Source organism: Elaeis guineensis, chromosome 2 (assembly GCF_000442705.2).
Source record: "Elaeis guineensis isolate ETL-2024a chromosome 2, EG11, whole genome shotgun sequence".
Taxonomy (NCBI): domain Eukaryota; kingdom Viridiplantae; phylum Streptophyta; class Magnoliopsida; order Arecales; family Arecaceae; genus Elaeis; species Elaeis guineensis.
Genome location: NC_025994.2, coordinates 3,301,486 through 3,373,574, shown reverse-complemented (window position 1 = coordinate 3,373,574; position 72,089 = coordinate 3,301,486). Strand labels below are relative to the sequence as shown.

Sequence of the window (72,089 nt, the reverse complement as noted above, 5' to 3'; positions counted from 1 at the left end):
GGTGAAGGAAAAATCAGCTTTTTCCATTTAGGATCTTCCAGATCTAATGAGATCTGGGATGGAATATTTCAAAAAAAAATTATCCTATGATATTTTAGATCTAAGATCTATTAGATCTAATTTCTATTATCTGATATTAAATCTAAAATTAAATCTAAAAATATAAGGAATAGAGAAATACCTCTAGGGTAACTAGATTACCCTGTAGATGATTGCAGCAATGCCCGAGGTTCTAAAATAGCCACGCAGTCGCATGGCCTCTATCGGTATCCACTCGAGCAAGATCTAGATCATCTTCTCCTCACAAATTTTTGCTATAAAAATCAAATCTGGATCTGATCTGGAAGATCTTCAAAAGATCTTCTGAAGCTGGAGCAGCAGCTTCTCGACAAATCTCTGCAGCCTTCTAATCAAAGAGCCACCATGACTTGGACAAGCACCAGATGGATGCCCAACCTCTTGGATGTGAAGAGGGGAGGAGAGGAGCAGAGGGGTCATGGAGAAGTGGAGGGGTTTCAGGCTTTTGCTGGTGTTGGGTATAAAGTACCCCCGATCGAAGTTTATAAAAGATCGATTCCTCCAGGGCTCTTCTGGCTCCCGACCTTATGTGTGGCATCTCTCCGAACACCCTCGACTGTCCGGACTTCTCCGACAATGAGTTCTTCCATTCGTCTATCGGGCCATCCCAAAAGCTCTCTGGGCCCCATTGTTAGCCGACCTTCTACAGCAACCAACTATCCTCTGAACTCCTTCCGGACTTCATCAATATCCGAGCTTCTACTACGAGCAATCTACTCCGAGCTTCTACTACGAGCAATCTACTCCGAGCTTCTACTATGAGCAGTTCTAGCCGAGCTCCTACGAGAGCCGAGCTTCTACTACGAGCGGTCTTCTCCGAACTCCTGCTACGAGCGGTCTACTCCGAACCCCTACAGCGGGTGATCTACTCTGGATCTCTACTGTAAGCAAATTCCATTCGGGCCTCTACTGTAAACAGATTTCTTTCGAACTTCCGTTACAGATAGACTTCAGCCGAGTTTCTTCAAAGCCGGATCCCGGACGAGCTTCTACCAGGGGGCAGGATCCACCAGCCAGGTCGTTACTCCGATCGAGCTCCAACAATAAGCAGCCTCCTTTCGACCTCCCACGAGAATCGGACTCCATCCGAGCTTCCACAGTGGATGGATTTCAGATGAGCTTTCGCAATAGACGGGCTCCAGCAGCTGGATTTCTACAACTGCCGATCACCCCCGGATCCCCATACTCCTCCAGCAGGCGAGCCTCCCAACGCCATCCGAAGTCCACCATCGGCCGACCTTCTGCCAAGTTCCTCATGAAACTGGATTTCTCCAGTGGATAATATTCGGACGAGCTTCACGCCAGGCAGATCCTAGACAGACTTCCCTAGCAATTGGGCTCCTATCAGACTTCGCCAACTGAAAGTCTTCATCCGAGTCTCTACAGTAGATGGTTCTCACCTGTAACCTCAGCGCCAAGGCCTCCGACCACAGTAGGCTCGTCAGCGACCTCGAAAATGTCCGAGCTTCTCCTGGATCGATGAGACAGAGAGTCATTCCACTCCCTCAGACATCCCAGTCGAGCTTCAGCTGACAAATCCGAACTCCCTGGCAAGCCACGATAAGGGTCGCTACCCTGCTCCACTCTCTGCAACGGATTTCATGTGGCTCCACCACTCTCTGGCAAGCCACGATGAGGGCCGCTCCCTGCTCCACTCTCTGCAACGGATTCTACGCGGCTCCACTACTCTCTGGCAAGTCACGACAATGGCCCCACTCCACTCTCTGTAACCAACTCCACATGGCCCTGAATGACCCCTGACACCACTACTCCCGTAACAAACTCCAGGCAGCTCTGAACAGCCCACTATCAGGCAGTTACAGATGTTGCTGTCAATCGGTTACACTCTCCATCTATAAATAAGGACCCAGATATGTTCTTCTCTAAGCTGGTAACTCTATCTCGAAACTCTACCAAAATTTTCCCTCGAGCACTCCATTTCTGTTGAAGCAGAGTACTGACTTGAGCGTCGGAGGATCTTGCCGGAGCACCCCCACCTCCGGTTTAGACTTTCTTTGCAGGTCTTGATGGTGGCCGCGGTCATCCCAGCTCTAGCTTCTCCAACTTCGACAGAATTCTGCACCAATAGAATTGGCACTAGAGGAAGGGGCCTGTGTCTTTGCAGTACCCTTGTTCTTAAAGGAGTGCTCAACGAGACTGATTCCGGTCATCTTTTCTGACATCCTCTTCTCCTTCTTCTACTAGATCTTCACCCGATGCCTCCCCACAAAGCATCCACCAAGCGATCCACGGCCTCTGCGATCAGATCTCAGGCTCCGGCCTCACCTCCAGTTTTCTAGGCTGCTCCTCCTCCTCCGACAATGGCAGTTGGCGTGGAGCAATTCGACCTGCTGGTTCAGCAGGTCAGAGGCCTCACTAAAGCGGTGCAGGCCATGCAACAGCAACAACAGCCGCAGGCGTCGGTGCGGTTGGAGAGAATATCATCGGAATTCCAAAATTCGGTGGTAGGGCGGGCCACTTGGGCCAGTCACCCCATCTTTCCCGAAAAGACAAATTCGAGGGTGGAGAGCCCTCAGTCCGATCATGATTCTACTCCTGGAGGATCTCTACCTCCATTCTGCCGAAGACCCTCGAGACCCACGGTCGAGAGGACATCCTGGATCGAAAGCTCCAAGAGATGAACCGACGGATCGAAGAACTCCGCCACGCTCCCCCTGCTTATGGTGAGGACATCTATACTGACCCTCCCTTCTCTCAAATGATCATGCAGGAATCGATCCCGCCAAACTTCAAGCTCCCCCAATTCGAAAGCTATGACGGGACCTCAGACCCGATCGACCACCTAGAGGCCTTCTGGACAACGATGCTGCTTCATGGCACGCCAGACGCCATTCTGTGCCGAGCTTTTCCATCCACCCTGAAGGGAGCAGCAAGGAACTGGTACTCGATGTTAAAGCTGGGTACCATCTTTTCCTTTGATCAGATGAGCCACCAGTTCGTGACTCATTTTGTTAAAAGCCGGCATCTCCGGAGAGGTTCGGAGTCCCTCATCAACATCAAGCAAAGGGAGGGGAAATCCATCCGGACTTACGTCAATCGTTTCAACGTCGCTGCGTTGGAGGTCCAAAACTTGGACCAATCGATCGCGATGGCTGCTCTGAAAGGCAGCCTTCAAAAGAACAACCTTTTATTCTCTTTGAAAAAGAAGTACCCCAGAGATTTTGCCAATTTGCTAGCTCGGGCCGAAGGATATGCCAGAGCAGAAGAAGCCTTCAAGATGAAGGATGAGGAGACCGCGAGAGAGCGGCAGGCGAGAGACTCGAGCAAGCCACAGTTGAAAAAGGGCCGAGTGAAGCTCGACCATGCTCTCGAACTCCTCCTGGGCACAGGCACGCCTGGACTCCTCCCTGAGCTCCTAAATAGAGAAGCCCAGACCGTCGAGTTCGGCGAGGCTCTCTGATGTATTGCATTTTTATAGTAATTATTATTATTTAGTTTTAATGATTTTGATGAAATTGATATAATAATTAATTAAATAAATGTAAGAACCTGATATGTTTTATGTCAATTGCAGGTAATTGAGCCAGGTCACACATAATTGGGCTTAACCATATTTTAAAGGTCAAATTAAGTGAAATTGGTGAGTCCGATTCAGCAGGGTTTGTCATCCAGAGTTATCAGGTCTTGCATCAAAATCAGAGTCCACCTCAAAGCAGAATAATCAAATCAAGATATCAATGGACCCCACACCTTATCCTTTTTGGCATCATCAGCCAGAAAAGAAATTAGAGATGCAGAAAATAAATCAAGCAGTTAATCTCTCCCATCTAGTCAACCAATCTAAATTCTAGATATTTTGGTGTGAGGACCCCTAAAAGGTAAGCTACAGGACTCCAAATTGAGCAAGATTAGATCCTACAGAATTTTGAGAGAAGCAAGAAAGGAACATAATTTACAGAATTGAATTTGGATTCCAAATAAAGTGGCTACAATAGGTTGAAGTTGGTAATAATGTTGGACACAACAAGAAATACCCGATACATCCAGATTCTTCTTAGTGTTTCTTGGCACAAAGATCTGATATCGCAACTAATTTTGGGTGGCAAAGAGCTATCTTGGAAAGAATTAAATGGAAGAAAATTAGAGTCCAAACTAATTCTGCATGAGGAGCAAACTGAGAAAGAATTGGAACCAATTCTTGAAAAACTTGATTTGGGCAGCCAAAACCTTACTTTATTTTGCAGATTTTGTGGACCCAGAAAGGAAGAAATTTTTTTCCTCTAATTAACCATGCCTCCTTTCCTTCTTTTACTATGGAAATCATAATAAAATTAGAAAATTTGGGCAGCATAAGGAGTAGATGGCTGGTGGTTGCTTAAAGCCTATCCAACGGAGGAGAGATTCTATACTAAATAAAAGAATGATATATAGAATAAAATCATGAGAAAAATATCACCTTAACCCTAGCCCTAGCCCTATTTAAGGATCCTAAAACACCAGCAGGAAGGTGAGGAGAATCATCTTTGAAAGCTAGAAATCAAGCAAGGAGAGTTTGGAGTATCTGGAAGATTTGAAGAGAAGATTCATTCGGCTCTGCAATTCCTTCAGAGTTTTTTCTTTCTCTTGTTTACTTTGAATTTATTTTCTAGAACTCATTGTTAGGATGATTTTGGAGTTTTATTCAAGTAAACTTGAGTTTGATTTTGTTATGATGAAAAGCTAAATTTCTAGCTAGGGTACCTGATGTAGCTTGAATTAAATTTCAATTCTAGAATCTTGTATTAATTTTCTTTGTTAATGCAATTGTTTGTTATTTGCGCTTAATGCTTTTAAGTATTATTATCTTTGGTACTTGATTGATTTCGATTTATAATTGGTACTGGGAAGGAAGATTATAAATTGGAGTTAATAACAAACATCATAGGAATAATAATTGGAGCGGGAGCAGAAGATTTGACCTGTGGGATCTTGAAAATAATCACTGTGCTTGTTGAACTAATTGAAATCTATTTTACTATTGGAAGATAGATTATAGGTTTTAATTAGTATATTTAATAAGACTCGAGAGAGATTATTAAATAATTTAGGATTATTTATCCTTGCATTAATAATTAAATTTAGATTATTAATCAGAATAGCTGAATTGATAATTGGTCCAAGTGAAATCAGATATACCCTAGTGCTTTATCAATCGAATTTTGATTCAGCTTTCATTGAGTTCTTTAGAGTTAATTTTATTTTTCATTATCATTCAGTTTCGATCGTTTAGATATTAGTAAAATCAGCGTTCATTTTTGGTAATTAAACTCAGTCCTCGTGGGAACGATCTCTTATTTATCATTATATTACTTGAGCGATTTCGTACACTTGCGAAATAGGCTATCAAGTTTTTGGCGCCGTTGCCGGGGACTGGTGCTTTAATATCAAGAATAGTTGATTTTACTAGTAATCTAGATATTTTATTTCTTAGATATTTAAAAAAAAAATTACTGACATTTCATAACGCTTACTAATATAGTATAACCAAAAATATTAAAAAAAAAAAATCAAACTTGATTGGACATCTTGTTTCTTTGCATTGCATCTCCATAATTAACTTTAAGGGCACTTAACCCATTAATCAGATAAGGTGGGGATTTGATCACCCTTCCTTAGCCCAAAAACCACATCCTTCATTCTGCATAACCTAGACCTTAATCTAAAATCAATTAAACGTTGGCCCTAGGATATTCGAGCTCAATAGGACAAGAAAGCCCTAAAGTTAGACCGGGTTCGAATTGATTAATTGCTCGGTGTCTAAGGCAAGTGGTTTAAGAAGGTGGTTTTCAATTGGTTCCGTTGTCTGACCTGGCCAACTCAGTTGGTGTCTAAGGAAAGCAACAAGCAGGGGACCTCCCACATCTTACACTTACCTGGCCGAGACAGTTAGTCAGTTTTGGGCTTGGAGTGCTTGAAGGCGATCTTGGAACAGTTAGGAGCTGTCTAGATCTAGGTTAACCTTAGGATAGAAAGTTCATTTTGTGCTAACTTGTTTGCCATTAAATTTAAACCTAATTAAAACACTCTTCTCTTTCATCTCTAGATTAGGACTCCTTAGGACTCATTTCTAGCACTCTTTTCTCTCTCTTTCCTCTTCTCTCTTCTTAAAAAAAAAAAAAAAAAAGATAATAATCTTTCAAAATTACAACTTGGAAAAGAGAATTGGGTCGACTGGTGAGAATTGAATCAAATCCCATTTCAAGTCAAGAAATTGAACGCACTTGTAAACAAAATATTAAAGCAGTCAGAGAAGGGAAGAAATCTGAGGCAAAAGTAGATCCAAAAATGGCTGAAGATCCAAGGAGAGAAGTAATCCTAGTAGGGAATAATGAGGTTGCTAGAGAGGCAAACCCCAGGGCACTGCGGGATTATGCCATGCCTACCGTGAATGGAGCTTCATCTAGCATCACAAGACCACCTGTGCAAGCAAACAACTTTGAGATCAAGCCTGCTTTGATCCAAATGATCCAGACAGCAGTTCAGTTTGGAGGATTGCCCAATGATGACCCTAATGCGCACATTGCAAACTTTTTGGAGATATGTGATACCCTTAAGCATAATGGAGTGTCAGATGATGCAATTCGGTTAAGATTGTTCCCGTTTTCACTTAGAGACAAAGCTAAAACATGGTTACAGTCTCTTCCTGCTGGCTCGATCACCACTTGGAATGACTTAGCACAAAAATTTTTGGCAAAATTCTTTCCACCTGCTAAGACTGCCAAGTTGAGGACTGATATCCAAACCTTCGTGCAATTTGACATGGAGACCTTATATGAAGCCTGGGAAAGGTTCAAGGATCTGCTTAGGAGGTGTCCACACCACGGGCTGCCTAAATGGTTGGTTGTGCAAACCTTCTAACAATGGGCTGAACAACCATACCAGAATTAATATTGATGCTGCTGCTGGAGGTTCATTGATGGGGAAGTCGCTTGATGAAGCCTATGAACTTTTGGAGGAAATGGCCAACAACAATTACCAATGGCCCAATAAGAGAAACATGGCGAGGAGACCTGCTGGGGTTCATGAGATAGACGCTATTACTGCACTCAATGCAAAAGTAGACACTCTTTTCAAAAAATTAGATCATTTGTCTATTAATGCTGTCAATACTTGTGTGCAGACCTGTGAGATGTGTACTGGGCAACATGCTACTCGAGATTGCCCGATTGACAGCTCATTCATGCCTCCAGTACAAGAACAAGTGCAATATGTGGCAAACCAAGGAAGGCAACAGAACAATCCATACTCAAACACCTACACGCCTGCCTGGAAGAACCATCCAAATTTTTCCTGGGGAAATCAACAGCAACAACAAAATTATCAGAATAGAGGACCACCTGGTTTTCCACAGCAAGAAAAGAAGTCTAATTTGGAAGAATTGGTTGCAACACTCACTAAGGCCACTACTGATTTCATGGGTGAGACTAAGGCAAACTTTCAAAACCAGCAAGCTGCCATTAAAAACTTGAAAATACAAATGGGACAGTTGGCCAATATGGTAGCTAACAGAACTCAAGGGTCATTGCCTAGCAATACTGAAACGAACCCGAAGGAGCATGTGAAGACAATTACCTTGAGGAGTGGAAAACAACTAGGGGAACAACAAGGGAAAGAGCCTGTTAAAGAACAAGTAAAGGAACAAACTCAAGAAGAGACTATGGTCAAAGAGAAGCTAAAAGAGAAAAAGGAAGAGCCAGTAAAGCCCTACAATCCACCAGTTCCTTTTCCTCAAAGGCTCAAGCAAAGTAAGGATGACAAGAACTTTCTGAAGTTTTTGGAGGTCTTCAAGAAACTACACATAAATATTCCATTTGCAGAGGCATTAGCTCAGATGCCTAGCTATGCCAAATTCTTGAAGGACATCCTTTCCAAAAAGAGAAGGCTAGAGGACCATGAGACAGTCATGCTCACCGAAGAGTGCAGTGCAATCATTCAGAACAAGTTGCCATCAAAATTAAAGGATCCAGGGAGTTTTACAATTCCATGCAATATTGGCAATATCGAATTTACTAAAGCATTGTGCGATTTAGGTGCTAGCATTAACTTAATGCCTTTATCTGTTTTCAGGAAGCTTGGACTAGGGGATGTGAAACCGACCAGTGTCTCATTACAACTAGCTGATCGATCGGTGACATATCCTAAAGGCATAGTGGAGGATGTATTAGTCAAGGTGGACAAATTTATCTTCCCAGTGGATTTCATTGTCTTGGATATGGAGGAAGATAGAGAGGTTCCTTTGATATTGGGACGTCCATTCCTTGCAACTGGCAAGGCACTTATAGATGTCCATGAAGGTAAGCTTACTTTAAGAGTGGGACAAGAAGAGGTAATTTTTAACGTGCTTAATTCATCTAAATATCCTCTTGAGAATGATGAATGTTTTAGATTAGATGTGATTAATAAATTTGTTAGTGAAATAAGTGACAATTCTGAATATGACTTGATTGATGGTGTTAAAAATAAACAGCATGTTGATGTATTAAATGATATTGAGAAAATACAGGATTCAGTAGAGGCTAAGCCAAACCCCAAGCTTGAGCTTAAGCAGCTCCCTTCTCACTTAAGATATGCATTCTTGGGAGACTCATCTATTTTTCCTGTCATTATATCTGCTCATTTGTCTACTGAACAAGAGAAAAAATTGCTGCATGTGTTGAAAAAGCATAAGAGAGCATTAGGCTGGTCTATTGATGATATTAAGGGAATTAGTCCCAGTATATGCATGCATAAAATTTTAATGGAAGAAAACTACAAACCTTCAATTGAGCATCAACGTAGGTTAAATCCTAATATGAAGGAAGTAGTTAGAGCTGAAGTAATGAAGTTACTTGATGCAGGAATTATCTACCCTATTTCTGATAGTAGTTGGGTGAGTCCTGTTCAAGTAGTTCCTAAGAAAGGGGGGATGACTGTTATTACAAATAATAAAAATGAGCTGATACCCACTAGAACAGTCACTGGTTGGCATGTGTGTATTGATTATAGGAAGTTAAACAAAGCCACACGAAAGGACCATTTTCCTTTGCCTTTTATTGATTAAATGCTTGAGAGATTGTCCGGATATCCCTTCTACTGTTTTTTAGATGGTTATTCAGGATATTTTCAAATTTCTATTGTACCTGAGGATCAAGAAAAAACTACATTTACTTGTCCATATAGAACATTTGCATATAGGAGAATGCCATTTGGGTTATGTAATGCACCTGCAACTTTTCAAAGATGTATGATGTCTATATTCTCTGATATGGTTGAAAAATTCATTGAAATCTTTATGGATGATTTTTCAGTTTTTGGTCCTTCTTTTGATATGTGTTTGACTAACCTCTCCCAAGTTCTACAGCGTTGTGAAGAAACTAATCTTGTGTTGAATTGGGAGAAATGTCATTTTATGGTGCAGGAAGGAGTAGTTTTAGGCCATAAGATTTCATCTAGAGGGATAGAAGTAGACAAAGCAAAGGTGGAGGTCATTGAAAAATTACCACCACCAACATCTGTTAAAGGAGTGAGGAGTTTCTTAGGGCATGCTGGCTTCTATAGAAGATTTATAAAAGACTTCTCTAAAATTACCAAACCTCTTTGTAATTTATTGATCAAGGATGCGCCTTTTAAAATTACTGATGAGTGTTTGGTTGCTTTTAACAGATTAAAGAGAGAATTAATCTCAGCTCCTATCATCACTGCATCTGACTGGAATCTACCATTTGAACTCATGTGTGATGCAAGCGACTATGCTATAGGAGCAGTCTTGGGACAAAGAAAGGAGAATAGACTTCATGTGGTGTACTATGCGAGTCGAACACTGAATAATGCACAGTTGAACTATGCCACCACAGAAAAAGAGTTGCTCGCCATTATTTTTGCTTTTGATAAATTTAGGCCATATCTTATAGGAGCAAAAACAATAGTTTATACTGATCACTCAGCAATTAAATATTTACTTGAAAAGAAGGATGCGAAACCGAGACTAATTCGTTGGGTGCTCTTATTGCAGGAATTTGACTTGGAGATTAGGGATAAGAAAGGAGCAGAAAATCTTGTAGCAGATCACTTGTCTCGGTTAGAGTTAAGTAAAGAAATTGAGAACACTGAGGTACCCATTAATGAGTCATTCCCTGATGAACAATTATTTGCATTACTCACATCTAGTACACCCTGGTATGCTGATATTGTTAATTTTAAGGCATGTGATATTATTCCTTCGAAATTTAATTACCAGCAAAAAAAGAAATTTTTACATGATGCAAAATATTATTTTTGGGAGGATCCATATTTATATAAGTATTGTCCAGATCAGCTTATTAGGAAATGTGTGCCTGATGATGAAATTAAAAATATTTTAAAACACTGCCATTCATTAGAGTGTGGAGGCCATTTTGGATCCAACAAAACAGCTGCTAAAGTATTACAGTGTGGTTTTTATTGGCCTAACCTGTTTAAAGATGCTATTGCTTTTGTTTCTTCTTGTGACCGATGTCAAAGAACTGGAAATATTTCTTTTAGACAGGAAATGCCACTAACCAATATCCTTGAAGTAGAACTGTTCGATGTGTGGGGATTAGATTTTATGGAGCCTTTTCCACCTTCTCATTCAAATCAATACATCCTGGTGGCGGTGGATTATGTATCCAAATGGATTGAGGCAGTAGCACTTCCCTCTAATGATGCCAAGAGTGTGCTCAAGTTCTTAAAGAAATACATATTCACACACTTTGGTATTCCAAGAGCTATCATCACGGATGGAGGTAAGCATTTTTGTAATCGTTATTTGGATTCTCTATTGATAAAATATGGTGTTACTCATCGTGTAGGAACACCATATCATCCTCAAACCAGTGGACAAGTAGAGATCTCCAACCGTGAAATTAAAAGAATATTGGAGACTACTGTCAACTCATCAAAAAAGGACTGGTCCCTAAAATTAGATGATGCGTTATGGGCATATAGAACAGCATTCAAAACGCCAATTGGGATGTCCCCGTATCGTCTAGTTTATGGAAAAGCATGCCATTTACCTGTGGAGCTAGAGCATCGAGCTTACTGGGCAACTAGGTTGCTAAATTTCAATATGGAAGCTGCTGGGGAGAAAAGGTTATTGCAGCTTAATGAACTTGATGAGTTTCGCCTCCATGCATATGAAAATGCAAGAATTTATAAGGAGAGAACGAAAAGATGGCATGACAAACATATTGTGAGGCGTGAATTCCAACCAGGACAAAAGGTGTTGCTGTATAACTCTCGCCTAAAGCTATTTCCAGGCAAGCTCCGGTCTAGGTGGTCAGGTTCATTTGAGATTATACAAGTTTTTCCACATGGAGCTGTTGAGCTGAAGAGTGGTGATAGGACCTTCAAAGTCAATGGGCAAAGGTTGAAGGAATACATAGATGGAGGATTTGAGCAACCAAAAACCTCCATAGCACTGATATAATGCATTGGGATAGTCAAGCTAACGACTATAAACTAGCGCTTCTTGGGAGGCAACCTAAGCAAAATTTTTTTTTTTATTTTTGAGTCAATTTTAATCCTCACTATATTTTCAAGGTTTGAATAGACGTTGTTCACTTTTTGTAGGCACATTGAAGAAGACAAGAGATATGAAATGACTGAGGACGAGTTGCAAACTCACACAAGCGCATAGGCACGCTACAAAGGGGAGTACCCCTAACCTTTAAGAATGCCTTGCTATAATATGTATTGTGATGATGATCTTGTCATTGAGCACAATGTCAAATTCAGATTTGGGGGTGCATTTGCATGAGCATTTCGTGTTAATAATATAGGATTGCCATTATGTTTGCATCTTTATCTTTATTTTTTTTATAAAATTTAAAAAAAAAAAAATTTGGAATGTTGATTCATTGATCACTTGTAAGGATATAGAGGGGGACAATTTTACTTTTGTGTTAGTGTTTGGCTATCTTAGCTTTAAATTTGGAAGTCAAATTCAGGGATTGACTGTTTTATACTTGTAAATACTTAAATAAAATCTCGTATAGGAGATAGTTACTTTGTTTCGCCAATCCTATTTGTGAGCTTTGTTGCAATAAAATGTAGACAATTTACTTGGGAGAAATGATATAGGCATTCCTTTGGCATATCCTTTTTGACCCCTTGTATTTTCTTTTCATCCTATCTCATATCTACTGTTCATATTTTTTGAGAATAAATTGATTATAATGGTTAGAGCATACTGAATTTTTAGTTTTCCTTCCCTTCAAAAAAAAAAAAAAAAAAAAAAAAAAAAAAAGCACAATCTACTCCGCTGTTTCAAGTTGCCTAGTAACTAGGAGCATTCATGAGCCCCATGTTTGCTTTTACGTCAAACAGTGACTTGAATTATGAGTATGCAAAGCACTTTGAGTATATGACTTGCTGAGTAACCGGGTGCCTTCATCACCAATATCGGTATTCGCGTAAAAAGGCAAATGATGACTTAAGGAAGAGTGCCAAAGTGTATAGGCTGTTCTAAAAGTATAAAATAAAACAAATAAAGGAAGAGATGTAAAGCATAAGTAATTGAGTATGCTCTGATTTATTGTGGTTAATTTATTTTCACTTATGTGACCATAACCATCATTCTTGTTGCTTGCTTTCTATTTTTTTTACCCGAAAAAGTCCTATTGATCTCTTGAGTACGTTGTTTGCACTAGTGGAGATGGGCTGATAGGATTTTGCATTCAGGATTGGATGTTTGAACCGAATTATTTTATTAAAACCTAAAGGAAGCAGGGTAGCTATTGATTGTGCATAATTTTGTTTGAGTATGAATGAGTTTGGAATAGTTAGCTTGTGGGTTTGCTTTTCGATTTTGAGTTGGGGTGGTTAAGCCATGGCATTTGGGTATTACTCCTTTGTGTCTAGATGGATTTTGAGTATATTAATGTTAAATAAAATTTTTAGCATTAATTTTTTTGAGATTCTCCATTTTTGATTTGGACTTTTCTTTTGCTTGGGGACAACCAAAAACTTAGGTTTGGGGGTATTTGATGTATTGCATTTTTATAGTAATTATTATTATTAGTTTTAATGATTTTGATGAAATTGATATAATAATTAATTAAATAAATGTAAGAACCTGATATGTTTTATGTCAATTGCAGGTAATTGAGCCAGGTCACACATAATTGGGCTTAACCATATTTTAAAGGTCAAATTAAGTGAAATTGGTTGAGTCCGATTCAGCAGGGTTTGTCATCCAGAGTTATCAGGTCTTGCATCAAAATCAGAGTCCACCTCAAAGCAGAATAATCAAATCAAGATATCAATGGACCCCACACCTTATCCTTTTTGGCATCATCAGCCAGAAAAGAAATTAGAGATGCAGAAAATAAATCAAGCAGTTAATCTCTCCCATCTAGTCAACCAATCTAAATTCTAGATATTTTGGTGTGAGGACCCCTAAAAGGTAAGCTACAGGACTCCAAATTGAGCAAGATTAGATCCTACAGAATTTTGAGAGAAGCAAGAAAGGAACATAATTTACAGAATTGAATTTGGATTCCAAATGAAGTGGCTACAATAGGTTGAAGTTGGTAACAATGTTGGACACAACAAGAAATACCCGATACACCCAGATTCTTCTTAGTGTTTCTTGGCACAAAGATCTGATATGGCAACTAATTTTGGGTGGCAAAGAGCTATCTTGGAAAGAATTAAATGGAAGAAAATCAGAGTCCAAACTAATTCTGCATGAGGAGCAAACTGAGAAAGAATTGGAACCAATTCTTGAAAAACTTGATTTGGGCAGCCAAAACCTTACTTTATTTTGCAGATTTTGTGGACCCAGAAAGGAAGAAATTTTTCTCCTCTAATTAACCATGCCTCCTTTCCTTCTTTTACTATGGAAATCATAATAAAATCAGAAAATTTGGGCAGCATAAGGAGTAGATGGCTGGTGGTTGCTTAAAGCCTATCCAACGGAGGAGAGATTCTATACTAAATAAAAAGAATGATATATAGAATAAAATCATGAGAAAAATACCACCTTAACCCTAGCCCTAGCCCTATTTAAGGATCCTAAAACACCAGCAGGAAGGTGAGGAGAATCATCTTTGAAAGCTAGAAATCAAGCAAGGAGAGTTTGGAGTATCTGGAAGATTTGAAGAGAAGATTCATTCGGCTCTGCAATTCCTTCAGAGTTTTTTCTTTCTCTTGTTTACTTTGAATTTATTTTCTAGAACTCATTGTTAGGATGATTTTGGAGTTTTATTCAAGTAAACTTGAGTTTGATTTTGTTATGATGAAAAGCTAAATTTCTAGCTAGGGTACCTGATGTAGCTTGAATTAAATTTCAATTCCAGAATCTTGTATTAATTTTCTTTGTTAATGCAATTGTTTGTTATTTGCGCTTAATGCTTTTAAGTATTATTATCTTTGGTACTTGATTGATTTCGATTTATAATTGGTACTGGGAAGGAAGATTATAAATTGGAGTTAATAACAAACATCATAGGAATAATAATTGGAGCGGGAGCAGAAGATTTGACCTGTGGGATCTTGAAAATAATCACTGTGCTTGTTGAACTAATTGAAATCTATTTTACTATTGGAAGATAGATTATAGGTTTTAATTAGTATATTTAATAAGACTCGGGAGAGATTATTAAATAATTTAGGATTATTTATCCTTGCATTAATAATTAAATTTAGATTATTAATCAGAATAGCTGGAATTGATAATTGGTCCAAGTGAAATCAGATATATCCTAGTGCTTTATCAATCGAATTTTGATTCAGCTTTCATTGAGTTCTTTAGAGTTAATTTTATTTTTCATTATCATTCAGTTTCGATCGTTTAGATATTAGTAAAATCAGCGTTCATTTTTGGTAATTAAACTCAGTCCTCGTGGGAACGATCTCTTATTTATCATTATATTACTTGAGCGATTTCGTACACTTGCGAAATAGGCTATCACCCCTGTCATATGACTGGATGCTCTTGAGTCTATTATCCAGGAGTTGGATGTTCCATTTACATAAGTAAATACATGTGATAAACTATATGGAGTACCTGAGTGGACAAAAAGAAAGAAATTAAGATATCCGTCCTGGTGGCTAGGCTGTCCTAGAGTAGAGGGTGTGATGCTAGAAGATGACTACTACTTTTTCATCATTCGTCGGAGGGTCTGATATTCTTCTGCAGATAAGCTGTATGCGGCACCCTCAGTCTCTTCAGAGAGATTGGCTTGAGCAGGTCCACGATCATGACTTTGACTTTCAATTCTTCCACCACTACGACGACCACTACGGCCCCGACTATCATGCCCAGGCTGATTTGGGCGACCATGGAGATCCCAGCAAAATGCCTTGATGTGCCTATGCTTGTTGCAATGAAAACATACATTCTCACCTATCTGCTGTAGCTGCATAGTAAGAGCAAATCTTATAAGACTACTGGATTCGGAGGTCACTCGTCGTCGTGTCTCCTCACTCAAAATAGTAGAGAAGACTTGACCTAAACTAGACAACATATCTCTGGTGAGAAGCTGAACTCTGACAACTCAAATTTCAATTTCAGACTATATAGAAAGTCCTGAATCCGTTCTTCTTCTAAATACTTCTGGAATCCATCAACATCAATAGGGCATTATAGAACAAAAGTTCTATAATGATCAGTCTTAGACCAGAGACGCTTCAACTCGATGGCATATTCAGTGACAGATAAATCTCCCTAACGAAGCTGACGCAATTGAGAACGAATCTTAAATACTCGAGCGAAATTCTTCTTCTATGAGAATATTTGGGTCATCGTCTCCTAGACCTCCTGTGCAGTCTCCAGCAGCTGCACACTTCTGGCCACACTTTGTGTCATAGTATTGAGAAGAAATGTCAGAACAACAGAGTTCTCCATTCTCTATTGAGTCATATCCTGCTCACCATTAGCAGGTTTCCTCTTTGTGCCGATGAGATATCTTTCCAAACTTCGTCCTTGAACAAGTAGATGAATGCTCCTCTTCCATTGCAGATATGTCACTGGGCCATCAAGTTCTATAGCCACTTGAAGAAAATTCAGCGATCTACTATCTCTTGACGAACCACCAGATTGAGTGGCAACTATAATAAGTCGATCCAGTAGACTTTCAAGATCTTACATAGTAATTGGATTGGCCATCTCAAAGTACGATAATCTCACTGACACATTATCAATCAATCATCGGATACTCCTTAACTACAGACTTCCAAGCATCCAGTCATAAAATCTCTCCATCTTTTTTTTTCTTTTTTTTTTTTGAAAAAAAAGAAGAAAAAATAAATCAAAGGAAGGGGCTAACCCGTCCCTTCCATGATGCCATGGCTGTTAGAGGGTATGATGGAGGGTGCAGAGGGGCGGTCGTGCGGCGTGCAAGATGTGTGGCATGCAAGTTGCCGGAGAGATGCAGAGAGGCAATTGACGGGGACAGAGGTGGGAAGACAGGCGGAGATCGGACGACGGGTGCAAATGTGTGAGTTGCCGGAGAAGGGGCGCGCGGGATGCCAGAGGGGCATGCGGGAAGGTGGGAGATGCGGGAGGCTATGTGCGAGGCACTCGGTGGGGCAGCAGGTCAGGAGATTGGGAAGAGAGAGATAAGAGAGAAAGGAAAAGGAGAAGGGAAAGAAAAGAAAATTACGATCGGGAGGAACAGGAGAATAGATCAGAACCTGAGAGCTCTGATATCATGATGAATATGAGGAGGAAAAGATTTTTTTTTATTTTTTTTTCATATACAAGAGGGTATACAAGAGGCCTATAAATATAGGTATGTAGACCTAAATATAGACAGAAAATAACAAGAATATATCAAGGAATAATATCCAAGGATCCTTAATTAGACATCTTTCTAATTAGATTCAGTCCTTCCAACATTACCGTTACTTCTGAATCTGCCTTTAGCACTCATAGTAGATTGCTTAGTTCTCATCATAGTAGACTTGCTTCAAGTACATTGGAGGCAATGATGTGTGTCTAAAGTTAGATTCGACAAGAAATACTATATTTGATGGAAGATAATGTTGAACTTTATCATTTTTAATTAATAATTTAACATGATTATTATTATTCTAACAATTTTTTTTATGTTTAGGTTCTTCTCCATTTAAATCTGAATTTAATGGTCTTATGGATGACTCCGATAGTGAAGAGGAGGTACAATATTTATAAAATATAGTTCATTCATTAGAAAATAATTTTGTTTATAAATCTATCCAAACTCGTAGAAATTGATTTGCTTCCAGAGAGAGCAAATATGAAGAACTATGATAGATATTAAAATGGATGCATGGACGTTGATGATAAAGATTAATGTTCTTCATGGATGATTGAATATTTATGTTACTTGTTGATTGTTGTTCATTTTCTTTTAATTATTAAGAAAATATGGTATATACTATGTTAAACCTTTTGTTTACTTTTGAGTGTTATTCTAATGTTGTAGTGTTATTTTTCTTGATTTTTCAGTTGAATAAATGATTGGATTGGGGCAGGGCGGGTTGGATTGGGTTGAAGTCGGGCAAATTGGAAAAAACTAATTTTAATAATAAAAATTTAGATTTTATAAATTTATTTAAGCTTAAACGGGTTTCATGGAGTGGGTTAAGGTCCAAGTTTTTTGAAAACGTAAAGGGTTTGAATTAAGTTTATAAACCCGTTAAGAGTTGATGCAGCGAAATCGATCCATGTATCTAACTTATGAAGCGGGTTATAGAAAGGGCTGATTCGCTCTAAATCTACCCCGTTGCCATCCCTAAAAATATGTAAAGAGTAAATTCTCAGCAAAAAGGATCAACTTTGTGTAGTAAGATCATGGTGCAATATTGTCTTATAACATTGCAAGAAACCACTAGTTTTAGGATGTAAGGAGTAGTAAGGACGACATATAAAAAACTATTTTAGGATGTAATATTCTTCAAAGAAACCACTAGTTTTGATGATAAGAATAGAGAAGGTTTCACTAAAAACCTCCTTATTGATCGTAGATTCTTGTAGGAAGATTCTTTTATTTCTTTCCTCTCATAGTGGCTATTAAATAGCGATTACCAACAAGTTCCAACTAATTGAAAGTGATTTGATGCTCTATTCTTTGTCCCCTAATACCAAATGAGTTTGAAGTCGAGGCCAAGGCCGTGTAATCTTGCATCTATCTGACTTGGTGCTAAGTAGATATAGCAAATGGCAAAACAAAAATATATAATCGACTGAATTAGGTCTTGAGATATAAACAACGTAATAAAAAGGATGGAGCAAGAAATTTTCATTCAAATTTTTACTCAGTGTTAAGCTAATTTTTGAAGCAGCTACTGCTTGGTGCAATGACAAAGGCTTGACCCCTTCGTTGCCTCTCTTATTTACCTTTTCTACCCTCTTCAGGGCCTACACCACTGCCTACTCTTTTCTCATAAGCACTCATCTACTCGCAAATCCTTGCCATTGGTAGCTTCGACATTGCTCTCTCTTTATCTCAAAACACTCTTATCTCCATATACATCAAATGCTCGGACCTCGTATCTGCTATAAGGTATTCAACAGAAGATTAATAAAAAATGCTATATTTTATATTTTATTAATCAACACCTATGCCAAGTCTAGTGACATTGGCTTAGTCGTGAGGCCTTTTGAGAGAACCTTAATGAAGGATATGGTGGCATGGATTGCCACCCCCTTTCCTCTCCATCTCTCTCATTGTATCTCTCTTTTTTCCACTCTCCTTCAAATACAAGAAGTAGACTTCCTTATAAGTTAACCACCGACTTAAGTTGTAATGTGACGCGAGTAATCATGCAATTTTAACTGAGCTTTAAATAGAACTTTTAGATTTAAACGGGCAACACAAAAAAGTTATACTATATTTGCTCATGTAATACAATCATTAAGCTCTTGAAGTATGAAATAATTTGCTATGGCAATGATGAAAATTTATGAAGAGAGAGGATTTGAACTGCGATCGCCATATCTGTTTACCATCTTTCAGGAGCCTTCATCCCCATTTACCAATCTGTCCATTATCAAGTTCATTTAGATTTGGTCCCCCTAGGCCACCTTCTCCTTTTAGATTTGTACGCCTAATTCCGGTTTCCAAGGAGGCAAAAGCATATGGTAGGGAATCTGTCTTTTTTTTTTTTTGGGTAGAAGTAGGGAATCTGTTCAAAAAAAAAAAGAAATCCTCTTTAGACTATCTCGCTTGGAGATCTTCCAACTAGGAAGAGGAAAGATAAAGACATATACTAGAGGGACCGGCATGTATAAACCAAGTTGCTTAGGATTAATCTTCTTCCAGGTCTTTGGAACTAGTTGATTTAGAGTCAAGTCTATCAATAAAGGTTGCTGGTTGAATTTTTTGAGAGCAGGGAAAGAGGTAGGCCCTGGTAATCAACAGGAAATGGAGAAGACTTTCAATCGAGTATATTAGTTAGATGAGGGGCTAAAACTAGATTATTTCCAAATGAAGACCGACCGGCATTTACCAAAATTCACTCATAAACCCGATGCTAATTGAAATTCCAAAAGGAGAAGTTTTGGATGGTGAAGTTTTTATTTTATTTTTTTTAAATGTAACAAAAAAAAAAAAGAAATAGTTTTTTTTTTTTTGGATATTTCTTCTTGGATCTCTATTGGTCGGTCTACCTCTTGATCTAGGCCAATTGGGTTCAATTGTACTTAATTAGGGTCAGGTCAATTGAGACTCTCGTTTACCTATTTTTATCCCAGCCTCCACACTACGCGAGACCGGGGGGCGGGAGTTTCGTCCATTGTTCCTCCAGACGAAGTTTGGCGCCTGCGCCATGGCCGCTCCCCGTCGCAGCTACTCCTGCGAGTCCGCCACCCAAACCCTCGACTGGATGAACGCCATTGCCGTTTTCCTCGAGCCACTCAAGCCTCTCCTTGACGCCCATGTCGTCAATTTCTTTAAGGTCGTTTCAACAACCCTAGCTTTCCTTCGATTCCTTCCTCGAAGCCACCACGGTTTCTGGTCTCACGCCGTTGGATTCCGCAGGATAGGTTGTGGGAGATGGTTGATGAGCAGTGGATGGAATGCCTCAGGAAAGAATCGGTAGAAAATCTCTTGAAATTACCCTCTGGATTCGTCCAGGTATGCCTACTCCTTTGGTTCCATTCTTTTTTCAAGATTTATCCCTGTCCGAGTTTATAGAATAGAGTAGTCTTTGTTTAGATTTGGAAACTTGTTTTGTTTTATCAAGTGCTTGAATTTTGATTAGCTATGTAGTTTATATTGTCGCATTCCTCCTTTCATATTATTTTTAAAATTATTTTTTGATGGTTGAATATTCTCCTACTCTACACCAGTTGCGGAACATAATGCGATATAGCTGCCAAAGTGGAGGGTCTCTTTTGTTTTGTCTTAATTTTCACGCTAATACTGACAGAAGATTGGAATTTAACCCGAAAAAAACCAACTTCTACCGAAAAGATGGAACTTGGATTGGAGACGCTGTATTAAGTGATGCACTGTGGTAGATTTGGTGCAAACAATGAGGTTGGTGTTGGCAACACAGTGTGGACTTGAGAGAAAGCTGACGTGGCAAATAAAAAGAAAATTGTACCGGTGTATTTGTGTCTTTACTTTTCTTGATTCGCTTTCATGTTGATATGCTAAAGAGGAATATCTTGGTTCTTTAAATAATGTAGTGAAGGAGCTTAATGTACTTGTAATTTATGATTCTGCATGAAGATGGTACCTTTTATGATGCAACAGATTGATTATTTAGAGCCAAAAGAGGAAAGAAGAGATAAAGATAGCTTGATAGCTGATTATGTTCGATTTCAAATATCATCTTTCTATTGATGCATGTGAATATTTATGCATAAGGATCTAATTACTCAAGTTGTATTCATCTATGTGGCAGAACTATTGGCCCCATTCACTTCAAGAATTTATATTGACTTTGAGGTCTCTTGTCTTTCCTCGGGAGCCAAAATTGTCACATCTGGTACGCACCTAACCAAACTCTTATATTTGTAAACTGTGTTGCAGTGTATATGACTCATATCTGCTCCAAGTATCAACAGAGGAATAAAAAAACTTTGTAATAATTAATATTAATACAAATTTTTTATTTACTATGCAGTGAATCTCCAGGAGGACAGGCAATAGGATTTGAATGACAGATATAGGTATATTGTGGCAGATGTGGCTAGGGGTAGAGAATAAAAACTTAATAGTGGAAGATAATAGAAAATTAAGTGGGAGACTTAGGCTTGCGTCCATCTTTACCTAACAATATTAAAAACTAAAGGGTTTGCATCCATTTTCATCTTCTAGAAACTTCACCAAAGTTTTTAGGAAACAAGGAGTTAGTTGCTATTCCATCTACAAGTTTACAGGATGTTGGTTAGATAGATTTACTGAAATTGTTCTGTTTCAGAATAACTTTGCTTATGATGTTGTTTGCCATTGTAAGTTAGTGGCAAATACAGATCATTACTCCAAGGCTTTAAAACACATAAGAAAGTACTTTTATGGTTTGTTACTATTTAGTCACTTTTTCATTTTCAATATATGTACCTTTCTGCCGTACCCATTTTTTGTTTCATGTTTTTTTATTTTTGGAAATAAAAAAGGAAAACTTTATGATGGGATATAACTGTGTTTCAATCAAAAATGCTCCTTACCGTCTTATTTTCATTAGAGTGTCCATGAAATAATTGGAAACTTACAACTATTTTTTGCATCAAAATATTTGATTATCAATACTACAATTTGGTCATCAATCAGGCTTGAGTTTATGCAGGTATTCAAGTGCTCGTGGGTACTTACAGGTTGTGGAAAAAATCCTTGGTCATTTAAATGCAAAACAGCCCCTTATAGGTAAATATGTGCCTGCATGCATATGGATGTGCATGTTTTGAGGAGGTTGGCACAGGATTTTTGTGTATTAATCTCAAGGTATCAAAGTGTACCATCTGAAATGAAAATGGTGAAAAGGGGGAGGGGGCCATATGTCTATGGGAGAAAAAATTCCTATTGATTATTCATAATGGTACTTGCATATAGCTATATACCAATGTGCTGACTTGATTAATAAAATGCATATATTTGTATAAGCTCAATGTTTTTGAAATTGGAATCCCAGATTCTCAGGATTTGTTTAACAAAATAGCAAATCATGTTATTCTGGAGAGATAATAGAATACCAGTACCATCCTAAGATTTAAAAGAATGTTGAATGTATGGGCTTTAGCACTATACAAAATAATAAAACTGACCAGCTATTTATGCTTATACATATTGTAGGTTGGTCTCATGAAATCATTGGATCACCACAAAAATTTGCATATCATTGTGAAAATGTATATCCATTGTCTATGTCATGGTTCATTGTGAGGTAGTAGTCACGGGTCCCAATATAAAAAATTTACATTATGCATGTCTTTTTTTTGTGCCCACCAGGCCTAAGAGCATCCTCTTTTTTTTTTTTTCCTAAAGGTAAAGAGAGCAACTATGATTTTCCTGTGTAACATCTGCAAGCTATGATTTTGCTTCTTATGCATGGTGCTTAAACCTAAAATTGTCGTCTTTCTTATAAGCATTTGTGTTTCATTATTCAATATTTTGTAGCGCTATTAATAGTTTCCCATTGATTTGCAATTCACTTGTTTATTTAAAAATGCCACCTTTTGCTTTTCTTGCAGTTCTTGTGTAATTTGCAGGTGGCGTCACTTGGTACTGTTCTTACTCAAGGCATGAGTTTGAAGAAAAAACATGAAGTATGTAGATGCAGTGTTCAGTGGCAAAGTTGTTTTGTCCTTTGTGAATGTCCTAAGAAATTTTTGTTCATGTAGTCCTTGCAAATAGTGACTTATGTCTGTATGGTTGGGGACTTTATCACACATCAGTTTTGGAATATGTGATTCCTCATGGAACAGGTGGAGATTTTAGCTGCAGTCATCAGGAAAGTAGCCAGTGGTTCTGGAGCTGAGACAATTGTTGATGTTGGTTCTGGTCAGGTATAACAATCTAAATTGTCTCATCAATTTCATCATGGAAGTTAAGAAAATTATGCCTATTATTTTCCACCTCTGGTATTCCAACTACTGATTTGAAGACGATGATCTTGACCATGTTGTCTTCCCAATCTCTCCTCTCTCTGCTTTACTATCTCATGCCTTGGTTAGTTGGAGAAAATTTTTGTCTAGGTTGTGTGATGAATTTTGCATAGCATGCTTCTTTTTCTTCTTTCCAGGACCTTGTTGTTTACACTTTTCTCTTGGTTTTATCAGGGATATCTTGCACAAGCATTATCATTTGAATATCAGCTTTCTGTTACAGCAATAGATGCTTCTATGCACCATGCAACTGTTACCAATGCTCGTGCTGAGACAATCAAAAAGCATTATGCAGCTAAAATGTGAATTTCAGTGTTGCAGTCATATCTTTGATATACATTTAGTTCTTTGTTTTTGTGACTTGTACGCCATATGTTTATAATGTCTCGTTGATTTGTCAGTGCACAAAGCCAACATCTCAAGGTTCCTCGAACTGTCACTTGCCATGTTCTTTCAAGTGACATACTGACAGCTTTAAGCACTGTCTCATTGCATGAAGATAATGTTGAACAGTCAACAGACACTGGTAACAGTCTAGAAAATGCTGTGCTGGAGAACTCGAAATCACATATAGGACAAGCAAGTTATTTATATAATAACAGAAACATTCGACTTCCATTGGTTCTTGCTGGACTTCATGCTTGTGGAGATCTTTCAGTGAACATGCTCAGGTAAATTCTTTCTAAGTTGCTGATGTTTGAAAGCATGATTTGTTGGTTTAACATCACATAAAATTTGTTCATGATGTTTATTTATCCTGTAACTATCATGTACTATATTTAGACTTTTGTAGTCTAAGTTTGATATTCATGGATTTTATGGTTTTTAATTCTTTTTATCTTCAAATTCTGATCAATTCAGGACCTTTGTGGACTGCAAACAAGTGATAGCACTTGTTGGTGTTGGTTGTTGCTACAACTTACTATCTGAAGACCAGGCTGAGAAGACCCACACTTCATGTGGTTTTCCAATGAGCAACGCTGCTAAATTATCTAGGTTAACCCTTGGAAAAAATGCGCGCGATCTTGCTTGTCAGGTATCTGTGGTTCAGTAATGATGTTTTCTTTAGGAGGAGTTTAGTGCTGATGTTTACCATATCATCCTACATCATTTTGTTATCATTTTAAATTTAGTTATATCATGTGAAATTTAGAGGATGAGGCTTAGCATGATGATAAGATATTTCCATTGTGACTTGGAGATTATGGGTTTGAAACATGAAAACAGCCTTTCCGCATGCAGAGTGAGGCTGTGTACATTTGACCCTCCCCAGATGCTGTAATGGTGGGAGCAAGGTTCGCTGTGTCGATACCGGGGTCCATACTGGCCGATCAACAACATAGGACGCCCTCATGCCGTTCCGTGTCAAGCCTGAACCAACACAACAGAGAGAGAGGGGAGAACCAGAGAAAGGAAAAGAGAGAGGGGGGCGGGAGGCGGAGGGAGGGAAGGAGAGGGAGATGGCAGAGAGGCCAGCAATGGCTGTTGGAGGGTTATAGAGGCCCTCAAAAGATCGAAGGAGCAAAGAAGAGGAAGAATTGAGAGAAGAAAAGAGAGAGGGGGGGAGGGAGGGAAGGAGCAAGAGAGGGCGGGGAGGCTGCGTTGGTTGCTGGAGGGCCGCGGAGGCCCTCGGATGGCTGGATTTTCCTTCTCAGAACAAGACAACGCTCTCCCTTCCTCCCCCCTCTCTCTATTTTCCTCTCTTCAAAGGAGGGTGGAGCTCTGGAGGCCTCAACCACTCTCCAACGGCCTCGGTGGGCCTCCGATGGCCTTCAACGGCTTTCGGTGGCCTCCCTGGCTCTTCCTTCTCCTTCCCCCTTCTCTTTCTCACTTTGTTTATTTTTTCCCTTCATCAGTCCTCGTTGGTGTTTTGTTTCGAATGCTGGAACCATCCTGTTCGATTGTCGGTATGGTTTGACATGGCCCGAATAGGATGGTTTGGGATGATTCGACGAACATTGGGTGGGAGCCTAATGTACTAGACCACCCCTTTGTATGAAATTTACAATCTTTTTGTTGACTCAAGGTTTAATTTTGATGATACAGAACACTTGAGTACAAATGTACTAATCATGTGTTTAAGAATGGCTGTAGGACCTCTAAATGAGTTTAAAATGATCCACTAAAGTAAAGAAAGAACTCACTCAAATCATCCAGATCAAAAAGGACTTCCAGCAATATTCTACAAGTTTTGACTTAGAGGAGTCGATCTCAAATAGTCAGGAGCCGACACCTGAATGTCCATAGCGTCAAACATAATATCCTTGTTTTGGGAGGTTTTAGGAGTTGATCTCTTGAAAAAAAGAGTCGACCTTGACATGTTGGAGTAGATTGACACATTTTACGAGTCGACCCTAAGATTAGACGAGTAGAATCCTCAACAATTTCAGGCGAAAGACAGAGAGCCTTGAAAATCAGCCCTCTTGAGAGTCGACCCCAACCACGAGTCGACCCTGACCAGCCATGAGTCGACCCCAAAATGGTCTCAGGAAGAAGATAAAAAGCTTGGAAAAACAATCTCTTTGAGAGTCACCCTCAGTGCGTCAAGAGTCGACCTATGCTAGACATGAGTCGATTCCAAGATCAGCAGAGTTGACCCAGAATGATCTTACACAAAAGAAAGAGGATACTCAAAAAATGCATATTTCAAGAGTCGACTCAAAGACAAGACAAGTTGACCCTCGAAGAAGAGGAGTTGACCCTTTGCTTGATAGCCTAATGGCTAGTTTTCTGCAAGTTTCCAATAGGCAAAGCAGACCTCCAATGGCTCTTTTTGCCTTTGCAATGATTAGTACATATGTTCCAGCTATTTTTCATGGTATTTAAGGCTTGAAATTATATGGGGGAACACATCTAATAGAAGGAAAGTGAATTTAAGAGAAAAACTTCATGATTTTCAGTTTGAACATTGAATACACTTGAGAAAAATAAAAGGAAGAGTGAATGTGCATTGATTTAGTGTGCTTCATTCACTCAAGCCTTAAAGGAGAGAAGTCAAAGTAATCGAGAGCAACCTACCTCGACTTCACTATGCTTCAACGAGTTTTACTATTTAGCTCATAAAAAAGCTTTTGTTTTATTGTCTTTCAATCTACTTCTATTTTCTTGATTGTCACAAGTTTCAAGGGAGTGAAACTTGGCGGAAAGGTTGGTCCAAACCTTGAATTGGATAGTGTTATAAGACTAAGCCAAGGAGAGGCATGTTGGGAGGTTTTGGTTGATTTCCTATTCAAAATCAATTGAGTTGATTATGAGCCCATGCAAAACTATTGATCTACAATCAAGTTAATTATAATTGAATTCCCTAACAAGGATTCTTAGGGAGTGAATGTAGATGCTGAGTTTGATGCTGAACTATTATAAAATTATGGTGTTTAATTATGTTTCCCTTCTTGCTTTCTTGCATTCTCATATTTCTCCATATCACTACTTACATTCTTTGCTTAATTTCATATTCACTCAATTAAGTAGCATTAGCGCGCATGATTGCTTTAAATTTTTTAGTACCTAATTTATCCCTCTTCCTCTTGGGTTGCATATTTAGGCAACACTTGTCCTTATATGGAGATCGAATATAAGTAGTCATCCAAGAGTTATGACTAAATGAGAGGAAGCATGCTTAATAGGTTAGTCAGTGGAATCATGATAGGAAATCATGGATAACGTTTAGTTCTTATTCTTTCAGATGATTTATAGTTTAAGTGGTTTGTTAAGCAAAATTTGACTTGATGGTGTCGAAGCCTTTCCTTCGCCCTTCATTCCACTTACCTTCTATAATAGATATGCAAGTGCTTTTGTTATTTATCATTGCCTTGAATTGACTCTTTCGAACTTGTTTGGTTCACGGGAAGTAGAGGGGAGAAAGATAATTCTTGGGAAGTGGAAAGGAGAGAACGAAAAATACTCTTCCGATATGAAGACACTTCTTATATTTCATGGGAAGTGGAAACTTATGGGGGAGGTAGGTTTTGAGAGTTCCTACGAGATGAGAATTGACAGTCCTTTTTTCTTTCCAAAAATACTCTTTTAAGATTCATGCTTAAAAGTTTGTGAAATATCAATAAATGGTTAAGATGAAATAGTGAATAGTAATATATGCCAAGGTCTCCATTTTCTCCTCCTTGCAAAATCAATATAATATAATATTAGTATTATCCTAATATTAATATTAATATAATATAATATTTATATTAATATAAATATTATAATATTTATAATATGTTAATATTATTTTAATATTTATACTAATATATTATTTTTATTAATATTAATATAGTATTTATATTAATATATTAATATTTATATTGATATAATATTATATTTATACTTATATTAATGAATTTATTATATTAAATATTAGTATTATATGAATATAATATTAATGCATATATATTAGTATTATATTAATATAATAAATTATTATGATCTAATGTTATATTATAATATAATAATATTATATTTATATTAATATAAATATAGTATTATTAGCAAAAAGATATGGTCTTGTATCTATTAAGGGTATAATAGGTATTTTACACAGTTTTTTTAGGAAAGTAGATTCTCAACCAGACATAGGCATTTTTTTATGGTCAACCAAACATGCCAAAATTATATTTTTAGGAAGTAACTTCAATTTTCTTGGAAGAAAAATTCTTCTCGCGAATCAAACGAGTCCTTCATCCTAATGAGACCAGAAACCAAACATATGTAGGGCTGTAATCATCTTTTTTCAGCTACTTGTTGTAAGGTGACTAGATTTTCTATTGATTAGTGGTATTTGCTTGTTGCTCATAAGTGGGGACATTGTTGGATATCTTGGAACTAAAATTTATTGCTAAGAGTATAAACTTGATTTAAAGAAGTACAAAGAGCTTGTGTATAATTTGTAGATTAATTAATGTATTATCCTTGAGTGCAATGAGACAATGAAAGAAGATTTCTAGGGCTTAAAGCTTCCCTCTTATTTGCATCTATGGAGTATGTTATGATAGGAGACATTGCATGATTATGAGCATTTGGTTATTTTCCATAGATATCCGGACTTGACACCCTATCCCATCATACTTATGTCAAAACGACACAAAACAATCTGTATAGGTATGGGATCCTAGTTCAATAGATAAACAAAATGTTCGAGCGCACTCTTTGAGAGTCTAGGAAGCAAAGATAGAGGAAATGGAAGGGAAGATGGTCCTGTAGAAATCACAGAGAGAAGGGGGGTTGGAGGAAAGGGGTGGTAGGCACCTATTTGGGATGAATGGAGCTGGTGCTAGAATCAACTAGGCTGATGAGGTCGATAGTCATCAAAATTGCCTAGGTGGAGAAAGTTGTCGAAGATGGAGGTTGTGGTAGGTGGAGCATCAAGAGGACGAGAAGGGATTGCGACTAAGGTTAGGATATGTTTAGTTTGGATTGTTGACATGTGCGATGCATATGGAGCATATCAATTAAGATAGTTTGATTGTAGATATAAGTTCTAGTTTTAGGCTGGCTCATGTTTATTGAACACAGCCTATTGCTAGAAATTTTTATTGCTGGTTCCCTCTTTTGTGGACACTGGTAAGTGGTAGCCTTGATGGATCAGTGAGATCACCAATTTAGCACTTGAAGATCTCATGTTAATTTGATTCATTTCATCCAAAATCTTTGGTTGCACTTTGGAAACACTATTGCATCTGATCTCCATTGTTTGCAATACTCACATTCTTAAGCAAAACTTTATCTGCTGCACCTGATGCACACAACTCAAATCCATCTGAGAAACTGGAATATACCTCATGCTCTAATTAAGGTAATGGAATGGTTCTTCTTTTCCCTAATAATCCTCAATTGGCATGTCATCATTTGGTTCTTGCCAACTCAGATCTTAGACTTTGTTGTGGTCTCCTATAATGCCTTTGTAAGTAGTGAGAAATCAATTAAAAGTAGAAATCCAATGACATGACAAAGTTCATTGACCTCAATTTCAATCATTTTTGTAGAAGGCAAGCTCTTGAGTGAACAGGTGAACATGTCAAGTATATTTACATTTATGAATTCAAACATCCATTATCTAGACCTGTGCAAAAAATAGCCTGGCTTGGTCTTGGACAGGTCTGGGTTGAAGTTTTTGACCTGATAGGCCTGATTTAAAATTAGGACAGGCTTGGATTCACTATTTTTTCACCGAGCTCGACTTGCAAAAAGTATTTGCATATTTATAAGCTGTAACCTATAACTTTTATATACTATATTATATTTTTGTTTTAAATTTTGAAATGAAAAGGTGTGGGGGGGGGGGGGGATTGAGTGCAGATCCTTTTTGTTGGTGCTGGTGTGCTGCACCACCTCTACCTTGCTTGTCTACACTAGCCAACACCACTCCCTTTTTAATCGAGTGTGAATCCTTTTTTCTGCACTTGCGTGCTTAGCCTTATGTTGCATGTGTAATTGGTCTACCTCTTGAGGCCTGTGTGCCTCTAGTGTTGCAGTGCACAAACAGTGGCTAATGCAATGGACGGACCTTGGAGCATGGACCAATCCCACGTGTGACACATTGTTAGCACATGGGCACAAAAAGGATCTACACTCCCAACCTTGAGTCCTCAACCACTAATTCCAATAGCCAACTTGAGGTCCCTATCTCCTTGCTTTCTCTCACTCTCTATCTCCATCCCTTCCCTCCCTGCACTCCCACCCTCCATTTGCATCCACAATGGATCAAGACATGTAGGCACCTCCTCCTTATCTCTTTCCCACCCACACTCTCCCTCTCTCCCCTTCCTTGGTGGCTGGTACATCCTCCATCTTGCCTCTCTCGTACCCTAGTTGGCCAGTTTGTCCTCCATCTCCTCCCTCTCCTTTCACTCCCTTCTAGAACCCCTATTTTTTGGTTCATACTCCTCTCTCCTTCTCACTCTCTTTCCCCTCCCCCTGGTAGTTAGAACTCAATTGAGTTGGGTTGGTTGGGCCAAGCCAGACTGGTCCAACTTTTTTCCTTGTTAGGTGGGTTGCTTGGGCCTTATAATTTTACACTAGGCCAGGTTTTGGCTCCAAATTTTAAACCCAAAGCCGTGACTAGACCTAGTAAATTTGTTTTGGTAATTAGACCTTGGCTTGTCCCTGTAGATACTCAAATCTACTGCTAGCTTCATAAATTTAAGAACAAGCCTTCATGAACTAGCTAGCACCACAATTTGGGACAAACACTAAAGGTACAAAAAATGCAATAACCCAATAATATGAAGAAGCTAATTAGAATGGAAAAAGAACATGGGTGGAGATTGATAATAAGTCCATAGAACCTAGAGTGGAATGCTGTAGAGTTTGAGAGGTAATCCCATCAAGATCACTCAGACTCTTTACAAAGTTTGAAACCACCTCTTTGTAGGTATGGCATGGAATGGAAACAAATATACAAGCTTCCTCCAGGGGAGCGAACTTGATGCAAGGTGGTAAAGGGCCACCAATATTTGATTCTAGCTTTCAAAAGCTTGGTCAATGAATGATAAGAGAACTTGAGGTTTGAGCTGAACATGGTAAAAGGGAGCAGAGGTTCTTGGACTCGGAAATCAATTAGCTTAAGGTTCTAGAGGTGATCTAAACCTGTAAATTCCTTCGAGAAGGTCATACAGCAATTCCTAAGTTCCAATTTCTTTAGAACGTGGAAGTGTTGGAGATGGATCCCTTTGTGCCATCGAGATTAGAAATGTGGAGGTCCTCAAGGCTGCCGTTCTTGGAGGGGAAGAGAACTGGACATGGTCCATGGTTTTAAAAAGTGGGCCAAGTGCTTGCCCTAGGTGGATTAGGCTCCAGACTCAACAAGGCATAAGTGGCACATATAGTCTGTCCAACCTAGGGAGGGGCCTAGGTGCACCTTCGCGCCTCACATGGGCTGCTTAGGTGGGTGCCCTGTCGGGAAAGCATGGGGGCTGGGTCTATAATCCAGCACCCGATTGATGTTACTCTTTTGCTTCTCTTCTCTCTCATGATCTAATCCCTAAAGTCCTAAACCCTAGTTTGTAACAGAATGGGGAGGCATAGAACAAAAGGATCACTCAATGTTGAGCCAAAGTAAGTTATTTTCCCCCCTTGTGTCTTTTGTCCAATCTTGTTTATTTTTCTCTTGATGTTGCCTCTTAGGGGGCCATCGCTTGGCTCAATGGTAAAAGGCTTGGGTTGAAATTGCAAAGGCACGGTACTAAAAAGAATGCTATAGGTTAGTATGTCCTCAGCTTGCCCCTCCTAGGACCTCGGATTCTTGGGTCCATAACTGCACAATGTGGTTTTCTTGATGTTGCCTCCCATAGTTAGGGCATGGGGCTATGGCTAGTAGCAATAGCAATGCTAGTAGGGTTGCCATTGGCATCCATATTTGATGTTGCTGTTTTGTAGGTTGTCTTCGATATCACTAGCACTAGCTGCTGCTAGTGCTAGAAGCTACTGCTGGTGGTCTCGCTTACTAAATAGTTGCCAAGTGCCATGACTCCAGCCTATTTCCAAAGCACCCAATATTAGAAAAAAATAGAAATAATAACTGTAATATTGTCCTTAAAATTTTCAATTTCTAAAGAGTATTAGACTTGTTGAGGTAAATTTGGGAAGTAGATGCCAAGATTTAATTGAAATTGACTGCATTTTTCCATTTATAAACTGACTATACTTGATTGTTCATGCTATATTTCTATTAATTAACTTATGTTTGTAGTTGATTTTTTTTTTTAATTAACTTGATTGCTATAAGTTTCTCTTCATATTTGTATTACATATATATGTAAACTTTATTTATTTACAAAGCACTTACAAGTTTTGAACTCTAGGCACTCACCTAGTGCCTAGATGCTACGCAGCCCCCTTGCTGCCCGATTCCTGTCTGTGGTCTTTTAAAACAATCGTGAGGTTGGGGCCATGGCAGTCATCGAATTGAAGCGAGAGGTGGAAGGATCGGAGGAGGCCTTGGTGGAAGACGAGGTGATGATAGAAGATGTTGATCGGATAAGGAGTTGTGGTGGGAGAGGGGAACATGAAGGAGTAGGAAACATAGAAGGGAGTAGTGGTGATGTCACAGATCTTGCAGCCAAAGGATGGGTAAATGTAGAGGTGGGTTATGGTCTAGGCTTGGCGCTGATGATGAGAGAGGATGGTGGCCTGGATGGCATTATCAATGGTATGGAGAGACAATATGGATGTTTGGTTTTCCTCAAGGAGAGAGCTGTAGTATTAAACTCTATTGCAGTTTCATCTAATTTGCTTCATCATTTCTTTGTTATATATTTTTATCCTCAGTCTTTTTAGGTTTCATATTGTTTTTGCTCTACTACCTCTCACTCCAAGTCCTTGTCTTGTTCTTGATATTGACGGGCATGGCATTGTTGGCTTGCCTCTACTATCTTACCTTGTGTTTGGCTGGGGCCATAAGAGGGAGGATAATGGGGATGGAAGGATAGATGGCCTCCATCTACCATGTGATTCAAAAAATTTTAGGAAGAATGGATGAAAATGAGGGATTGCCCATCCATCCTGGCCCACCATTGTGCATCTTTCCAAATTGATAGGATGCAAGGAAGGATAGATGGAGCATGTGAAGGATGGGTTTCCATGTTGATAAAATTATCCTTCATTATTTTTTGACAAAATCCTAATCAAGATTTTACATTCCGATGGAATAGGGGGCATCCTGACCATCCCATCCCATTCTTATGAGAAAATGGGACTGGGAAGAGTTTGGGACTTCGAAATCTATCCATGCAGGGAAAGAAGAAGATATAGAAAAGAAAGATGATAAAGTGAAAAGAAAGAAGAAGAAAAATGAAAGAAAGTAGGGAATGGAGAAGAAAAAGAAAGGAAGGATAGTGAAAGAAGAAGAAAAATGAAAAAAAGAAAAAAAGGATGATAAAAATAAAGAAAAATAAGGAAGGAAAGAAAAAGAGAAATAAAGAAAGAAAAACAGAAGGGAGAGAGATGGAAGATATTTATTAGGATATATGATTAGGATGATTGTCGGGATGGGACGGGAAAGCGTCCTATATCATAGAAATATCGGGACACCTCTGTTCCACAGGATTTAAAACCTTGATCCTAATACTTATTCACTTTTTTATTCATGTTATATATATATATATATATATATATATATATATATATATATATATATATATATGTTATTTTAGCTATACTATTTATCTTATAATATTAAATTTTATTTATAATTATTTTAATTTTAGTATATAATTTTTATAATTATAAGTAAATAATTAGAATTGTCTTCTATTTATCTATATTCAATATTTTTAGTAACTATTGGTATAAAATTAGTTAACTATTTTTATTAAATTATAATTAGTTACTTATATAATTTCTGTATAATTAAATTTATATAAAATTAATTTATAAATTTATTTATTAAATTAATTTAAATCAAAATTAAATTTTATATAATTTCTTATATAATTATAAATTATAAAGTTTATAAGTTTATATATTGCCCTATTTCTTTAGCATAAATAATTGTTATAAATTGATAATAAAAATATTTTTTTTATCAAAGGGTAGTTTAGTAAAATTATCATACAAATATCATCCCTCCTTTTTATTCCTATACCAAATGGAGGAAATCATGCCCGTTCATCCTTCCATGTTTCACCAAACACACGAGAGGAGGATGGGCCTTTCATCCATCCTCTCTGTCATCCATCCTTCTTCCTTCATCCATACTTCCTTAAATCCATCCATTGTACCAAACAAAGGGTTAATCTTTGTGGAAAGAAGGGTAGGGCTAATATAATGGACAGCCAAGATTGAATTTTAAGTAGAAAAAACTAATAGCCTTAGCTCTAGGTCTTTTACAAGAGGGTCTTCTTAGTATGCAAGCAGGGTGCTTTGGACTAGGTCTTAGGAAGATCAATTTGGAGTTGGGTTAGATTTGCTGCTATCCCTCTCTGATTTCAATTGTCCGAGTCATTTTGGTGAGAAGTGATATGTAGCAAAATGTAATAGACATGTATACTTTGGGTTAGATTAATGGAGTATATTCGAGTACCATGTGGTTACTATTAAAAAATTTAAGGTATGATATAAAGTTTAAAAAGAATTAAATATGGATTAGATGCTAATATCGCTTCTGTCAAAAAATTGTTTTTGATTTGTTTGTTATCGCTATGTTTTTAATCTAAATAAGCTTAAGTTTTGTTGTCTAAAGACAAGTGGGGACTACTAAAAGTTCTAAATATAGATATCTTTAGAAAAGATTTAGTGTGGGTTAGATGGTACTATGCTTTCATGAAATTGTTTATAATTTGTTCGGTATTTTTTGTTCTTAATCTAGATAAGCTTAAGTTTTGTTATGACCAAGAAATAACTGTGAATTTTGATAAAGAACTTGGGACTCTTATTATGCATAGAAACATGGATATTCCCAACTGCGTAAGAGTTTCCTTGGATCCCTCCTTAGAGTCCAACAATGTTAGATCTCTCTGTTTTATAAGAAATTTATATGATTTAAATCTCTAGGAGAATCCTAATTGGGACTGTTATGGGATTTAAAAAGTTGGAAAACATGGCCGATCTGATATAGTTTAAGGATTAACTTTAAATCCCTGGCTTGTGCATGAAATTAAAATGGACATAAATGTGTACTTTCAACATAAAGCAAAGGCTCTATTGCTTATAAAACATAGGCACCATGGCTTTTATGTTGAAACAGAGTCCTAATCATTGGATCACATTCAAACCAACTTGTCTCAATACTTGCACCCAATATTGGATTAGTTATGCCAAGTCCTCATTTCCTAAGATCTAGAAGTTAGATGGATCCAACTCTTAGATACATGTGTACACCCAACACCCCTACTTGAATGTATGTAACATTATAATATAGGTTATTACTTATAAAATTAATAGAAAGGGTATTGGAGTGACAAGAAAGATAAGATTATAGAATGAGGGCATTGGGAGATCTTAAGAGCTTAATAGAGAATAATGTCTTTGAAATAAATGGTGATTGTTCAGTCATGTGGTAGAAAATTTAGAGATGGACCAATAAAACGAGCTCGTACTAATGTTGAAGGTTATGGCAGGGGGAGGAAAAACATGGAATATTTGTCAGTAGCTATCTAAGATAGTTTGGTAGGTATTGGATGGTACAGTGCTTTTTTTTTTTAAAACTGTTTTTGGTCTATGGGGGTTAATAAATTTGAATTTGACTTCATATTGATATGACCAAGAGTATAGGTTAAGTGGTTATTGGTATGGTTACAGGATGTTGTTACGTAGTTCACCTTTCTTGACCTTACCTGTTGAAAATTTGCTAATATATCTATCATAGAGAGTATTTATTTAATAAATATTAGGAAAGTTTTCATTAAACAAGTTAGTTCTGGAATTTGGAGCATTCTTTTGCCAACCATGTTATGTTGGCGGTAGAGATATATGTGACCTTGATAAGTTTTATGAAACAATTAAATTTTGGATGAAAAAAACTTTCTTCTTCTTAGTAATTAATTGGGTGAAAAATTTGTTTGATCAAGACTCTTATTGAATATCTCTACCAATTTAATGGAGAATCCGACCATGTTTGATCTTTTCTTTTGTGGCTAAAATGCTAAATGCCCTTATGTAGCTGGAGACTCACCCACATGTTAGGCTTCTCCTATTAAAATAGTAAGGAAATATTGTGTTCTCCCTCCATAATGGCAGTTGATTGTGGGAATCCCATGCTTGGTGGAATAGAAGAGAGAAAATTAATGCACAAGTTACTTAGACATAAGAGTGTCTGTCCATCTTACTTTCTTTCTTTTCTTTTCTTTCCATTTTTAGTTAATATTAACTTGGGAAAGTAGGATAGGACTTCATTAATTGAACAATATCTGTTTTTATTATTTACATTAGGAGTTCTCTTGACAAATCAAATTGTGCTTTCCCTCGTTTTTTTATTTTTTTACAGTTGGACTGCCATGGAATCCCGTTTAGAATGGAAACAACATATGAAATTAATATCACAATTAAAACTATTTCCTACTTTGACAAATCTCCAAAAAGAATTAAAATATTATTTTTTACATAAATGTATCTTTATTAGCATGCATATCCCTTAATGTTCATTTATTTAGCAAATTACTTTTATCGTGATGGTGATAGGGTCATTGACATCCATCAAATGCTACTTTCTTTGAAGAATTCATGTGCATTGCACATTCTTGGTGCTAGTTTTGCAAATAGAAGAAAGTGTTCTTGTGATGTGGTTGTTTTTTTTTAATTTCCTTATAGTACTTTTTCCATGAGTATTAGATGTTAAATAGTTAGGTCAACTTTCTACCTTGCTATATTGGAGCTATCTTGTTCCTATATGGATGTTGCTATTGAGGAAAATGCCTCAAGATTCGATCCATAATAAGCCCAGAATGAGGTTCAAGACGATGAGCGGTATCGTCCTCTATAGTCTAGAGAAATGGTTGGATCTTTAACAAAAAACGTTGTATTTCGCGTTTTTCAAGATCCATTAGATAATGAACTATTGGTTCTAAGCCATCTCTGGCGATAGTCCAACGAGTCCAAGAACAGTCCAAACGGAGTTCAAACGGAGAAACGGCACGCGAAAGAAGGCGAGGTGGACGGATACGGCACATGGACGACAGACGGGCCCACAGGCCGGCACGGGCCCGCAGGTGTGTCGGTCAAGCCCAAGCCCAGCGCATGGGTCGGCAGCAGGCGCGCGGCCCAGGTGCCCGCACGGCCCAACCCACGTGCGAGTGCGGCCCAGACCACATGGGGTACCACGGTCCACGGGCTGGTGCAGTCCATAGGGAGTTGCGTGGACCAGTCGATCATTTTTCTTGGGTTTCGTGCGGTCCACAGTGGATTGGATGTGATTTCAGGTGTGTTTTTCGTGGTTTATAAGTTTTATCGTGGGTCGGGGCGTGGGAGAGCACAATCTGATGGCCCAGGGATGAGCCGGTTGTGATCTGATGATTCAGTGGCTTCCTGGGTGCTATCAGGAGTCCTGTGATGGATAGGATTCGGATTTGGTCTGCATCTGAGGTCTTTAAAAATCCCTATGGGCAGTAGAGAACGACAGATCGTGGTAGCAGTGTTCGGCAGAGACTTGAGAGACGCCAACAGTTGAGAGAGAGTTCAGTAGGTAGACCCTGAAGAGACGCCAGCAGAGAGCAGAAGCATGGGGTGCTTCGGACAGACTGTTAGGCAGCGGATAATGATCATTTCAGGGGTTCAGAAAATCTCTTAGAGAGAGCTTTTGTGATGAAGAGCTTCTTGTTGAGAGAGAAATTGGTGTACGAGGATTGAGGATGTGATCTTTTATAAAATTTTTTCTTTTCTCATAGTGAAGCTTGCATGCCCCGTGGAAACGAGCCTTTTGGATGATCCACGTATTTGATTGTGTTTCTTGTTTTGTTTCTTCTTTCTTTCTGTTGCAATGTATGGTACCGGATCTTGCTCAATAAGTGGTATCAGAGCTAGGTGGTACCAAGACGTAGGTTACAGCAGTGGTGATCAAGATTGAAGATGGAGAAGACATGTTCAATCAAAATGGAGATCAACAGATTTGATGGAAAGAGCAATTTCTCTTTGTGGCAAGCGAGGATGAAGGACGTGCTCATCCAGCAAGAGTTAATCGATACTCTCTTATGCGAGGAGAAGCCAACTACCATGGAGGTGCGAGATTGGAGGCAGCTCCAGATGCAAGCGGTGAGTATGATCTGCTTGTACCTAGCAGATGATGTGGTGATCCATATGCTTGGTGAGACTTCTCCAATAGCGATGTGGTCGAAGTCCGAGGAGTTATACATGGTGAAGTCCCTCACTAACACTCGTTTTCTCTGGAGACAGTTCTACCAACTGCGAATGACTGAGGAACAGAGCATGCAAGAGCATCTCAATCACTTTCAGAAGATCCTTACCGACTTCAGCATTGGGAGAAAGTTGAGGAGAAGATCAGGGCGTTGGTCTTGCTAGCATCACTTCTCCCTTCGTATGAATTCTTGGTGACTGCTCTTTTAGTGGAGAAGAGCACCATCAAGATAGATGAGATCATCATAGCGATTCTTCAGAACGAGATTCTTAGGAGGGAGAATCCGACTTTAAGTTTAGACGGCAGCAGCTCAGCTTTGATGGTTTCTGAAAGAGCAGGTGGAGACAGATGAAGCGACAGGAGATCACGAGGTGGGCGGTCCAAATTCAGAATGAGAGACTTGAGCAAGGTCAGGTGTTATCATTGCGACGAGTTGGGGCATCTAGCTAGAGATTGTTCACAATGAAGAGATCGGATGAAGGCTACTGCAGCAATGGTCAGTAATGAGTCAGAGAATGATGTCTTGGTGATATTTGATAAGGTATTTACTTTTTTCCAGTAGTGAATTTTAGATTTTGCATGCACCTATCATGTATGTTGCAGAGAGGAGTTGCTTGACTCCCTGGAGAGCAGTGAGGGCACTGTTTTTCTGTCGGATGGATCGAACTGTACGATCAAAAATATCGGGATGGTCAGCTGGAGAACACATGATTGTGCAATGAGGAGATTGGGAGAGGTCTGATACATATCTGATTTTAGATGAAATCTTATCTCACTGAGTAGACTGAATTTGATCGGCTATAGGTGGAGAGCTGGTGGAGGAATCTTGAAGGTTTTGTGCAGCGATAGGGTGAGATTGGAGGGGAAGAAGAGGACGAGAGGATATTACTACCTGATGGGGAGTCCAGTGCGAGGTGGAGCTTCAGGAGTCAGGGTGAGTCCGGAGCGAGGTGGAGCTTCAGGTGGAGGTGGATTAGGCACGAGATGCGAGACTCGGAGGATGAGAGACGATATCACAAGGTGAGATTTCTATTGTCGTAGGAGATTATCCTGAGCAGATCTCAGGTCAGAAGGAGCATAGCATACAATGGAGATAGGATTGAGCAGTCTAGCTCGACTTCTATGTTTGTCCATCTATGATCAGCAGACGTTTGCCCCAGGGCATGAGGACAAGAAGATTCAAAAGCTCTCAAAGTTAGGAGGAGACCGAATATCGAGTCGAGGTGGAGATTGTTGAGGAAAATGCCTTAAGATCGATTCATAATAAGTTCAGAATGAGATCCAGGATGACGAACGAAGTCCAACGAACTCAAGAATAGTCCAAACGGAGTCCAGACGAAGAAATTGCGAGCGAAAGAAGGTCAGGAGGTGGACGGATACGGCACACGGACGGTAGATAGGCCCCACAAGCCGTCGTAGGCCCGCAGGTGCGCGGGCTAGGCCCAGGCCCAGCGCATGGGCTAGCAACGGGTGTGCGGCACAGGCGCCCGCGCATCCCAGTGCGCTAGCGCGCGTGCGTAGCCCACACGCTAGCGCAGCCAGACCGTGTGGCGTACCGCAATCCATGGGCTGGTGCAGTCCATGGGGAGCTACGTGGACTAGTGGATCGTTTCCCTTGGGTTCCACACGGTCCACAGTGGACCGGAAGCGATTCCAAGTGCGTTTCTCGCGTTTTATAAGTTTTGTCATGGGCTGGGGTGCGGGAGAGCGCAATTTGACGGTCCAGGGACGAGCTGGTTGTGATTTGACGGTTCAGTGGCTTCCTGGGTGCTATCAAGAGTCCTGTGATGGATAGGACTCGGATTTGGGCTACGTCTGAGGTCTTTAGGAACCCCTGTAGGCAATAGAGAATGGCAGACCATGGTAGTAGCGTTTGGCAGAGACCTGAGAGACACCAACAGCCGAGAGAGAGTTCGACAGGCAGACCCTGGAGAGACGCCAGCAGATAGCAGAGGCAGGGGTGTTTTGGGTAGACTGTCAGGCAGCGGACAGTGATCGTTTCAGGGGTTTAGGAAATCTTTCAGAGAGAAAGAGCTTTTGTGAGGGAGAGTTTCTTGTTGAGAGAGAGAGATTGGTGTATGAGGGTTGAGGGTGTGATCTCCTTTTGTAAAATTTTTTCTTTTCTCATAGTGAAGCTTGCATGCCCCGTGGAGGTGAGCCTTTTGGTTGATCCACGTATTTGATTGTGTTTCTTGTTTTGTTTATTCTTTCTTCCTGCTGCAACGCGTGGTACCGGATCCTGCACAACGGTTGCCAAAATATTTTTTGGTTTTTGGGATGTTCTTTACTTTAGTGCTTTTCATTTTTTGTCTTTTCCAGTTCAGATGAATGCATCTCTAATTCCAATTAGCAGCAAGTTCTTATATAATCAAAAAAGAAAAGCAATCTCACCTTTTTTTTTTCTTTTACGTTAGAGTGCAGAGCGATGGAGAAGTCTTACTAAAGATTATGCACTTCAAATTTTGATGTACATGCCTTCCGTGCTGCCTTCCAAATGGTGAAATATCTTCACTAGCTCGCTGCAGTTCATGATGCTTACTTTGTTTAAGTTGATTGGTTCATTAATATTTCCAAGTTATTTTTTGTTTGGTGCACTTATAACTGTGAATATGCAAGGATTGAATTATTTCATTACTAGCTTTATTTATCTATTCTTGCCTCTTCTTTATTCTCTAAATTGTATTTCTCATTTTATAGGCCCTAGGAACAAGTTTATGCACAAAGGACTGTGATTGTGAGAAATAAGTTTATCATCAATGATCTTTTGATGATTCTTACATTTTCTGGCTTCTTGCTTTTCACAGTTAAAACTTAGAACCAGAATTTTAGTTAGATTTCTTACCTAACTTTCAATGTGTCTGCATAATGAAGGCAAGGGGTGTTCGCACTTCTATATTATGTGTATTTTTTCATCCCAGTATTTTTTCCCCATGTTCCTTCTATTGTTATCTGTATTCCAATGTTATATTTTTTGTAATTCTTCTGATTTACTAATTGTGGTTTCCTGGTGTTTCATCTTAGTCCGATATGATTAATTGCCAGTTAAATAGGATATGATGTGAACTTTGTTTGTGCTTATAAAATATATGTTGCTTTTTCATAATTCTTGTGATTTACTAACTGTGGTTTTCTGGTGTTTCATCTTGGTCCAATATTATTAATTGCCAGTTAAACAGGATGTTATGTGAACTTTGTTGTGCTTATAAAATATATGTTGCTTGAGATCTAACTTTTTGGGCTATTGCATGTTGATGCTGAATACTCTCTCACTTGCATGTGAAAAATGTTTCCATGTACATAGCTTTCCCTAGTTAACAAATAGTTTGTGTCTTCATAGTTCTTGATAAATACTTTCCGGATGTCTTAAGATCAAGCCCATCAATTGGTCGAAAAGGGAAAGCTCTACGTCGCCAACGAATGAGAAACATTATTGAATCTAAGTTGGGTGCAAAAGGATGCGCTACTGTTCCTTTCTTTACTTCCAAACAACAATGCAAGTCTGCAGCTTGTTCATTGACCATGAAGAATGATGAACTTGAAGTGGATGATGGATGTTACAGCAATATGACACTAAGAGGTTTCTAAGCTGCTTCATCTTGAGTTTCTACGTATACGTCCATTAATGCTTGATTCTAGTTCAGAGCTAAATGTCGCTTAATCTAGAATTTGTAATATTATGCTGCAGGTGATGCATGTACCACCTCAGAAGAACTTCCACAGTCCAGCTCTAGCTCTGATATCAGATGCCTAGAAACTCCTGTTGAGAAAACTGATAATTATTTGGCTTTTAAAGAATTCAGCATGTCTGGACTAAGTCGTCTTGGCTGTGGCCCTTCAGAAGACATCAATCTCCTTGAAATATGGAAAGAGGCTCAACCTTTCACTGTAAGTTGCCCATCATCTTCTGTCCTAATATTTGTCTCCAATTTCTAATTATAGTTCCCATTATATCTTAACCTGTTTTAGTGCATGAGCATGTTGTTAGTTGTGATCCATCAGCTCTTTCTTCTTCATTAATTCTTATATAGTGAATTGGCTCCTCATGGCTGGATTTGGAGTTGGATCTAGTCAGCCTCATCGCCATAGGATGTGCACTTACCTCAAGCAATGGAAAAAGTTGCCATCTCACTAAACGTCCCTCTTTCTGCTACGAGCAGATTCGAGTAAAAAGAAAAAGTAAAAAAAATGAAAAACATCTCATTGATCGATTTTAGGAGGCAGCAACCATGCCCCACTCCCCCACCTCCTAACTTCTTCCTCTAAGATTTGTTGTCAAAAGCCATTTTTCTCCTCTCTGCCTTTCTTTCCTTCTTCCTCCCCCATCGCACCCGCATGAGAACATCCATCTATACAAGAAACACCCGTGTTTTCCTGTCTTCGCCTTTCACCTTAGAATGTGGAAGCCCCAGCTTGACACTGTACTTCTGAATAGTGCTGGAGCACCAGAGTGTTTCTTGTCTCCGAATCCCGATTCTAGCTTGTTGCCAAACTGCTCAAGAGGTCTGTCTCATCTCCCAGCACCAAACAGCTCATCACTTGCAGTTTCATTTCTCTTTTGTTCATAATAACATCTACCATTCTCATTTAGGTACCGCAAATCTCTTTTAATTCTAGCAGGAGTATCCTAAATCTCAATTTATCTGAACTCCTTTAGTAATACTGGGTAGTGCATACAATAAGTGGTTCATAATTTGTATAGATGGTAAGATATATGACAGGCTGAATTTGTCATTTAAATTCAACATTTCAAGGACATTATAGAACCTTACTTCTTAATCAGTGGACTGACTATTAGGTTATCAATTCTTAATGCATAAAGTTCAATTTGGTGATTTCAATTGGTAAACAGGTTGAAAAATGGCTGCTAACACAGTTATTTGGAGTCGGGAACACAAATCAGATAGCTCAATGTGGTGAAATGGGGTACCAAGATATAGCTGTTAGGGAGTGTATGGGGTACAAAGTTATAGCTGTTAGGAAGTGTATATGTCAAACCTTGCTTCAATGCCCAACCTAGACTTGGTGAATCTGCTCCATGTAATTTAGGGTGGTCTTATTAGTTCTTTTGTCTCTACCAAAAGTCAGCTGCCAGCGTTCTTCCTAAAGAGTCCACTGGATTGTTTCTGTGAAAACGAAATTGATTTTAAGCATGAGACTCTCTGATGATATTCTTGACTTCTTTGATAATAGAAAATCTCATGTTCTGCCATAAATATATTATATTATTAGGACTACTAATCTTTATTTGTCTGTACTTGGATTTGCTGTAGAATCTCCACTGCCAAGTAAACTGGATCTGAGAACATTAGCAAGCAGTTAAACATCTTTCATAATTTGCAGACAAATTTTCTAGTGAAATTAAAGATAAAAAACAATTAAAAAGGTTGTTCAGGTGCCTTAACCATGTATCCAACTTTGAAAAGCTCTTATTAAAGACAGGAAATCTTAGACGACCTACCGAAGGAGAATCCACCAGCCGGAACAGAATGGCATTCTAAAGCGGTAAGAAAGACTAAACTATTCTCAGCAGTCAAGAAACCAGACTATTGGGAAAAATTCAAAGGATTCTAAAAGAACTCCAAGTCACCATTTGGGCAACACAGCCATATGAAATTTAAACTCCCCAATTAACAAGGAGGTGAAGGGGAAAAAAAATCCTGCAAACAGAATTTTAATTCAAAATTTACATTTTCAGTTTTCCCTGAACAAAAACTCACTGCAGCATTTTCAATAGGGAAATGTCAAAGAAAGAAAAGCCCTCTAACGAGATTGCATCCCAGGGAAGCCTATCACCTGGGCCGACTCAATCTCAAAGCTCAAGAACACCTTCTTCACCATCCACACCATCGATCAGAGACCCTCCTAGTCCCTATATGTCCAAGGCCGAAGAAAAATTCTTCACTTTGGAATTACATGACTTGGACTCCTCTGTCAAGGATTTGCTGAAATATTTACCAGAAGGGAATTTTTATATCTGCAAAACAGGAGAGAAAACAGAAGTTCCTATGAACAAATTCTCACTCAAACCGAGTGTGAATATTCATCATACTTACAAAGGTCATAATGAATATGCCTTTTCCAAACTCTCTATAATAAAGGTTTATACCATAAGCGATTGGGATCCTTTTCTCAATCCTAATGTCTTCAAGGCAATGGCCATAAGAAACCATGGATTTGTGTGCTTTAATTATTGGGATGCTTGGGCAAATATTTTTATATCCAAAACTCTGATTCAAGCATTCATGGTTTGTGAAATTCACAAAGCATCAGTCTTCTGCCCATATGGTTCTACCAAAACTGGTGGATAAGGTTTGGAGCCACTCCAGACATGCTTTCTGACAAAATAAAGGAAGCAGTCACCCGAGTATATTCTGTCCTCAATGAATTCAGCCTTATGAGGTTCTGTGCCAGGACAAGGCTGCCGTAGATACTTGAATGGGAGTTAATGTAAAGAATGATCAATTCCCCATGTTCATCATCTGGAAAACTTACGTTAAAAGGTGCAACCTGTTCAATGAGCAACTGATAATCCATGGGTATCAGTTGGAAAAAGCTCCATCGGGATCTCACAATCTATACCAAGTGGAACTACAAGTGAGCACCTAATCGCTGCCACTATTAGCTATAGTCTAATACTCTCAAGCTCTTCTACAACATGAGATATGGTACGGTCAAATGAAGGTAGAAGAGAAAAACATATTTTTGTAATTTATCCTAAGTTCTCCTCCTTTAACTGTGTGAACTTTATGAGCTGATTTCTCAAAGTACACACCTAATTGCTGCCACTTGTAGCTCTGGTCTAATATTGTACATAGAAGGCTTGAGAGTATTAGACCAGAGGTACAAGTGGCAGCACTTAGGTGTCAGATTAATTAACTGTTCTCTAAGTTTTCATGTATATCTTGATAATCTCCTATATATGTAGGTGCGTTTACTTGCTTTGGGATAGTTTGGAATTTTTCAGATTGTGCAGTCATTTGAAACTTAAAGTCCTACACTATTGTTCCCATTATAATGGAAGAGGTGCAAATATGTCTTAAGGACATAGCAGTAGTTACACCTGTCTGCTTATTTATAGGAATCCTGAGATTCTTCCATGTTTCTCCTCTGGTTCATGTAGATTAGGAAGCAAAACATTCCAATGTACTATGTGGCAGGCTTTTGCAAAGCATGTTGGTGCTAGACTGCTAGTGGTGTAGTGCCAGTGCCTCATTATCCTTTTGTTAGGACAGGAATAGGAGTAGAAGTGTCAAATTCCCCTAAATGTAGAAGTGTCAAATTCCCCTAAATGTCTCCTTTTTCATCCCATCATAGATATCTAGGGAAGAAACATACCATCAAACAAGTCGATCTAGTTGGCCTTCATTAGGCTGATCATGGCTGAAAATTGATTTATTAGAATTATGCTTATTTAATAAGTCTTTAAATAGGAAGGATATATTTAGTATGTCTCTAAACTTAGTATATCTCTAAACATGGTATGTACTTGCTTTTCAAGTATTACTTCTTTCCTTATATACTTGTTTCTCGTTTATTTAAAGAGATGGATCTCATTAATGAATTGAATTTCTTTTGAGGTTTTTCTTTCGACATGATATCAGTGCGGTTGCCGTATCCTCTCCACAACCCTAGCCCTCCGCTACCCCTCCATAATAGGCCGTAGCAGCTCTTCGTAGCCATAGCAGCTCTTCCGCAATAGCACTAGCCGAGCAGCCACGTCGCAGCACCTCCTCTTCACCGACAACCTTCAAAGCCCTAGCTGCATCAAGGTTCAAACTTCCTTTTCAAAATCTAGCTGCCGTATCCATTCTCAAAACCTTTAAAACACCATCACCCCATCTTTTGCCATCTTGGAGGGTCTGATTAATGCTTCTATTGCTGTTTGCTGAAATCTGCTTGTGATTTACAAGATTGGCTGAGGGACCATCTGTGTAGCTCGAGGGGCAATTTGTTATTGGACAAATCAATATAGGTTTCTTTCCTATACCATGCAAAAGTCCTTTGGCTGTCTTTCTGGTTATCTACTAATCACGGAAGCGGTGCACTACCTGTGATTCTCTAGCTATCGTGTAATGGTATCCTTCTTTGCTGTCTGGCAGTTTCTGTTCTCCTCTCTGGCTGCTATGGCATCCTTAAATTATGACAACAAACAACTCTTGATGCTTTTGACTCCCGATTTGATACTACGTCAAGGAATCTAGCAGCGACTATAGTAAAGCTCAAAGGCTAACTCCCTTTGTGGGCTCAATCGTTCAAATTATTATGGATGCCCAACGAGAAGTACGACATTTGACTGACAATCCTTCAAATTCCAAAGATCCTACCTATGAGTACTGGCTGGCTTTATCCACATCATCTCTCAAGTAGATGATATTTTGACTAAATCTTGTTTTTTGGTATTTTCAACTTTATGTGCAACAAGCTGGGCATGTTTGATATATATGCTCCAGCTTGAGGGGAGTGTTAGAATTATGCTTATTTAATTAGTCCTTTTATAGGAAAGACATATTTAGTATGTCTCTAAATTTAGTATATCTCTAAACATCGTATGTACTTGCTTTCAAGTATGTACTTCTTTCCTTGTGTACTTGTTTCTCATCTATTAAAGAGATGGAATCTCATTAATAAATTGGATTCCTTTGAGCTATTTCTTTCAACATGATTAGTGGAATCTAACCTCCTGATAACATGGCCATTTCATACTTTTATAGGAGATGTTCTGTTAATCTGCATTCCCAGCTTGAATGACTGTAAATTAGCTTACATGAAAGTCTGGTCAAGATACATTTGCTAATGCTATAGTTGATACATGATTAATCTTTTACTCATGCAGGAATTTGTGGGTCCTTTTTGGTCTCTGCGGGCTGCTCTAGGGCCGCTAGTAGAAACTTACATTTTGCTTGATAGGCTCTTGTTTCTTCAAGAGCAAGGCAATTCAGTGGAGGCATTGTTGTTTCCTCTATTTGATCCTACAATATCACCAAGGAATGTGGTTATAGTTGCCCGAAAAACTGGTGCAGATACAGTTGCAACATGACATGGTAACAATTATTTCTTTGCATATCCTGAATATGGGCATGTATGTTCTTGTATGTTGTTCATGCTGTTGGGTAGTTACTTTGAGCCACTTCACAAGAGAAATGGTAAGGTACACCTCAGTCATCAAAAGAATATAAAATGTTTTCTTTTAGTTAGGACTTCTGGTAAACCCAATTATTATTACTGTGATATGTCATCTGAAAGTTGTCTGTGGTTAGGTCAGAGCTAGTGGGTAGAATCAGCATCTGTTTAATATTTATTCATTTAATTTTGCAAGATGATTTCATTGAGAGAGCACACATTTTTCAGAAAACAAATTTAGGCATTTAACTATGATCTTCATTTTCTGATTGCCTCTGAAACTGCGGATATGGAAAGGAGCCAGGTACATGAGTGTTGTGTTCCATTAAGTTATTTTTGAGCTCTGAGTCTCCAAGTGCAGAACATGACATTAAATTATGTTCCCTCTTCGGTTTTCATTTCCTTGAGATATCATTTGCATTCTCATAAATAAGTATCTTCAGCTTTTATGATCTGATCTACTCTACTATATTTTGAAAATCCATAGTACTTTAGGTGCAGCCACTCATTTAGGTTTTAAGCTCCACTATTTGGCATACATGGAGGATGAGATCTCTGTTAGAAAATAAAATAGACTGTTTTGAAGTGATATTAAATAGAGACGTTTCCAGATGACCTGACTTATTGAAAATGGGATATCTATGCAAAAGCTTACTTTACTTATCCCACCAATGACATTTTGCTGTCTTTGTGCTAGGATTTATCTATGGCATTTTGCTATCTTTTTGTCAAGATTTACCTAAGGTACTTTAATTATTTCAAAACTGCCATGTCTCTTGTTAATGTGCATTGGAGGAACTTGCATGCTCAAGTACCTTTTTTCAGCAAATTTTTGTGCTTATAATGGAGAGCAAATTGTTTGAGTCAAATTTTGCAATGCTGTTTTTCCTGTATTGTATTTGACCATGGTACTGTGTGCTGAAATGCGTTGAGTTGCATTTGTTCTGAGATGTTGATTTTTTTGTGGACTCTGGTCTTAATTTGTAAGTGACAGATTTTGCCAAAATTTCAGTTTAGTTTAATAAAAGCCTCTTTCACTAGATACACTAATAAACTTGCAACCTGGTCGGGTCCTAGGATCAAGTCCAGGGATGTTGGTTCTCAAGCTGCATGTTTGGCACTCTTCTTTTGCAACACCAAACGATGTCATAGGTGTAGTGTACCTGTTGGATTTTGTCTAACTTCACCTGACTCTGGATAATTAAACATGGTAATTCTACTTTATCATTGGAAGGGCCTGTTGAGTAAATTGCATTAGTGACTTAGGCAACCTCAAGATGGATAATTTTTGCTTCACAATATGAAAGAAATGAAATGTAATCTCCTGCAGAAAAAGATTAGGCAACACGTCATCAGTTATCCTCCGGTCATGTGGACTTGTAGCAATGTTTGTGTCACTTGATTATTTTATGATTACTTTGTAAAGTTGTACAGGAATTTCAAAGTTCACGTGCAACCCCTAAGATCCGCTTTCTCTATTACACCCCTGTAGCACAGCCTTCTTTGGAGTTATTTGCACAAAGATGCTCTGCCAGCTGTCTTGAAGAAACTCTGGCATCACTAATTCAAGACTTTGAGGGTTTTGCGTGCTTCATGTTGGTTGATGATCTTATGTAATACGACATATATGTTTTCAGTCATCGCAGATTATTGTGATCATGGATAAAGAAATAGAAAATATAATCTCATCCTTTGGCTTTTCTTTTTTTGGGGGCATGGCGACTTTGGTCTTGTGTTCTTTTACTAGCTATGTCTAGTTGTTCATAATTCCATTTTTTTCAAAAAACAGTTCCACCACTTCAGTTAAATACCAAGAGTCCCTCATATCCAGAAAGGGATTTTAAAAGATATAGGACCAAGAGCCTGTACTTGACACTCTAAACATGTGGAGAAATTTCTGCATGACCCGGTAAAACCTTTCCATTCAGAGGTTGGAGTGGTGATGTCATGATAATACTGCCAACTTACGCACTGGAGGTCTCGTGTATTAAATATATTTTCTTGATTTGACTAGCTTTTGTGATTCTGGTTGAAGTCTTCTCTTATCCACTTCCATGAATTGCCTAGACTACTAAAACTTTGCTAATCTGTAATCAGTGACTGTTAATGATGGGTTTGAATTTCTGTAGTCCTTCATATAATGAATTGATTCATTAAAAGTATAGATTTTCCGTAGTCCTTCATATGACAGCTAATTTTTATAATTCCAAAATGTCTAAAAGCATAAGGTTTCAGATATGCCACTGTTGCCTTTTCCACTTGACAATTTACTGAACCTACATGGTATAGTTAGTCAACCAATCTGCTGCAATATTTTTGCATAATGCTAAAGGTCATTGTTTCATATTTTATATCAGTATTGGCACTTACTTTGAAGTTTATCTCTAATGAATCATCACTCTTAATCCATGCTTTTCATCCAGAGCCCTACCCTGGTGGCCTTTTTTATGAACTTTATGTCAACAGCTCGGAGTCATAAAACTAATTTCTTAGATGTGGTTAACTAGTATACTGCACTTACAATCTTAAATACTTAACAATATATTTTCAGAGTCATACAATTTTAATATGCTTTTGTTGCACAACCACTAATATAAGCAACCTCTCCTCAAAAAAAAAAAAAAAAGGTGACATGTCTTTCTGAATTCTATTTCGGAAGGACTTTTTCTAGACAATCAGGCCATACTGTATTTATCAACCTTTGTTGATAATGGAAAAAATATTGTCCTGGGAGATTGAGTGCCATCTGCAAACTGTCTAACTTTTGGATATTGGTAAATTATCCTGTGGACAAGTATGACCTGATTCATCTCCCTCTCGACTGAAAGCAGGGGCCTGCCCTTTTCAGCTTTCCACGTTTAGTGATTCAAATTTCAATTTAGTGGATTGGGATGAGTGGGATATCATATGCCCATCCACCTTGACCTACCTAACTATGTTGACTGTTGTTCACAGGTCATTATAAGAGGTTCCATAGAGGCCTTGAGGCCCTTGACCACACAAAACCAGATGAGCAATTTGGCATCTCATTATTTTATCAGCAATAGGAAATTGAAGTATTTAAAGGTTGACAAAGTTTTTTTACCGAAAAAAAGAAAAAAGGTTGACAAAGATGATGGAGCTGTATTACACAAGTTTCCATACTTGAGTAGAATGAGATGGTCTTCCCTTCTGGCATTGAAGGTGATGCATCTTTGCATGTGCAATTCTTTTCAAGACAAGTTATGCACTTTAACATGGTCAAAGTGTATTGGGCTTATACTGGCTGGGTCCTGGGCATCCTTTGTGCCTATGATCTTATTCACCCCAATGGGTGTGGCAACTGAGCAGTGGCCTTACCTGCATCTTTCCATTGTCATGGGTCCTGTATGGGCAGGATTCATGCTTGATATTATTTAAGCTCTGATGACTTTGTATCAATTGTTCACTGAGCACAGCTTCTTGTGGCTCATTTGCTTCTGAAATTCACCCATGTTTTCTGATGGTTTTGTTTTTTTTCAGCACAAAATGTTGTGTTAATGTTTACCACAGTTGTGACGAAAATGAGAACACTCTGATCTATCTAATGGATTATGTCATGGTAGCTGAAAAAAATCAAACTCTTTGTGGCTAATGACAGGTGCAATAGAGGCCTAGACAGCCTATTGACTTACATCATGCCTAAGATCACGGGTGGAATCATCCAATCCGCTACCTCGTTTGTTGCCATGTGGAGCACGCGGTGTGCTATGGTTGGTTGCCAGCTGCCCATGCTATTTCCTCCACATTATGATGCCTATGGCTGCTCTTTCATCTCCTTCATTGGTCCCTTGTGGAGCATAGGGCCTTCCAGATTGGTCTCATTGGATTCTCAGCAAGATGACAGGAGCTCAATTATCAAAGAAAAAGAGTGGAAAAGGATGGGGGCTGTAGCTGTGGAAATTTTCATAGCTCAATACAGTCTTGTCAGATAAAAAGAGTTTCTTTTCTCTCGTTACATCAAGATCTTGGCACTTGCATTTGTACACTGGAAGGCATTCTGAAGAGTTCTCATCTTCACTTTTGAATGATGGGGTCAACTTACTGGGATGATCACCCAACCAGGAGATGGAAATATTGTTCTGTCTTTCAGGTGTTTTCATTGCAGCCAATGGTTTAAGATCGAGTATCCTGTGGTTTGTCATAAATACTATATGGTCTTATGGCCTTGACAATTTTGACACTGTTGGATTGAGATGTTGTAATTGTTAGTCTCCTGATCTTGATTGGATAGCCATGTTCAGGATGGATGGCGGCGCGAAAATGCCGGCCACGTGGAATGCCCTAGAGAGATGACGGCTTTGTGCTGCAACTTGTATGCCCATGCTGCCTGTCCATTTCATGTGGTTGGGGCACTAATGGAGTTTCCACCTAATGTACCTTTCAAGTCTTGTTGCAACCATGTACCTTTGACTCATACCTCCAATCCAAGGCAAGGTGGAAGCAAAATCTATTGGATCTTCAGATTGGGTATTACTTTGAATGACATTGGATATAAACTGCTGTATTCGGTGGTGAGCTCCATTCTGGAAATCAAGGCAGCAGAAGTCAAAACCTTCCATCGGATGGTGGAACGAGATTTTTGGGAAGATTGGCCCTAGAAACATAGGGCTACAAACGAATCTGGCTTTATCTTGGAGTGTTGGACTTTGGTTTGCTGTCCTTCGGGTTCAAGCTCTCTGTTCATGGAACAATTTACCGCTAGCTGTAAGATTCCAAGCAACAGTTTTTACCTTGAAGAACATGTCTGGGTCTGTGCTGGGCTCGAAAAATTGGCTCGTTCGATGGGTGCATGTGCATGATTGAGATTGAGTCAAACTTGAACTGACCGGCGACGGAAACAAGCCAAACCCTAGCGGTGGTTGCTGTCTTGATTGATGAAAATGCCATTGCAAGTGTGACAAGATTGGCTAATATTGGTTTCTTTGTTGTGTAAACGAATGGTGGTGGTATCACCTCTGTTGAGCTGTTGCGGTGCTAGGATTGATTTGGGCGAGATTGTAACCATTATGAATGATGTTATGACAACAGACAGACCTAAACAACTCCCATCATTGAGGCAGGTAACCTTCCTCTACTTAGGTGGCTCTAATTATATCTTGTAGCAGTTGATTATCATATCATTAATCTACGTTAAATAAAAAAAAAAGAAAAATCCAGAACCCAACCCAACTCCGCTTAGATGCCAAGTCATACTGGACCATGTCCTATGGATCCACCATGGTTGCTAATTTCAGTACTCTATTTTCAACCAGTCGGGTATGGATTTTCTAAAATAAGAAGTAACTTGATCAACTGGGAATAGATCTGAATTGGTGCCGAAAAGTTAGTTCAAACATTTGTATATAATTTAAGAGATTTAAAATTTTCAAACTAGCAAAGTTTTTGGTCGTGATACCAAATGATTTGAGATCAAATCCTGCCGTCACCATGGCCTGGAAAGTCAGGAGTATCCGGGGGAGGATTATCATGTATTACGTAGTCCATTGCCAAAACAGACTTGATCTAACTAATTTATACATCAAGATTTGATAATTAGATTGAGACCTGTGCCAATTGGTAGCCCTAGAGATCTGTAAGAAGATCCATAGAATGGTACCAAGGGGGAAACTAATTTTGGTTAGGGGCAAAAGAGCCGACGAGGGCAAGGGCGGGGTCCAAGCCCTGTGCCATAACTCGGGAGGAGGTGAGAAGTCGCCAACTCTATCTAGAGAAAACGCGGACCGGCCACGTCATCACCCTCTCGTGGTGGGGGTTGGCGGGCGAAGACCGGTATGCCACGTCACCACGCCACGTGTGGAAGCCGACGACTGGTGCTGTCACATAGTCCAGAGATACGACAAAAAATGTGACCACTGTTCCATTCCATTCCATTCTATTCCTCACCACCTTCCCCCAACCCCCCTCTTTCCCCTTAGAAGTTGACTTGTACTTCTATTAATACACCTTCTAATTCCCCTTGGTTTGATGGAAAACCCATCACCCCCTTTCTCTTCTCTCTCTCTCTCTCTCTCTAGTTTCTATCTCAAGGATAGCTCCATGAGCATCTTAAGCATGGTGGAGGCTAAACTGCCTCCAGGATTCCGGTTCCACCCAAGGGATGATGAGCTGATATGTGACTACCTTATGATGAAGGTCACCGGAGACTGCAGCGGGAGCTTCTGGGGCAGCCCGATGATGGTCGATGTCGACCTCAACAAGTGTGAACCATGGGATCTCCCTGGTAAGACCAACCATAGTCACTTCCCTTGATTACCTTCTCCACCACCTCTTTTAGATTGATTGCTTTGTAGAACTGAGCTTGGCTTCCATGGCATGGCTTTGTTTCTTGATAACATGAGTTCTACCTCTATTCTCTTTACATGGTCTGGACATATCTACATGTAGTCCTCCATATTTTCAGAAGCCATTTCTTATCATGGGATTACCATGACGAGGGTATGTATGCAGTTCTATTCCTATTCTTCTGACATGGAAACCCAGTGTGAAAAAGTCCAGGACTCCAGGCAAATGATTGTGGCTTATCTCAAGGGATTTGGTATTGGATGTTGAGAATTGTTCCTATGTATCCTTCCTCAACAAAAGAACATTTTCTTTATTGATGCACCATCATTGGCTCCTTTTTTGTCTTATGGAAGGTAAGGTCGCAACTTTGTTAAAATGGAATAGCTGAGAATATGGAGGAGCAGCAGCACTCATGTGCCAAGAAATTACATGAAATCCTTATTCCAAGTAATTAAGTTGTGGTCCCGCTCTCTTCTAATCTAGATCATTCATCTTTTTAGCTAGACGCTTATCATGTCCTTCTTGTAAGTTCTATTTTATGGATTTTACTCACTTCTTTTGTTCAAAAGACTTGCTTTTCTTAAAGTATCCTGGTCCTAACTCGTATATTTTTCTCAGCACATTATAAGGGCACCTTTATATTAGTATTAATTTCCAACTAAAATCCTATATATACATATATATATATATATATATATACCTGAAACTGGCTTTCTCGTTTTTCAGCTTACCTTCTTCCTAACAGAAAAATATTCTTGTGCCAGAATTCGGTCACTCTTTTAACCTCTTCATGTGTCTTGTCCCATCCATGATGGCTTGCCAGCTTTCCACAGTTTATTCCTTCTGCTAATGTCTAAATTATGGTACAACATGAAGCGAAAAAAGAAAAAAGAATGAAAGATAAAGACATTGCCTAACTCTAGAGTCCAGACTCTCTTTCCCTCTCTCTCTCCCCAATAGGGGAAAGAAGTGGAAAAAAGAAAAAAAAGGAAAAGAATCCAAGGGATTTTGGGATTAAGAACAGAAGAAGGGGAAAAATAAAAGGAAAAGAATTTTTGGAAATCAAAAAAAAAAAAAATTTAATATTTGAAAATAGAAAAAATATAAAAATCAAACTGGCGTCGCCCGGACTCGAACCGGAGACCTTCAGTGTGTTAGACTGACGTGATAACCAACTACACCACGACACCTCAAATACTTGATGAGTTATATTTCATATATTGATTAATTATAAATATCAGTCAACCTAGAGAGAAGTCGGCGTATTGCAAAGATCAGGGAGAGGTTTCCAATCTAAAACAGACCACACACGTGTTTGTGCAGCTGTGAATCACCTTGATCCCAACTCCCTGGCTACAATAATAAAGTGTGGATCGATTGAGATATTTCATGTCAATGCCAACAGCATGCTGAAATCATCGAGGGGTCTCTGATCACGATGTGCTACTGCATCAATCATCGACACCATGACAAGCAATCCACATCATGGGGTTAGGTTACATGCTGATGCTAACAAGGACATGGAAGGTTCGTTGCATGGCACCAACTCCACAAAACCTTTCATCCATGGGTCAATTTCGATATCAAACATTCGCTGTTGTTCGCTAGCACTTGTTTCATGGATGATAGTTTATATGATTTCATTTATTTCTCTTCTAAAGGTTACACTTAAGGAGTGCAACCTTATCAAGATGCTTCGAGGACGTAAAATGCTAATCATTGAAGAATATTTGGAGGTTATCTCCTGATTGTTACTTAGTCGCATGAGTATATCAAATTACAACCCTGCCCTTGATCATCTGTTTTTAAGATTTCATACTTGGTAACACATAGATTTCATTACATGAGTGAAGTAAATCATAAATATTGTATTCACTGACTGCTGTTACTGTTGCATTACTATTGCCTCCTCATGTTTGCTACTTGTGCATGCACTCCAAACCTTTCTTTTAACCTCTCTCCCCACACTGAATTATTATTGATGCTGGACTTGTGGCTTTGGATACTGATGCAACTGATTTGTGAGGCAGAAATGGCTTGTGTTGCGGGGAAGGAGTGGTACTTCTTCAGTCTCCGAGACCGGAAATATGCAACCGGGCAGCGAACGAATCGCGCAACGTCGTCGGGCTACTGGAAGGCCACCGGAAAAGATAGGCTGGTAGCTCGAAAGGGAGTGCTTGTTGGGATGAGGAAGACACTTGTTTTCTATCAAGGAAGAGCTCCCAAGGGAAAGAAAACCGAGTGGGTCATGCATGAGTTCCGCATGGAAGGACCTGGTGATCTCACCAAGTTATCCTTCAAGGTGATCTCATAATATTAAATTTTCTACTTGAAGAATTAATATAAGTTCCCGATCACTTTGTTATAATATTTTTCATTTTGCTTAGGGTGAAAAAAAGTAGTGAAAATTGCAGGAGTTATTATAATAATGAGCTTTTTCTTTTTTCTTTTTTGTAATCAGAAAAATAACCCATTATTTATCTAGATTTTTGTTTGGCTCATGCTGTGCAAACTGCCACTACTTGTTCCTCTACAAGTACCAACCTTGTGGGCTATCAGTTGCTTTCATTACTCCTAAGTCCTATCTATATTTACTTAGACATAGTTTTCCCCTAACTATCTACAGAATATGGAACTCTATGTTGTCCCCTATGATATATACTTTTATGTTTATTTTTTTGATGTATCTTCCTGTTCTGTCCCATTCTTGTCATGCCTAACTTTTTGTCACATATGCTACGCAACACTAAATTTCCTACCATGCTAGTATTAATATATTTTTCCGTTAGAAAATCAATTTAGTATCGCTTTTCTCCCTTGATTTTTTTTTTTTTTTTTTTTTTTTGACTAGGTTGCATCTTTTTTCACTTACAATTAACATCACTTTGTCTAGCAGGCCAAGTAGAAAATGCTAAAATTACAAAATAAACACCAAGAATTATGATTTGTGGCTTAATCTGTTGACATCTCATTCATCATAACCTAAAGATATATTCAAATTTGAAATTAAAAAAAAAAAAATTGTTTCAAGCATTCATTAGCCTAACTGTAATGCCTACATAATTATCCATGTGTTGCAAACATAGTCATCTAGTAACCTAACCAAGTTTACATCAACTTGAGAAAAAACTTCTACCAATTAAGTTCCAACCATTGATCACCAGTGTAAAGATGATCACAAGGTTTGTTAATTATCAAATATCTAAATCTCCATTCTCACAAGCCATTGCAAGTGCTTAATTATTGTCATATTCCGGACTTTCATGATCAACTAGATAGTCCTCTAATCATAATAATATCATATGACTTCTATGACTTTTTTTCTCTCTTTCTTTAAACAGGGAGATTGGGTCCTATGTAGAGTGTTCTACAAGCATAGGGGCTTCTCCACCAAGCCAAGCATGGAGACAAGCTATGATGACACAGGCTCCTCCTCACTCCCATCTCTCATGGACACCTACATCACCATTGACCAAACCCCACAGAACTTGGAGGGGTTTGAGCAGGTGCCCTGCTTCTCCAGCTTTCCTCCAAGCCACACTTCCCAGCCCCCAGCAACCTTGGCCCCACACCTGCCCCTGGTGGAAGGAAGCCTGCCCTTAACCAAAGGCCTGGCCCAGTTGGGGGCCTTGCCTGAGTTGAGCTCTTGTCTCAACCCACTATCCAGTGATAGAAATGTCATAAAGGCGGTCCTAAACCAGCTCACCAAGCTGGAGGGCAATCCAATGGGGGAGGTACCACCAACTTTGGTCGACGGGAGTTTGTGGGGTTGCTTCCCTGAGACGGGTCTGCCCTCATCTTGGAACCCTTTTTGAATCCTAGGGAAGATTGGTGAAGCTTGAGAGGTTAAGGTATCTTCCAATTATAGTGAGTTACCTACTAAATTAGTATCATATTGTCTATTCATATATATATATATATATATAAGGTGTGAGATTGCTGATGTTTTTCTGTCATTGTCTAAGAACTTGTTTCCTATAATGGAGAGTTCTTAATTTTTCTCCAAGTGAATGCGCTTTATGGGCAATTTGAAAAATTCGGCTAATGCGACAAAAGAAAAGGGTGAGATTGATGATTATTGATGACAAAGGTCTCTGGCTGGCTGGTAGACTCCATCCCACACCATGTGAAGAAGACTTGATTTTGATTCAGGGGGCATTAGTCATGTCTTTTGTTGCAGGTTGTGAGTCAAGTGCAATGGATCATGCAGGTCGGCACAGTTGCGTGTGGTTACACAAGATTTGGGGTGTGTTGGTTTTTGCATGTGAAGTCAATTTTATGAGATTGTGTAACACCGAATCTCTTCCATGATATTACTTGATATGGACTATCATTTTGGAGTGACAATTTAAATGATATTTTCCATAAGGAGTCTGTTGGTCAGAATTTCTTCCATCATCATTAGGTCGGAATCTTTGGTTTCTTTATTATGCAAGTTCTCTTGCATGCACTTTCAGCATAAGTTTGAAAAGCTAATTCTTATCCTTTCACATTACTGGATGCTTTATATGAAAATCATAAGATGGAACTATCCCTCGAATGGGGCGGTATTTTGAGTTTTACGGGAATTTGAAGTATAATATTGATCAGCAACAATTAAGCTGTTAAACAAGGATACTCTATGATTAAACCCATGCTTTCAATCTATGGGTGAGAGTAAATATAAGCAAGGATTAAGTTATATATCAAGCCTTCTTCTTTAGCAGTAGAAGAATTATAAGATCTCTCAACCAAAAGTTGTTTACTGTTTTTAACAATCATCTTCAGAATAAGAAAGAAGAGAGTGATTTATGAATGAAGGTTACTCACTTTTTATTAAATAGGTGGTGTTATCATGGAGTGCAAGGAATATACATTTGAAGCATGCATGTATAATCATATATGTCACTGCATCACAACAATCAGGTAATATGATTCTTCCAAAAAAAAAAAAAAAAAAAAAAGGTAATACAATGTTGATAACTAAATGTTTCTAGGAATTTTATCTAGCTTAATTAGGTTGCCTTCTTAATCAAGTGAGGACTCTTATTGATAAAAGGAAGTTATCTCCACTATATCTATTTAAATTTCTCTCTCTTGTAGCTAGCTTCATATCTCTTAGATTCATTTAGGTTCAGCGAGACAAAATTACAATAATTTTTTTTCTTTACAATCAGAAATACAACTAATTCTCCACTATATAAACCATGGAATATCTTGGTATTGACGAAATAAATAGTTAAGTATGGCACATGGCATGGATAAAATTCAAGCTTTACCGGTACAACAACGTATCCTCCGATCAATTTATGAATAGAGGGAATGAAATCAATATTTGACTGATTTTAGTTTAATCAGGTGCAACTCATACCCTATACTCGCTATCCGGTCATTAAGTTATTCTTTCCTAAATAAAAATCCAAAGCTTGATTGGATCTTGCCATCAGTTATATAACTGAATTCTATTATTTTCCAGAGGAATGCAAGTAGCCATATTATTTCCAGTGGACAATAATAAATAACAAAGATACCGCAAGCTTTGAAGCCATCACTGGGATCTCTTTTATTTATCTTTTTTTATTGTTTTTATAAGTAGAATTATCTGTTTTGTAAATATACTATGAAATATTATACGATCCGAGGCTAGATTTGCTGACATATAAAAGCGACAGATTACATGGTCCACTTCATTTGTTTAGCAACTTCTCCCCGGACGATCCAACAGTTATATATTCAACAGTACTATTTTTGATTTTAATGTGTCCATACTCCAATCACCCACATATATAGCCTCTCGCAGTTAGGTTGATGTGTTGAACCAGATAGCATTCAAATCCTACTTGCCTCATAATTTATTGACTGAGATTCTTGAAAGCAACACTCTGCCAACCTCTAAGCTATGGACTCTTTCCTCTACTGCAATATAAAAATCCCATTCATTTCATTGAAAAATTCTATAGGTAAATCCTAACCCAACCGACTCCAGCATAAAGAAATACTAATTTAACAATGCCCCATGGCTACTGTTTTGACTGTTTAAACTCTTATCCAAATTATTCTCTCCAATAAGAGGAAGATACCAATCAATCATAGAAGGAAGTTCCAGCAGTCTATGAAATGACAACATAGCTAAGACGTACCTTCACAAATAGTATATATATATATATATATATATATATATATATATATATATATATATATATATATATGTCCGTTTAGACCAGGCCAGTGGGAGAGGCATCCAATTTATTAGAAAGAGACTTCCATCAAACTATGAAACATAGCTTTAGGCTTTTGTATCATAACCAACTATAACACAAGTTGACAAAGGGAGTAGGGTGATAATCTAAATCTTGTTTTAGACTCACCCTTTTGCCTGCAACTCCTTTTCCTTGAGCCAAAAACAAAAGCATACGTGACAAACACCGTAAGACTAGACAAGGCAATGCTTAATAAACATGAACCTTCCTTCCAATAGGCCTTAGAAAGGGCCACTGTAGAAAGGCTAAGCTGGCGCAGGGTGACATAATTCATCAAGTTTCCATTCTTCCCCACCTCACCATCACCTGCCCACCCAACCACCCAAGGTCTACGTGCCGCTACTTTGTGATAATTAATTTGTGAATTGGTGCTTAATAGTTTATGATGTTGAAATGTGGGTATGACCCAACTATTAGATGTTTGGTCTATGGTCTTGACAGAATAGCGGCCAACACTAATTATCCAAAGACTTACTTCAATGAACTAGTGATCGGAAGTGTTTTATGTGAGGAGAAATTTTTTATGTACCGCATACGGTGATTGGCTCATGTATGGGATCGATGATTTTTTTTTTTTTTCTGCGTGCAGCTGGCCTCATGCATGAGTCAATCACTGTGCAAGGTGTGCGCATTCCGCACCACGCACGATGCACAAAAATTTTTTCTTTATTTGAGAGAGGAAGCATGTCACCATGCCTCCGGAGCTTTCAAAAATCTGGTGAGCCTTGCATTGCATGAAGGGCCCGAGCAGCAGCACCAACAGATTACGTAAGCTAACTGTAGCATTGGCCACCCCAAAATTCTTGAGGAGATGATAGCACGGTCAGTATTTCTTGCTAGCATAATTTGAAATAACCATAAAATTTTAGGGATCGATCGTATGATTTTAAGGATCATATAATAACCCATATCGGCTCATAAATCTTTTTTTTTTTTGTTAATGTTATTCTGTGTCAGTCTATATTATATTCTTTTTATAGAGGTTCCATGCTAGTATATATAATCCTTAAGATGTACTGAATATAATGAAACAGAAATACAAATCTCTCTCTCTCTCTCTCTCTCATCCTATTCTTCTGCAAATATTTTAATATAGTATCAGAGCCATTGATCACTTAATATGATGCCACATCTTTTCCGCCTCTACTATAACTGTCGTTAACATATCTAAAAGTCTTGAAGAGTATACTCTTGTTGCAGATCTATCGATCTCTATTTCTAAGTGAATCAATATCTAAAGATCCTTTACTTTCTGATGTATCTATAGCTCTTCTCCCCCATTTTTTTTTTCTTTAGCTTTAGATCTTCCATCGTCTCTCCTCACCATTGTTCGACAAATTTCTCTCAATTGTTGATTTCATTGGCTACATCTAGCTCTTTCACCACATAATTTGAGACCCTTTCCTTCTCTTGTACGGCAGCTTTATCTACGAGGATCATCGGCCTTCAATCATTTTCTTTTCGAGCACGGGCCCTCACCACAACTACACTAATTTTTACACTAATTTTTTTTGTGTCTTCTCATTGCCACATCATATAAAGCAACCACAATAACTGATATGTCACTTTATTGCATTAACATAGGCAAGCCACATCATCATTGAACACCCATGATATCTTGCCACACCATTATCTATTCAGCCACAAAGCTTGACACATGAATCGTTTTGCTGCATTACTTTAATATGAGAGCTACATCAGCTACTAATTAGACATAAAAATCCATGCCATCAAATTTGCTATATTAGCTTCTGAGTTGCTATTCAACTGGTAATCTACTACATCAACTTTTGGGTTGCTACAACAGCTCCTAATATATTACATCAATCTTTATGCTGCTAGGTTAGTTGTTGATATATCATTCAGTATTTAAACTGCTACGTCAGCTCTTAATCTACCATCACATTAGATTCTGAGATGCTATATCAGCTATTAAGCTCTCATGTTGGTTTTTGAATTGCTACTGCTGTTTCTAATTTGACATGTCAGCTTTCGAGTACATTCGTGATCTAGTTTTCAAACTTTAGTTGGCATCTGTAGTACCACATTGAGTTTTAGAGAGATGTTAGAATAATTTCAAGTGATCACATGCTTCTAGAGAGATTGCATAATTTTAGCGATCGCATATTTTCAAGTCTTCACATGATTTTAAGGATTACGTGACAAACCCATATTAGCCCATAATATTATTCTTTATTAGATGATTCTATATCAGCTTATATTATTTCCTTGCATAAAGCCTATATGCTACATATAACCCTTAGGATGTGTCAATTGTGATGGAACAAAAATACAAATTTTTTTCTCTCCCTCTCCTTATCTTTTGTTTCCCTCTTCTCCTGCAAATATTTTAGCATTTCTAAGTATGAAGATATAATTGCTTGAATCAAAGAAAAATTAGAAAGATATTTTATAAGCAAATATATTCTTGACTCTAAGAGGAGTAACAAAAATTAAAGGTATAGGATATATATGAGAAGGCTTAGACAAAGGAGGAGTATGTTGGAACTTGATAGTGAAGTTTTGGATGATGAGTGTCATACCCACTATGTAGTAGTCATGTTTTCGGCCTGCTTGTTGAGTGCCATAACCAAGAAGTTATTGTGGCTGTGGACGATAGAGCTGCCAACCTTAGCAACACTCGTGGTAGGCCTGATAAAATTGAAGAATCTCAAATAAAAATAATAAACACTCTTTTCTTATGGTGGAAAGATGACAAGAAGAATACTTGCTTCACACACCACAATGGACAAATCACCTTCCTATTTATAGATGCCTAGATGCCTTTTTATATTCCATAGCATTTAATTCATGCATGGAATACTAAGAAGCATTTACAGAATTCTATGTTTTCTTCATCTATCAAGAAGCCTATTCCTTTTTACAAGGAGGCCTTTCAGATTTCCAAGAGACCCTTTAGTTTTCCAAGAGGTCTTTTAGTTTTCCAAAGTCATTTAATGATAAGTTTAAAATAATCCAACAATTCCCCCTTTAAACTTGTTCATCTTGGTGCTATGACTCCAAGCATCTTCCTCAGCCTTTGATAGTCTTCACTTTTGAGTGATTTTGTGAATATATCAGCAACTTGTTCCTTTGATTTGCAATACACAACCTCCACAATTCCTTTTTTGACTTGATCACGAAGAAAATGGAATCTAGTGTCGATATGTTTGCTTCTTCCATGTTGGACTGGATTCTTGGCTAACTCAATAGCAGATTTGTTATCAACATTGATCTTTATAGGCTCTTTTTGTGGATGACCCAATTCTTCTAGCAAATTTCGCAACCATATAGCCTCACATACACATGATGCCGCTGCAACATACTCCGCCTCACATGTAGATAGTGCCACAATAGATTGCTTCTTTGAGCTCCAAGAGAAAGCATTAGCACCAAAATAAAAAACATAACCGGAAGTGCTCTTCCGTTCATCAAGATCTCCACCCCAATCACTATCAGAAAAACCAATTAAACTTGCATCATTGGAATGAGCATAAAACATACCATGATCAAGAGTTCCTTTAAGATATCTAAGAATCCTCTTTGCCGCCATCCAATGTGACTCCTTTGGATGCTCCATATATCTACTAATCAAACCAACTCCATAAACAATATCGGGCCGACTTATAGTGAGATAGCGAAGACTTCCAACAAGACTTTTGAAGAGAGTCGAGTTCACCTCCTTGCCTTCTCCTTCTTTATTAAGTTTTTCTCCATAAGCCACCGGGGTGTTTACTTCCTTACAACTCTCCATTTTGAATTTTTTTAGAATGTTTCTTGCATATCTCCCTTGAGAAATGAAGATGCCATCTTCTCTGTGCTTTACCTCGATGCCAAGAAAATAGGACATCAAGTCTCCACCCGTCATTTCGAACTCCTTGCCCATAGCTGCTTTGAATTCATAAATCATTTCCTTGCTGCTACCTGTCACAAGAAGGTCATCTACATATAAACATATTATCAAAATATCATCTCCTTTTTTCTTCACATAGGTGGCATATTCATAGGGGCACTTGACAAAGCCGTATCCCTGGAGATAATGATCGATCCGTGTATTCCATGCTCGGGGTGCTTGCTTCAACCCATACAAAGCTTTTCGTAACTTATACACTTTATCTTCCATGCCTTTAAGGATATAACCCTCCGGTTGCTCAATATAAACTTCTTCTTCAAGGTAGCCATTGAGAAATGCTGACTTCACATCCATATGGTACATCTTCCACTTGTGATGAGATGCAAGTGAGAAGATAAGCTTCACGGTGTCAAGTCGAGCAACTGGTGCAAAGACTTCATCATAGTCGAATCCCTTCTTTTGCTTGTAGCCTTTGGCAACAAGACGAGCTTTGTATCTTTCTACTTCTCCATTAGCAGTGTGCTTCACTTTGTACACCCACTTAACGTCTATCGCCTTTTGTCCTTTTGGAAGTGTAGTTAACTCCCACGTATTATTTTTCTCTAGGGCATGGATCTCCTCCTTCATTGCCTTTCTCCATTCAGCTTTCTGCACTGCTTCATCAAATGTTAGAGATTCAACATCAGCAAATAAACAATATAAATCAACTTGTTCAACTGCTTCTGTTTCATCGTAAAGATCATTAAGACTTCTAAATTTTCTTCCATGACTTCTTGTTGATATAGAATGACTTGAAGAAGCCGGTGTAGCTTGTGGTGGTGGAGATGATCTTGCTGGTGATAATATTGGTTGGACAGCCTCCACTTCTATGTTCTCCTCAGCTTCATTATGAAGTGGTACATATTTGGTATGAGAATCTGTGCCACTCCAATCCCATACATCATCTTCCTTGAAGACCACATCTCGACTGATGATTACCTTATTTGCCGTTGGATCATACAACTTGTAGGCTTTGGATTGCTCACTGTATCCTATGAAGATGCACTTTTGGCTTCGATTATCAAGCTTTTTTCTCTTCTCTTGTGGCACTTGGGCATAAGCAATGCTCCCAAAAATCTTCAAGTGGCTCACTCCTGGCTTGTAGCCACTCCAAGCTTCCTTTGGTGTCATTCCTTTGATGAACTTTGTCGGACTTCGGTTGATGAGATAGGCTGCACATGCCACCGCTTCAGCCCAAAATTGCTCGGGAAGGTTCTTCTCTTTCAACATACTTCTTGTCATGTCAAGGATGGTCCGATTCTTCCTTTCGGCTACTCCATTTTGTTGTGGAGAGTACGGAGCAGTGAATTGATGTCGAACTCCTTCTTCATCACAATAGTTCCTGAAAGCATTTGACATGTATTCTCCACCTCTATCGGATCTCAAAATTTGTACTTTATAGTTACATTCTTTTTCAACTAAAGATTTAAAATTTTTAAATGTAGAGAGTGCAGCCGACTTTTCTTTAAGAAAATAAACCCACAACATTCTACTAAAATCATCAACAAATGTTATAAAATATTTGTTACCACCATGAGATTCTGGAAGAGGGCCGCATATATCAGTATGCACCAACTGCAATGGTCTCATTGCTTTCCAAGACTTTCCACCTTTGAAGGGAGCTCTTGTATGCTTTGCTAGTGTGCACTTTTCACAAACTTCATTTGGATAATATATATGCGGAAGACCTTTCACCATACCATCTTTAGATAGCAATTTCAAACTTCCAAAATTTAAATGTCCAAGCCTGAGATGCCAAAGCCAAGAAGGGTTCTTGATATCCACTTGCAAGCAATTTTGAGAATCTGTCTTCAAGAGAAGAGGAAACATCCTGTTCTTCGCCATCTGGACACAAGCAATCAGCTTCCCATTCCCATCTCTTAAGGTTAGTGATGACCCTTTCATATGAATTATATAACCCTTCTCCAAAAGTTGGCCAATACTTAGAATATTACTCTTCAAGTCTGGCACATAATATACATTGGAAATAAAATCAGACGTACCATTCTTTTGTTGAATCATGATCTTGCCTCTTCCTTTGACGGGAACTTTAGAGAAATCCCCAAACTTCACATCACCATGCACCCCTTCTTGCAACTCCACGAATAGGTCTTTTCTTCCACACATGTGGTTTGTGGCTCCTGAGTCAAGAAACCACACATTCTTCAAGTCTCCATTTTGTTGGCATGCCAAAAGAAGAGTTGGCTCTTCTTCTTGGTTTTTGGATTCGGAGTAGTTGCTTTGCTCATTGTTCCAACACTCATAGCTATAATGCCCATATTTGTGGCAATTATAGCATTGAACATTGGATCTTGCTTGGTCACGACCTCCATTTAATCTTCTACCTCGACCATGTTCACCTCTTCTACCACCTCTTCCATTGTTGAAATTTGGAGTTCGGCCTCTTCCACCATTGTAGCCTCCTCGACCATGACTACGGCCTCGACCACGACCACGATAGTTGTTGCCACCACCTCTTATGTTGCTACTAGCATCTCGAAATGCTTGAGATTGCCCTTGATCCTTTCCTTTTTGATCTTTGGCCTCCACCTTTGATTGAAGTATTTGCTCTGTATTAGCTGCTTCAATTTTATTTTGCTTCTTTTGTTCATGGACTTGAAGTTTACCCATCAACGCATTGATGGATAGAGTATCCACATCATTAGCTTCTTCAATAGCGACAACAATATGCTCAAACCTCGGTGTCAAAGACCGAAGTATCTTCTCTACCACTCGAACATCATCTATCTTCTCTCCATTCCTCTTCAATTGGTTTACGATAACCAATATTCGAGAAAAGTAGTTGAAGATATTCTCCGTCTCCTTCATGGTGGCGACTTCAAATTCTCCCCGTAGTTGTTGTAGTCGAATTCGCTTCACTTTTTCTTCTCCTTTAAATATGATGGAGAGAGTATCCCATGCTTGCTTTGCAGAAGTTGCCTCAGCAATTCTTTCAAATGTCACCTCATCCAAGGCTTGATACAATTGAAACAAAGCTTTCTTGTCTCTCCTCCTTGTTACTCTCAAAGCCTCCTTTTGATTTTGATTGTACCCTCTCTCTTGATCTGGTGTAGGCTCGGTGTAGCCATCATTAACGATCTCCCATAGATCTTGTGAGCCAAACAATGACTTCATCTGGATACACCAATTCCCAAAGTTCTCCTTAGTAAGCTTTGGGATTTGCATTTGCACACCATCACTAGCCATTTCTCTTAGGATCAGTCTTCTCAACAAGACAAGGCTCTGATACCAAATGATAAAATTGAAGAATCTCAAATAAAAATAATAAACACTCTTTTCTTATGGTGGAAAGATGACAAGAAGAATACTTGCTTCACACACCACAATGGACAAATCACCTTCCTATTTATAGATGCCTAGATGCCTTTTTATATTCCATAGCATTTAATTCATGCATGGAATACTAAGAAGCATTTACAGAATTCTATGTTTTCTTCATCTATCAAGAAGCCTATTCCTTTTTACAAGGAGGCCTTTCAGATTTCCAAGAGACCCTTTAGTTTTCCAAGAGGTCTTTTAGTTTTCCAAAGTCATTTAATGATAAGTTTAAAATAATCCAACAAGGCCAAGCACACTCTAGCTCTCTGATTGTAAACCTCTTCTATTTCCTTAGCATTTTTAATAGCCATATCTGAAGAAAGACGAGGCAATAGGAGGATGAAAGTTAAATGGAGTGCATGATCTCTCATGTTTTTTTGTATTGATAACTGATGCGGCCTAAAGATGTCTACCAACCAAAATGTGACACATGGCATAGTGGAAATTCTATTTGGATTCAAACTTTTTGAGCTGTTCAAGAGCCAAAAAAGACTAGATCCCTTCCCATCAAATGAAGGACTCTAGGGCCCAAATACAAAGGGAGGACTCTTTGTCTATAAAAGAAGACCCAACATCTGGCACAAGGGAGGGTTTGATTAGAGCCAATTCGATGATCTTTTCTTTTTTTTTTTTTAATATGCAAAACGGTCACCATGCAGTAAACCGCTAAAAACTGACATCTCGGAGACTTCCAGCCATCAGATCAGGTTTTAGATGGTAACAGTAATATTTTTAAGACCTCATAAAATATCACTAAAGTTTCAAACTTTGGTGCTTCATGCAGAAAAAGAAAAGGAACAAAATAGCTTTACTGTATTTTCTCACTTTCTTGCCAATACTTTTGAGAGATGGCTAAATCCTTGAGACAATTAATACTAATCTATATTCTATGCCCATCATTTGGATTAGAAGGTGAAAGAAAAATGTGATCACCAATAAAGCAAATTCTGGGTTTGATGCACCTAACAAGAAGTGTCTAGGAATGTTCTTGATTGTCTAGATTGTGCATTTGGGTTTTATGAGGAAGTGGCTTGACAGATGTACTAGCAGCAAAAGTTTCGTGTTCAAAGGGGGATTTGTTCTATGTTATGATTGTTCGTTACTCCAAAATCTTACCACCCCGTGATGGCGCAGTTGGCTATCGCGTATTTCTCACTATTACTTGCAATGTTTTTTACGTTATTTCAAAATAAATGCCAATATTTCTTCCCTAGATCATATTAGTTTTAACAATTTTACTATCAGCCTTTTTATGTTAATTCCAAAAAAATAAATGTAAGCATTTAGCAAAGAATAAAAAAAAATGAAACAAGTATTTCTCTCACTAAATCTATATTATTTTTAGGTTGTATTTGGTTGCTTGGCTTTGACACTGATGGGCCGAGCTCGTGTACAAAACTTATGCCTGGCATCTCGTCAAGTATATTTGAAATCAAGTAAAAATTTGTATTAGTAGGCTCTCAAATGCTTTAATCTTAAACCTTTTAACTATATTAGGGGTTGCTTGGTTCGCAATCATAATCGGATTGATAATCAAAATGGCCATATCTCTTGTTATGTTTAGTCCATACCCAAAGTTAAAATGGAATTTGAATACTGGGGAAGAGTAGGGATTGTTGTGTTTGGGAAAATTAGAATATTTCCATTCTCTTTGAAATCAAAATAAAAATAGACTCCTTCCAATCAAATGACTTAAATGTGAGTCACTCGTTCTTATTCCTCAAACTTTATGATCTTGACCTAGAGAGAATGAGAAGGTGGGGACAGATGTGCTCATGATCGGTGGGCACTTGGGCTTGCATGGAGGCTGAGATGGAATGGAACAGTATGGTTTAGGAAAGTTGAAGGGATCCTATAAAGGCTGAACAAAGAGAGGATGTTATGACCTTTCAGGCCAGTGCATTAACCACATAAAAAAAAATACCAACGATGTTTGATGATAGATCGATCGCAGGATCACATTAGGTCAGTACTGATGACTCAAAAAATTTAATCAAAACTTTTAAAGTTGAGAAGGTATAAATGCAAATATATCAAAGTAGAAAAGATTTTTCTACAATTTCTTCAAAAAAAAAAAACAAAAGAAAAAACAAAAGCCAAGTTTCAAAACACGTAATGAGCTTCAGAACAAGAGGCTGCGAATAACCAATCCACTCTCTGGTCGGCACCGTCACGAACACAAGTAGCAAGATCTTGCCTTACAGATAAATCCACCGGGTTAATTATTCATTACAGGTATAATCATTCGTAAAGCCTGACTCGGTATGAAATCGGTAGAGCAATCATGACACCACTTGCTACTTTCCTATGGTATTATATATGATCGTGGGAACCTGCACATTAAAATTCTAACGCAGCTCATATACGAACTAAAAGAATCCATTATTGACTGACCTGTATAAGAAGTGGATAACCTAAATCTATTGTTACCTATACGAACTATTATTGCATGAATTTTGTTGCTGCATGGCGGATCATTTTCATGTTACCTTCTGGTAGCTCAATCAATGCAACTGCTAAATACAATGACATAACAATGAGAGGCAACAAGAGGGACAACACAGAAATTGATTTTTCAATTGTTTAGAAGTCTTGCAATAAATTGTTTTCTTTCTGTTAACATTTCCAGAGAAGTACTGATTACTCCAATGTCTACTCTAAGGTGGCAATGCTTGGCTATTCCCCAGGAGAGGAAGCAAACTAGGATGGCCAAAATTAAGATCATCAACTTCATCACTGTATTATATGTTATATTTTTCATTTATTGATAGTTTGTTTTTGGTAGAATAAGGAGCAGATCTTTATTATATTAAAAGTATTACATCCAAAACATTAAAAGACCAACCTACAGGTTGAGAGATCAAAACTGAAAAGGGGGCACTGTAAATACATCTAAACACAGGCAAATGTTTGTAAGCCAAACTAAATGAATACAAGAGAACAGTTAGGTGGGAGAGAAGTATGGAGAGTCTGAGACACCAATTCCAACAAGCAAGTAATAAAGTAGGCCTGCATAGATGGAGAGTCTTATGTACATTTATCTTGTAAGTTGAGGCCTGCTCTATGACCTTGGACATGAAAGTTAGGTCTTCACACCGGATCTGTAGAGCTCCAATAGATCTGTTGAGCAAAGATAACTATATAACCTGCAAAAAATACTCAATATAGCAACAGCAGCCCAAAATTTCATCTGTAATTGATAGTTGGTTTTTCATTTATTGCTAGTTTAAAAATGTTCAGTTGATTGATACACCACCTAACAGCACGAGAAACATGAAGTACATAGCAATGCTACCAAAAGAGGGCAAAAAAAAAAAGGCACAAATTTGTAAGCACCCCTGTACTTTGATTGATTTGCACTTATGTCGTCCGCTTTTAAAAAAATTTTAGTTCCTTCCAAAAAAAAAAAAAAAAATGTTAGATTCTTTGAGTTACCATGCTAACCCGGTATGATTCTTCCATTCATCTCCTTTTTAATAGTATGGTATCATACGCTCATCACAAGATAATTTTTTAGATAAATTATATTTCTAGTCTCCAAACTAAGTTAGATTTTTTTTTTAAATTATTCTTAAATTATAAAAAACTAAAGTTTAATTCCTACACTTTTTAAATCATTTTAATGTGATCTTTTTTTTGGATTCTGACCACTTTCTCTTATTAAAAATCCTAGCCGGCAATAATTGATGCTTATGTCGTGAAAAATATCTGATAAAGATGACATGGCATAGATAACGTGGCATAATGAATGAAAATTTTTATTTTACTCGTATAGCATAGGTGATGATGTGACATCTGTTAGGAAATTTTTTTCAAAAATATCTAATCATCGAGTGATATATCAACGTTCATAGGTGACACGGCATAGATGGCATGGTACATACAAGATGACGTGGCATAAGTGATGGCGTGATATTTGATGTGAAATTTTTTTAAAAATATCTAATCATCGAGTGACACGTCAATGATCATAGATGCTATGGCATAGATGATGTGGCACATGGGAGACTCCAAGGATCTCCCTCATGGATGGATAGTCTGATATTCAGGGGTCGATGTTGAGTCAAGGTTTTGCCTTGAGCATATCGGTGCCTATACGGATCATTAAGCATTGTTTTTTGTCGCTGATTGGATCCTGACCTCGAGGTTGATAAATATCCGATCTGGAGATCAAACAAGAGTTGATGATAAAGCCCCGCTTCACCTTGAATCCTCATATCTCTCTCCGACATCTGAGGTGGTCTTGTCGGATCATCGATAGATGCTTAGCTATGATTCGAGGAGGGAAAGTTGGGTCAGATAGTAGGTAACCTCTATAACAGTAAGAATTCTGTTTGGATTCATATTTTTTGGGTTGATCAAGAAATATTAAGGGTATCAATATTTATATATGCTACAAAATAATAAATAAATAAATAAATAAATATATGCTTAGGTTGGAAATGTGCTAGTATTCATTTTATATCAAATGTCTAGGTAGTTTTAGATGGCATCAAAAAATATTATTGCTGACCTTAAAAAAAGTGAAAAACTGGAAGGCAAGGACCATAATATTTGATAGACTAAGATCCACTATGTTCTTGAGAAATAAAAGGCTTTGGAAGGCTTCAACTATGCCATTGCTGATCCTAGTGAGAGAAATGGTGCTCAATATAGGAAAGATAAAAAGGCTTATCACATTCGGAAGGTAAAAGATACCACCCCACATGGTATTCTAATAAGCATAATGGTGAATGATCTTGTGGTTGAGTGTAAGTAGTTTTCCAATGCTCATGAGATGTGGGTGCACCTGAAAAAAAATTTGATGGGACAACTGTGACCAGGCTGAGACAGCTAGCCATTAAATTTGATACATACATGAAGTGTCCTAATCACACAATAAATGAGCATCTGAATAGAATATCAAAGATGATTAGAAAGCTAAAAGCAGTTAGTCATATCCTGATAGATGAGCAACAAGTCCAGGCAGTGATATGTTCTCTTCCTAGTAGCTACAAGCATATGAAGCTCAATCTGATCCACAATGATAGTATCAAAATCTTTGCAGATGTTGCCGGATATGTTGAACTTGAGGGGGAGCACTTTATATTTGAGAGAGGCACTGAGATGGTCTTCCTAGTTGGATCAAGTTTAAAGGGAGCTTCGAGCTCTAAGAACAAGGACAAGGGTCTGATGTGGAAGGGAAAGAGCATGAAAGCAAAAAAAATTGCTCATTGGTCTAAGAAAAACTTTAAAGGAAACAAGAAAGGCAAATAGCTTAAATAGAAGGACAAATCCAAGATGAAGTGTTTCAGTTGTAGC

At 38.4% G+C, this 72,089-nt stretch overlaps 2 protein-coding genes and 1 non-coding gene across 4 annotated transcripts; 2 read left to right on the top strand and 1 right to left on the bottom strand.

The window, feature by feature from the left end:
- The first annotated feature begins 19,752 nt into the window (after nucleotides 1–19,752).
- On the top strand, nucleotides 19,753–50,576 carry LOC105033571 (uncharacterized). Its single transcript, XM_073251444.1, is given in 14 exon segments — nucleotides 19,753–19,959; nucleotides 20,043–20,138; nucleotides 20,914–20,997; nucleotides 22,700–22,774; nucleotides 22,934–23,014; nucleotides 23,288–23,415; nucleotides 23,515–23,784; nucleotides 23,975–24,149; nucleotides 40,310–40,349; nucleotides 40,352–40,392; nucleotides 41,232–41,472; nucleotides 41,581–41,780; nucleotides 46,729–46,936; nucleotides 49,971–50,576. Coding segments are annotated over 13 exon segments (1,764 nt in total). The 5' UTR covers nucleotides 19,753–19,830; the 3' UTR covers nucleotides 46,933–46,936; nucleotides 49,971–50,576.
- A 2,378-nt stretch (nucleotides 50,577–52,954) lies between these two features.
- LOC105033559 (NAC domain-containing protein 21/22) lies at nucleotides 52,955–57,742 on the top strand. Of its 2 annotated transcripts, XM_073251443.1 has the most exons (4): nucleotides 53,120–53,256; nucleotides 53,421–54,845; nucleotides 55,349–55,620; nucleotides 56,660–57,742. In XM_073251443.1, exons 2-4 carry the CDS (start codon nucleotides 54,785–54,787, stop codon nucleotides 57,131–57,133), a joined length of 807 nt encoding a protein of 268 aa, XP_073107544.1. In that variant the 5' UTR covers nucleotides 53,120–53,256; nucleotides 53,421–54,784; the 3' UTR covers nucleotides 57,134–57,742. The 2 variants fall into 2 exon arrangements, with proteins under 2 accessions (XP_019705747.1, XP_073107544.1); XM_019850188.3 differs by lacking the exon at nucleotides 53,421–54,845 and having other exon boundaries at nucleotides 52,955–53,256; nucleotides 56,660–57,738.
- TRNAV-AAC (transfer RNA valine (anticodon AAC)) lies at nucleotides 54,435–54,508 on the bottom strand. Its single transcript has one exon. It is a non-coding gene; the product is annotated as a tRNA-Val (tRNA).
- Nucleotides 57,743–72,089: the final 14,347 nt, after the last annotated feature.

Coding starts and splice junctions, on each gene's coding strand:
- LOC105033559 (XM_019850188.3), top strand. CDS start 53,001: ATGGAAAACCCATCACCCCCTTTCTCTTCTCTCTCTCTCTCTCTCTCT. Junction 53,257..55,348: donor TGAACCATGGGATCTCCCTG/GTAAGACCAACC, acceptor TTTGTGAGGCAG/AAATGGCTTGTGTTGCGGGG. Junction 55,621..56,659: donor TCACCAAGTTATCCTTCAAG/GTGATCTCATAA, acceptor TTCTTTAAACAG/GGAGATTGGGTCCTATGTAG.